The sequence below is a fragment of the Gymnodraco acuticeps genome, unplaced genomic scaffold (genome assembly GCF_902827175.1).
Source record: "Gymnodraco acuticeps unplaced genomic scaffold, fGymAcu1.1, whole genome shotgun sequence".
NCBI classification, from domain to species: domain Eukaryota; kingdom Metazoa; phylum Chordata; class Actinopteri; order Perciformes; family Bathydraconidae; genus Gymnodraco; species Gymnodraco acuticeps.
The window spans coordinates 1,833,018-1,905,106 of record NW_022989942.1 but is presented as its reverse complement, the minus strand read 5'-3'; the positions used below and the strand labels follow the sequence as shown (position 1 = coordinate 1,905,106).

At 41.5% G+C, this 72,089-nt stretch overlaps 4 protein-coding genes and 1 long non-coding RNA gene across 5 annotated transcripts; 2 read left to right on the top strand and 3 right to left on the bottom strand.

Moving 5' to 3' along the window:
- Window positions 1-2,028: 2,028 nt before the first annotated feature.
- fam183a (family with sequence similarity 183 member A) lies at window positions 2,029-3,805 on the top strand. Its single transcript, XM_034210088.1, has 4 exons — window positions 2,029-2,247; window positions 2,531-2,590; window positions 3,330-3,433; window positions 3,671-3,805. The coding sequence occupies exons 1-4, from the start codon at window positions 2,121-2,123 to the stop codon at window positions 3,764-3,766; spliced, it is 387 nt and encodes a 128-aa protein (XP_034065979.1). The 5' UTR covers window positions 2,029-2,120; the 3' UTR covers window positions 3,767-3,805.
- On the bottom strand, window positions 3,789-8,456 carry ebna1bp2 (EBNA1 binding protein 2). The gene is made up of 9 exons (XM_034210086.1): window positions 8,194-8,456; window positions 7,457-7,540; window positions 7,045-7,217; window positions 6,100-6,223; window positions 5,881-5,970; window positions 5,568-5,643; window positions 4,907-5,003; window positions 4,653-4,818; window positions 3,789-4,542 (listed from the first exon to the last, which is right to left on the bottom strand). Exons 1-9 carry the CDS (start codon window positions 8,287-8,289, stop codon window positions 4,495-4,497), a joined length of 954 nt encoding a protein of 317 aa, XP_034065977.1. The 5' UTR covers window positions 8,290-8,456; the 3' UTR covers window positions 3,789-4,494.
- A 14,176-nt stretch (window positions 8,457-22,632) lies between these two features.
- LOC117542458 (homeodomain-interacting protein kinase 3-like) lies at window positions 22,633-30,361 on the bottom strand. Its single transcript, XM_034210151.1, has 8 exons — window positions 30,173-30,361; window positions 29,888-30,079; window positions 29,472-29,653; window positions 29,177-29,300; window positions 28,431-28,609; window positions 28,053-28,348; window positions 27,745-27,820; window positions 22,633-22,834 (listed from the first exon to the last, which is right to left on the bottom strand). The coding sequence occupies exons 1-8, from the start codon at window positions 30,359-30,361 to the stop codon at window positions 22,633-22,635; spliced, it is 1,440 nt and encodes a 479-aa protein (XP_034066042.1).
- Window positions 30,362-36,524: 6,163 nt separating this feature from the next.
- Window positions 36,525-43,316, bottom strand: LOC117542477. Its single transcript, XR_004568443.1, has 5 exons — window positions 43,153-43,316; window positions 38,133-38,227; window positions 37,912-38,042; window positions 37,742-37,832; window positions 36,525-37,165 (listed from the first exon to the last, which is right to left on the bottom strand). It is a non-coding gene; the product is annotated as an uncharacterized LOC117542477 (long non-coding RNA).
- A 13,981-nt stretch (window positions 43,317-57,297) lies between these two features.
- Window positions 57,298-70,705, top strand: LOC117542438 (transmembrane protein 125). The gene is given in 4 exon segments (XM_034210099.1): window positions 57,298-57,539; window positions 62,918-63,865; window positions 68,285-69,247; window positions 69,249-70,705. Coding segments are annotated over 2 exon segments (699 nt in total). The 5' UTR covers window positions 57,298-57,539; window positions 62,918-63,865; window positions 68,285-68,720; the 3' UTR covers window positions 69,421-70,705.
- Window positions 70,706-72,089: the final 1,384 nt, after the last annotated feature.

Here is a 72,089-nt window from a genome sequence, read left to right as displayed (position 1 = left end):
GGCATGTGGTTGACACTGGATTTTGAACAAACTCACAAACTGGCCTTTGACTGCACCTACCCTTAGGAACTGTAAAGCTGCCTTGATGATAACTCGTTCCAACACTGTGACAGGAGCCGGGGAACAAAGCTCAACACCCCAAGCACTCCCATCTTCCCGTAATACATATTGCTCACTCCTCCTCACATAGGTACAGAAACACCACAGGGGACTTGCCACCCACCCACACAGAAATTACACAATCTTCCTCTCAAGTCCCTCCAGCTTTACAGTTATTACTTGTTTCAATTATATATTTCACATAGGGCAAATAAAGCTTGATTTAGGTTATGAGATGGAAACCGAAAGCTGAATGTCTCAACCTCTACTAAAGTGTCTAACTGTTAGAAGAAGCAAATACACAAAACCACACAAAAAGATAAAAACAAATGAGCAAATTTACTCTCAAAAGCAGAGGAGATAGTGTAAGGGAAGAAAGGCTGCAGGAGAAGAAGAAGCGGAAAACCAAATTAAAGGGAAATTAAATGTGAGGAGACAAGTGGTAAAAGGCAGGGTTGTAACTGTAGCCTTGAAAGTATATCAGCGCGACCAACAGCAACCACTCAACCATAAGTAGGCCTACTATTTACAAGATGGGAAACTACTGTTATTTATGTGTGATCCGTGACACCGCTGAGAGCAGGGGAAGTCAAGTGTAGTCCAAGACAATGTGAAGAAATGCCACTCTACTTTTGGACACACACTGCACGGTCACAAGGTCACTGGTCATCTTGGGTAGCTTAATACTTTCTTAAAAGTGTGTTTCTTGTAAGTGTGAAACGCTCACAGCTGTTAGGCCAGCACACACACATGAATGCACTTGAGCAGGCTTGTGCACATGCAGGGAAAATATATGCATTTTTCAAATATTCTGACAGCAGACGTGTACTGAGTGTACTGAGTAAAATTACCTCAACTGTCATCCTAAGAGAACATACAGTATGAAAGCAAAAAAAAACTAAAACCACACTGTAGTCCGGCTACATTTTCTCGCGGAACATATTAATTAATTCAGCGCTCTTCCACTACATTTTGATGGGTTTGTTAGCTTCAGGAAACTATCAACCAGGTACAAATCAGCAGTCGTTTGAAGGAAAATCTGCTTTTTTTTCAGAAGAATACATTTTTCTGAAGTCAGTGGGAGGACTGCAAAGCTCTGAGACTAAAACTAGAAATGCCGTGGTTCTGGTCACAAATTTAAGAAAATGTTGGTTTCGTTTACTGTAAACTCTTGATCCAACACTGATTATATTCTCTATTTATATACCAAGTACAGTTAAACAATTAAATTAAAACCTACTTAGATGCACAAATTAAAGAAAAATTGTCTTGAGCATTGTTTCCTGTTTTTTTTACTTACGTTTTTTTCTCAGTCTGAAGAAATACATTTACAATCACTTTCATACAAAGGTATATTATAAGATTCTGTGTAAAAAGTGTATCTCTACTGCTTTGTTAGTTTCCACTTTGTTATGTAGCTGATTCACAGTGGTGGAAGAAGTATTCAAATCATTTACTCATTAACAGAGAATAATTTAATTGAGGCTTTGTAACTTATAGTCCTACATTTGCCGTTGACCTGAGTCAAATCTTACAAAAATATGAACTTCAAATATAAGTACCAAAAGCGAAATACTCAATCGTATATTTCAGAATAATCTGTATATTTTAGCTGGAATTCAAATAATGCATTAATATGTAGGCCTACTACTTTAAAGTTGCAGCTGGTAGGAATAATCTACATTTCTTTATAAACTGCTTAGAAGCTTCAATAAACTCACATTACATATTGATTAGATATATTTGTTATTGTTAATCTTAATCTGTGAAGCAGCCTAACTAATGCTATCGAAAGAATTTGTTGGAGAGTAATGATGCCGTAAAAAGAAATATAAAGTCAACAATGACCAAACCTGAACGTGCTGCTCCACCGCGTGGTGGCCTCAGCTTACTGCAGCGCCAGGCTCTGTGTTTACAGTTGCTAGGTTACGAAATAATGTCCAAACTCCTTAACGTCGTTGAAAACCTCGTTGTTTTCCCTGCTCTCGGTATCAGTTGCATTTTGTTGTACATTAAAAACAATGGCAGGAAAGGAGAAACCGGTGCTGGATATAGTCCATCAAAACTCAATTCACGTTGAGACGATCCGGAAAGAGCAAAGATACCAGAAACTCCACACGGAGTTCAGCATCAACCCACACAGGACATGTAAGTACAAAAAGTGAAGTATGTCAGTCAATAGTTTATTTCCGTCCATCAATCCTACTTCTGATCTGAATGTGAAATATGAAGATTAGTTAAAAAATGAGAAATGACAAAGTGTCGTCAAAATGGTTATAGCTTATGGGCCTACTATTACTCATTGAGAATAAACATATTGGGCACTAAATTGTTACCATTATGCTTGTTGTCAACGTATCTGTTGTTAATTATAACTGAAGCCTGTATTATTGCAAGGGAGATTGACTTTGTCTCGTGTTTTTACATTTAGTACACGTCCTGCCAGACAAACCCATGTCAAGGAAACCAACAGAAGTGATTGCAGAGAACTGTAAGTTTACATGGATTGATTGATTGATTGAAAAGTTTATTAACAGCTTGTATATTGGGTACAGTACAGTACAGCTCAAAACATACAATTGTTAAGGGGATGCAGACCAGAGAAAGACTTTCGTCTTGTTTACATCAGGGTCCCCCATTTCCAATTCATCATGTCATTTAAGACATATAAGACATATTTGACATACAGATGGCTTATTTACAATTTACATACAGGTGGTTTATTTACATACAGATTGCTTGTTTACAATTTTCATTTTAGATTTCGTTCTAATACATCCTAACCGGACATTTAAGACATACCAAGTCTACAGATATACAGTTAGTAACAGAGTCTAAAATGTGAGTATATACATAGATGGGGGGGGGGGAGCTGTCCATTGAACGACAGGTTGAGATTTGTACCATTACCGGGGCCAGTTTTGCAATGCTCTCCCCCGAAGGTGCTCTTTAAGAGAGGTTTTGAAGGTAAGTATAGTTTTTCTTTCCTTTACAGTTGTGGGAAGAGCGTTCCACCTTGATGTGGCATAATTGCGAAACGTGTATTCCCCCTTTTTTGTGCCAAATCTGGGTTTCACATGATTTGTGGAGCTCCCTCTGGTGGATAACTACAAGGAAACAAAAAGTGTTCTGGATAAACAATATAATGTTCTTCCAAACAGGATAAAGAAGATATGAACTCAATCACTGTGTACATCTGGATACTGATTATGTACATTTATTTTCCCCAGCGGACTTCATCGATGCCTTCCACAAAGCTCACCAAGAACCCACCAAGAAGTATGCAATGCCACTGACGGAAAGTCATGAGATAGGGTGGCTGTCAGCTCCACTGGTGAGTGAAAACATTGCTTTGATTTAAAATGATTATTAACCAAACTGCAGGACATCAGGGTGGCCTTGTGAGCGGAAGGCCTGCCCTCTTGAATTTAGAATCATTTATTTGTATGATCAAACGATGAAAGAACCCACAGAAACATGGCCATCCGTTTCCTGGCCTTATGTAACTAATTTAAATCTTTATCTCCAGATCTTAATCAAATTCTCATTCTGTCCATTATTTTTTCCCCAGATACCATCAACCCGCAATGACAGGAGATTCCATTTTTCCAGAATCAGCACAGACGTCACCATACACCAGGAAAAGGCCATGCGTGCTTCAAATTAGACGAAGAGAGAAAGAATAAAAATCTCTTACAATAAGCAACCTATGTTCCGATTTATTTGTTTATAAACATACAGGTACATCGTGTATTTTCCTCTTAGCAAGCAAAGGAAAATCATTTGCAGGGACAACATTTGCACAGGTCTATTTGAATCACCCTTGCCCATCACATACTAATCATTATAATGAACAGGAAAGGGCAAAACGAACAGGCGCTCAATATATAAAATGTCATGTCACATGAAAGAATCAATGAGTCAAGAAGCTGAGTTAGAAAAAAATAAAACAGAACACAACAAACTCCGAAGAGAGCACACACACACACTGTAAGTCAGACAGCGTCAAGGCTGGTGTACACACTGAGGTGTAATCACAGAAAGAGGCTTAAATCATGCCAAAAGACAATTGGCCTTTAACAACCCTAAAGAAGAAAATACATGTTCTCTTGTTTTTTAACTTATGTAGTCCACTCTTGGGTTGACCATTTTGATAGTCATGTCCTTCAATTAGCTGCCTTAGCAATATGGCAGGATCTCTCTGTGTCTCATGAAGGGTCCTCCACATCAATCCAGACATGTTACGGAGGTGTGTTTTACTAAAAGCTTAGAATTAAAGTCCATGTTCTCCTAAAGTCTCATGATGTACGTGGAGGAGAGACTGGTGAGCAGGTGAGGGGAATCCTGCCTAGAAACAAGGTCCAAGTCCAGCCAATTGACCGCCTCAGTCAGTTTTTACGAGCGAGACTTGGTCTTCTTGCGCACAGATTTGCCAGGGCGTTTCTGAAATCAGATTGAACAACATGTGAGCATCTCTACAGTTTGTCTCATTCTTTCTTTTGACAATATCTCAGCATTTATTATATCAGTCAGCAGTGTTTGACGTGACTCACATTTTGTTTTCCTCCTTTGGCACCTTTCTTGGCCCCCTTTGCATTAGCGACTTTGGCGCGGAAACCAGAAACATCGTTGTGGCTCTCCTTGGTGTTCCACTTCTTTCCCTTCTTCTTGCCTCCAAAGCCAAACCTCTGGTCCTTGTACTTCCTCTTGGCATTGGGGCTGTCAAAACAACAGTAAAACACTTAGCTTTTTGTGAAGAAGAGTTACAAAATATAATGTTAATGGCAGCTAAAATGTTACACCTTACCCCTTCTTGTTGTCTTTTGCCACTTTGTTTTGGGCCTGAGAAGGCTCTCTAGGCTTCTTCTGGTCTCCGTCCAAGAAATCCAGTTTGTCGGTCATTCCTAGTAATTGAATGAAGAGAAATCTTAAAACTCAAAACATTCTCACTTTTGAAAATTGTGAAAGGGTAATTTTAAGAATCATCAATATTTAAAGGTGGGGTAGGTACGTTTGAGAAACCGGCTCGAGATACACTTTTTGTTATATTCCATGGAATGCTCTTAACATCCCGATAGCAATGAATATCTTAAGTGCTTTGACAAAAAATCCATTAAAAAATGTCATCTGTGGAAGCCGTAGTACTGTAAAAAGCACGACCAATCATCTGAGCCGGCCCGGCTAAAATAACTGGATGGCCTACCTGCCTGTCAGCCTTCCATCTGTGCACAAACTGATCTCGTGCCCTCATTGGTCATGTGCGCGTTCTTGTGTGTTGGAGGAGGGGCTCTGTAAGGAAGTGGCTGATTTCTTCCGGCTGTGTATTTTCAAATTCTAGCGCATTCGAGCTGGTTTCTCCAAAATTACCTACCCCACCTTTAACGTCAGTTCCTTTTAAATCCAGTGCCCACAAAATGACATTCATTTTCATTTTTACAGTGAAACAAAACACTTGTAAATAAACGTACCTTTCTGGAATTTCTTCACAGAAGACATCATATCTCTCTTCTCTTTATGCCTCTTCTGAATCACTTCTACTTGGACCTGGCACACAATCAAGATGTTTATGTTAATTCTCCACACCAAAAGAAGAACTGTGGCCTCTATTAGCCCCTTATGAAGACATTATGCCAGACTAGCATCTGTTTTGCATACTTTTTGTTAAAATTACAAACCAGTGTAAAAGCCAACAAAAAATAAAAAGTATACAAAAAAAGGCACTCAAAATGTATTCAAAAAGACTCATAAGTGAAATAATATAATTAAAAAACATTGACCAACCTTTTTGCCAAACTTCCTTTGCTCTCTCAGTTTCTTTGCCTTCTCCGACTTCTCCAGTATCAACTGCTTTGAGATAAGCTTTTTCCTGATCTGGACAAAGGAACATAAAAACGAAATGAAATGAATCATGAGCTTTGAAGTGGTTTCTGTTGCTTTAACTACATGTGTCACAACATGTCACCTTTATCATTCAAGTGTAGAATCTAAGAACTAGCTCACCTTCTGCATTTGCTGATCAGACTTGGCCATCTCTGCGAAATAATCGTCAGGCCTCTTGGTGGGTATGCCATGTTTGCTCAGGAGAGGCAACGCATCTAGTACTGTAGCCTGAGCTTGACGGTAGCTATAAATTAACACACATATTTTTCATGAACGGGTTAAAAATGTAACATCTGTGGCAGTCAACATCAGAACTAGAGTGAATACATGAACTAAATGTCTAAAGCAGGGGTGCCCACACTTTTTTGGCTGGTGAGCTACTTTTGAAATGACCAGCTCACCGAGGTCTACCAAACAAAAATAAAATCCCAAATTGCAAGGGTTGCTGAATAACACATTTTATTTATACATGGGATAACTACAATAGGGCTGCAACAAACGACTAAGTTGATAATCGATTAATGAAACGATTCATTAATAATACATGACCTTTCTCTACTCGGAGGGAAGTCGCTGTCATATGCCTTGTGAACACTCCGATAATGCCTCTCCACGTTACCTTTCTTTGGCAGAGCGATGCTTGCTTTACAAATAAGGCAAATAACCTTTGAATGTGACATCACAACAAAATATTCTTCCTCTCATTCTGGGTGGAAGTGGTTTGTCTTTAGCTTCTTGCTCGGTCCCGCAATCATTTTGTTGTTTGTCTCTTGTTTGTCTCTTGAACTTAATTTGAGTTTTCTCGGCACTTGACTGATTTTGTATCGCTTTGCATTCTGGGTTAACAGACTGGAAAGCGATAGGTCGCTTTTTCTGTCAATCAAGTAAACTCCTCAATTAAGTGGCAGGGAGGCCAAGGGAGGAGGGATCAAAACCTGTTTTGTCTATTTTAATGGAGCTGGATTTTTTTATTTTTTATGAATGACTCGCGATCTACCAGCATTGCCCCCGCGGTCGACCATTTACGAGTCTCAAACTTTCAACATATATTGCAGGGTCACTTACAAAAACATCTCTCTCTGGAAATCATCATCTGGATTGACATCTCCAATCTTTACAGCTGGTTTTTTCCCTTCTGCTTTGTAAATAACGTCTTCAGCCGGCAGGTTGGTCATATCCAACCTCTCCGCCCAGGGGAGGTCTTTACGGAAGCCAGCCAGGCATTGTTTCAAACCCTCCTGCATCACAACATACACACAGGACAGAGTATTGGCAAATGTACATGTAGGCCATGTTAAGTAGGCCATGTTAAGGCATTTCATTATTCAAACCAGCCTTTTTTACATGTTCACTATAGCATCAATAAAATCTGTCAAATTATATGTTTCTTTAGTTAGTAACTAACATTCCATAGAAATACGCAAAAGCTGGAAAAACAATGCAAACATTTTAGGTTTGTTGTAATGATTTTACTCACCACATTGTTGACATGCTTTTTGGTTTTATCCACCAAAACGTTCATCCCTGGTTTCAACCACCCTTTTGCGAAGGCTTCTTGAAGCTAAAGAAAACAAAAAATATATGTTATCAATGTTTATTTATATAGCCCAATATCACAAATGCTACATTTGTCTCAGTAGTCTTCACAGTTTGTACAGAATATCAGTATGACAATACGACACACTCTGTCCTTAGACCCTCACATCGTACACGGAAAAACGTCCAGAGAAAAACCACATTATTATGAATATATACGTTTTTTTTTTTAATAAACTGTTGTGCAATCAAACGTATTATTCTACATTAACATTATTGCCAATGTATAAACATACATACACAATATGTTTAACCGGAGTAAGATTATTTTCACATACAATGAATTTGGGGGGGGAGAAGGTACTGCAAAAGTTTACATACGTGAAACATGAAAATAAATCAAATACAAAAAATAAACGAGTTTTTGATGAAAGAGTTGGATAAAGTTGCTCAGAAAAGGAATACATTTTGGACCAGGGAATGTGCAAAGTGTACATTAAGGTGTACACAATATGAACAAAGCTCAAAGATAATGTATACTAGTAGTGTGACCGTTATCGTCTCAACTGTAGACACGAGTGTGTGTCATTAACATTTTGTATCATTTACGTTTCACTACAGTAAGTTAGTTCTACGGTTGTTAGCTTTAGCCCATGTTAGCATGTCAACAGTTCTTACCTCGCTGTCTGATAATTCACTGTTCTCATCCTCGGACTCCTGCCCGAGCAGAGACTCCTCATCTTCAGACTCCATTGTGCTGCTCTCGATAATCATTAGATGACTATATATGATTTAGCGGCTTTTTAACGCGAACAAACCTGCAGTAAATGAATGTGGATAATTCTCCTCACATGTACCAATCGTTTCACGTGGGGAGGAAGTGACGCAGGGCAACAGCGTTGAGTGTTGTACCAACACAGTCCGCCGGTGGAAACGTTTTGTTAGATGGAAGGTTCCTACATGTGAAAATACAAATAAATAAATATAATACACAAGAATATTGGGCGTCAATGCTGCAAGCCTGCGATCATATGTTAAGAACGTTTTCATAGAAACGTCGTCATCGCATTACCTTTATATTTATAAAACTTCTCCTTTTACTCTTCCATATAATTTATTGATTTTATCAAAGAGTAAAATTGACATATTTCAAGTGCAAAACAGAGTTTATAACATAAATGAAAGAAAATGAAATTACTTTGATTATGCAGGCTAATGTTTAAACACTCCACCTGGAGGTGCTGTGGTGCTCTTTTGAAGAGACAGAAGTGACAGATGTAATAGACAAGGTATTTAGGTTCATAGCACATCTACAGTATACTTTATGCTATTTTAAATCACAGGGATACACATCGTCAATAGAGTTAGTTATTTATTAAAAAATGTCAATTTAAATGTTTTATAAATTAATAGTAATTAAAATATTTAAATAATTAAACTTAGGCAATCATTTACATCAACCCTGATGACAATACATTTGAAACATTAGATGGCTCCAATTAGGAATAGGAGCAACCAAAACTGTGTCCAGTTGGCGAAGGGGAACATGCAGATCAAAGTCTAGAAAGAATATATTTTAAATCTAGATTCTGTATGTGTTTGAAGTTACTAATGAAGCCTCATGAGTTTTACTTGCCACCTCATCAAGAAAGAAACTATTGACACCAGTTTGTCAAAGTTCTCCCCGCGGGTCGATTACTGTCACTTTGACACTGCACGATAAAGAAGAATGTCTGCAGTGTTGGCCCATTTCACTGTAGATACGAGACAAGAGAAGCCGATGAAGGGTTCTACTTTGACTAATAGTCATTCATGCATACATCTACCTTTATTCCTTTTATCACAGACCTTACTGACCTTTACTTATTTTTCCTATATGCTCTTCATGAATGCCATTAACCACTGAGAGACTGAAGGGATTTCACGTTGTGTTTGCTTATTTAATTCATTTTCCTAAGTTCTATCTTCAACCAGTAGCTGCAAATGTATTATCTCCTCATAATTTTTCCACTACGCCTCATACACATTTAAATGTTTTTCAGATATATATGCAAAGGCTGTCAGCCCTAAATGTCCTAACTTGAAGTAAGTATAGTCCAATGCAGCTATATTAGTTTACACTGTAGCATGAGAAAGGAATCACGTTTACTAACATGCTGCATAAAGGAGGTTTGTATTCATCTTTTGTTGTCACATAGCAGTGGTGTTCGGAGGGCCTGCAGTTAGAGCCAGTGTGAGCACTTGCTGAATGCTAATGCTTCTGGCCAGTGACCATGAAAGTAACTTCTTACTCAAAATGTCACTTGAAAGAGATCTTCTCAAGTGGTCATGCAAGGATCTCAATAAGCACTGTATTAAGGGCTATCAACCATGACAGTGTTCATCTATCTACCGGACATATTACATTACATTATTATTGATTGTGGGGACAGGCCTAGAACAGCATAACCAATATGTTCTGACATTTGTCGTGACATATCCTGTGACACAAGACAAAAACATGCATAGCAATGAAAAAATCCCTGTCCAAGAGGTCATTGGGGTTATCTGTATTTGTTATCTGCGTAAAGCCAGAGAACAGATGTAAAAAGGCCCTGGAGTGCAAGGAATCTGCAGGGCTTGATTTCAACCATGCACTACAGCAACCAATCATCAATAATTTAATACTTCTAACAAGAAATATTAGTAGGAAGTCTGATGCAGTCAGTGTCATAAGAGTAATTTCCGAGTTTGCCTTGTTCTTGTCATCTATATTTCACTTGTCAGCAGTTTAATGAGAGAGATTGATGTAAATACAGACCCTGTCATTATTATTTTTCAATACTTTTTAGCCTGCGGCTATTGTATTTTCATCATTGACAGTTTGATTCATCCTCTCTTTCCGTGTGTTTTGATGTTGTTTCTTCAGCATTGCAGAGCACCTTGATCTGAGGTTACCTACTGTAACCCAGCTTCTATGAGTATTGGCGCAGCCCTCTAAGGCTATCGCTATTGGGTTTACCCAGAGCCGTATAATAGAAGAGTTATGACATCTCCGTTCACTCCAATGGACCACTTTTTTTACAGCAATGGCGGATCGTGGAGCCTCTCATTCGTTCCCCGGAAGTTAGCGCCAAGGCTAGCAGAGCGGTAGAGTTGCAGCATAATAACCGTTCGTGACGGACTTTTAAAGGTAAGAAGAAGTTTAAAGATTTATATTGCGGATATTATCAGTACATCTGATTCAAATTAACATGTGTATTAAAGGATGTCAGTGGATTATCCCTAAATCAGTAGATTTTGGTCCAACGTTGTTGAATTAGAGAAGAGGGGCTTCTAAACGGGATTGTATGCGGGGGTGGAGGGAGTTAAATATTAGATAAATATAACTTTGGTGCGTGTAAGAGTGAGTGTTTTTAGCAGAGCCATATTGTGTCCTTGTGATTATGTTGATTATTACCTGCCTGTATAATGTTGCAGCTCAGCTGATTTTGGATTGATGGCAAAGGGAGAGGGACTTAAGTGAGTGTGAAAACACAAGGTACGTTTAATACTACTGTTTTATATAAGTAAGCATACTAAACATGTATTCTATCACTGTATTATATAAGTAATCTTGTTAGTAACCTACTGTATGGCAGGTGGAGGGGCAGTGATGTTACAGGTGGAGGAGCAAGACTGCAAACTCACAAGACAGAGAAATCAAAGTTTGTTCTCCAGAGAAGAGGTTGATTTCACTTCAATTTTTTATTTCATATTTTCTAAAGATGTGGAAATAGCAACAAAAAAACACGTGAGAGCTGTAACCAAGACAACTGTAACAACAGGAGTAGAGAGCCACCAAGGTTTTTCAAGTCCCTCTCTTACTCCATTTTGCCAACCCAAACTTCCAGGTACATGACGGGACACCTTGCTTGTTTTTGTTGTTTGCTCTCCTCTGGCTGGGTGCTGGCAGGTGGAGGGCAGTGATGTTGGCAGGTGGAGGGGCAGTGAAGTTACGGGTGGAGGGGCAGTGATGTTAGCTGGGTGCTGGCAGGTGGAAGAGCAATGTTTAGTCCAAATATTTCCATTGCAACGGCTAATGGAAATGATTGCAGCTGTGGATCTGTTTTGGGGTTGCTGGATGTGGTAGCTTGGCTGCTGTTGTTCCTTTTCACCTTTTTGGATTGGCTCTTTCTTCCAAAATGGCCATCTTTTAATTTAATTTTGTTTCTGTCATTTCTGATTTGTTTTGCCTCAATTCTCAGCCTCAGCCGTATAAATCTTTTTACGAGTTGTTGTTGTACTCCACAGCATGACGGAAGCCTGCTGGAGAGGGCCTGAGCTTCTTTCTCCAAGACACCCACTGCGTTGGGGAGCTGCATGAGGGAGGAACCAGTCTTGGTCCTAAATAGTTCCTCAATTTGGTGAATGAAGTCAAAGGCTTCTTGGGAGGGACGACAAAGAGCACCTGCCTTGAAGTCTTTCAAGTCCACTAACAAGCTGTTGTCACCAGAAGGACTCTCATCACGGTGCTCTGTTGCAATTTTGCATTTTTCACAGATGCTGGCAAACTTGATGATTTTGTGGACGATGTAGCCTGCAAGATGGAAGAGAATACATTTCTCAGTTTTTGTGAGGTCAGGTGCTGCTGCTCTGTTCACCGCCATCAGCTGTTCCACTCTGACTGATGGAGTGATTTTTGGCTCCCCTGTGTCCAGGAAGTCTGCCAAAAAGCTACTGTGGTCTTCCTGGTAGCTCCCAGAGCTGATGGTGGTGAGGAACTGCCCCACAGATATGATTCTCAGTGCATGATGGAATTCCACTGGAGTTGGGACAGGATTTTTAGACCTCACACAGCTGAATGTATTTTCAAGGCAGTCTTGTGTGAAACTTGACGTTAACACAAACCTGTGTCCTTGTGTAAGCATCTCCTCTTGTATGGCCAAAATTGATGTTGTTGCCATTATCACCCCTGTTTGAACAGGCTTCCAACCTCCCTTTTGACCTATCTTTATCCCACGAAACAGATGGACGATGTTCTGGAGGAAGGTGATGGCCTTTTGGTACTCCTCCATCTTGAGCCTGCTCAGGGCTGTAATTGGATGGCGAGATGACATCAGATCAAACCAACGATCAACCTGCTCCAGGAACCACGCTGTCGTCAGGTATGACAGAGGGCGGTTTTCTTGCTGCACTATGTATTTCAGCCCAGCACTTGTAGCCTTACTGAACACATTTAGAGCAAGACCAACCTTCATCTTATCAAAGTGACTTGGCTCGATGGCTGCAGCTGAAAGATGGGGAGCTATTTTTAAGGCCATCCCTTCCTGAAAGGTCAATAAGTCCTTAATGGGGACCACAGAAACATCGTTAGAGAGGAGGTTCTCTCTGTTAACAACATCCTCAGGAATTATGAAGACCTGCCCACGGACAAGGGCACTTTTTAAAAATGTTACCAGATGTGGGACATCGGGCATGAAATAGAGCTGCCTGTCTGGTTTTGCTGGATGTGGCACCGATGTTTTATTTTGGTCCACCCCAAAGGATTTCCACATGGCTCGGTTAGGGCTACCCATGTCGGTGGTGACATCAAGCACATGTAGCCCTATGGATGCTGCCCTCTGTATTATCTCAATAATGATTGGCCTGTACTCTGCTCCATTGGTAGAATTGCCAGTGTAATGATATGCCACTACTTGCTTCCACCGTGTTGTGTTTCCAGCCAACATAAACACACAAGCATGTGTTGCCACCCCTGTGTGACCTGGTAAAGTCACATCACCGTACAGTTTGCCTGTAATCATGTCTAACTCCACACTTGGTGTGATTGCCATTTCATCCAAGGTCAACACACACTCCCTTTCAAGGTCTGTCAATTTATCTGCCTTCAATTTTAGGAAATCAAAGACCTCTGTCAACACACCAGGCTCAAACTTAACACATTGCATCCTTCTTTGCAGTGTCCTTATTCCTGGAAGGGGAATCTTCAATTCCTGCAGAGTTTTGTAACCCGTTGGTCCGCTCGCAAAGCGAATTTTTAAAGCCTTCTTAATTGTCTCATTGCTCCATTTCATCCCCTTTGTGGTGAGTCTGCCTAATGCCTTCAGTTGGTCTTTTGAAAACGTTTTCTTATATTTCTTGTCCCTAATTTTCATTGTTTTCTTGAGAGCTGCATTTTCCTTCCTGATTTTTCTTAGTGCAGCCTTTGCTTTTTTGGTGATTCCTTCTTGGCTCTTTAATTTTCTCTTTAATTGTTGTAATAGATCTGTTTGAATGGCTGCTGGTTCCCTCGTATGCTGACTGGCTGCTGGTTCCCTCGTATGCTGACTGGCTGCTGGCTGAGTGGGTGGTGTCCGCCCTCCCTGTCTCTCCTCACTAGCCATGTCCTCTCTTTCTTCACCCTCACTTTCCTTTCTCTCAGTCTCCTCATCCCTTCTTCCCTCAATCTTTGAGACTAATGTAAGTAGAAGACATGGCACTGTAAATGTTCGAACATTTAAAATATTATACCACTTAAAAATAAGAAATATTACTTTTGTTACTAAGAGTTCATACTTATTATACCTGTGTCACCTTTCACACTATAGCTGTGATCATGAGCTATGGGCTTTGTAGATACAGGTCCCGGGGTGAATCGTGGTGCAGGGGCCCTTCTCTTTTTGACCACAGGGCGATGCACGAAGATGGTGGGTATAGCCTCTGCTCTCAGCCTAGTCTTGCCCTTTTTTGTCTTGACAAACTGGTCTGCATCAAAATGTGCCTGCGGAGTGACTTGAGGTTACTTCACACACAGAACAACTGTGTCTGAATCTTGTCTGCCCACATACATATTCCATAGTGGTTGAATACACAGTATTAGGAAACACTTTATACTTACTGGACATGTTATACTCATTACATACTGTATATAAAATATGACCAAGAATGTGAGACAACTTTATAGAAATTCATATCACATCTGTTACTGATGCCATTTGTCATACTTTATTAAATTCACAAATAATAAAGTTCCATAACTTCAGTTGGGAACAAAGACCACACCTTATCTCCCCAAGGCAATTTCCCATCCAATAGGTGTGCTATATAGGTGTGTATAACCCTTTCTCCTGTCTGTTTATCCCTCTTTCAGCACAAGAACCAGAGGGGGATTCAATGGAGCCTGAAGAGCCTGTTTTTTTTGTATTAAACAAAACATTAAGCTTTCCCAATGGTGTGGTTTTCGTTTTGTGAAAAAGTGCAAATGCAGTGTTTGTATATAATTACCTCACATATTTTTTTGCTGTTGGTCGTGAAATTGCTCCTGCTGACTTGAGCCAGCCATTTTTTCCTCCGCTCTGTGTCAGTGGGGAAGCCGTACATTCGTACTCCTTTCTCGGAGCGATTTGAGCATCCCCAGGCAGCACAGCAAACCATGGTGGCGACTGGGAGGCAGCACAGCAAACCAGGACAACACGGAGGAAAAGGCACAGACAAACTGCATGATATGCTATTCAATGTTTATTGAATTCCATGTATTTGCAATGGATGTTCCTAAAACAACACATTTAACATCATCATCATCATGCTGCTGCTGCTAGTCCTTTGATAGTCACCTGTCGGTCTCCTGTCCTTTCTGAAAGCCATAAAGATGACATTAGTCATTTAGATAACTTGTGTCCTCAATTACCATGGGATTACTGAAACTACCATGAATTTAAGAAAATGGTAGACATTAATCTAATCTGAATTTTAAAGCATTACTTTAGATCCCCTCCCTCTAAATATATCAATAAACATTAGAAAGTGATGCTCCTGACTACCATACAAGTTTAAGAAGATAATATTGGTTTGAAAGAATTCAAAGCTATAAATAAACAGCAACAGGCTCTTTAACCAAGGCACTGTTAGCCTACCATGTAAACTAGTTGTTCACACTAATCCTAATATTATCACTTAATATTAGCAAATTCTATTTTATTTTTTAAAACATATTGATGTAAATACATACACATATCGATTTGTTGTATAAATATTGCAAATCAAAACCTTTATTCACTAATAATTACCAAAAATCGTAGTTCTATCTCCTGTTATCAGTGCATTCACATTGCCCGCCATGAACTTCCGGGGTTCGATCCTCGTCTACATGGACCACGTGACGATAACCGTTTTTGGACTTCCGTTGTCGTAACTCTTCTATTATACGGCTCTGGGTTTACCCTTCTGCGCCCCCGCGCAGTACTGAAAACACTTGTAGTCCACGCCATGGGCGTCGCCTGGGGTAGGCATCCGGGGCTTTATCCCAGGATGTTTTTTCTTTAGCCCCGGACAACTTCTCCCTCAATAATATAATACATTAACCTACTTTACCTATAGGACAGACGGCAGGATTGTAATTTCCCATGTTCAGTGAATGCAACACAGAGGCAAGACGACGCCACCAGACCAATCAGAGAGTTGCATGGACATAAACGTGTTTTATTGGCTGACAGGTACGTACCTCTCCTCTGTGACAATGTTTAAACTTTAAACTGTCAGCCCCGGACGCGGAGATTCTGAAGATGGACATTAGACATTTATTTAATAAAAAAGACGGCAATTCTCAAGTGGTGGCTCACAACAACCCCAGAGCCACCACCTGAGCCAGGTGAACAAGGTATGTACCTGTCAGTAAACTTACAAGTTATGCGAACATGTAAGCAAAGCATAAATTATAGCTACGTTGACGTTACTTTGAATCGCGCGGGTAAGCTAAACCGTTAGCAAGTAGCTATAGCTAGCCAGATATATTAAATAAACACTTTGTCATACAATCTAAATGTTGTGTTTTTTAGCGTTTCTTGGTGATTTCAAAGAAAGCTCTCTGGGAAATGTTGACTTACTGTCTGTGTTCGACATGAAGCTAGAAGCTACCTTACAGTAAGTAGTACACAGTTGGTCCTGATTCCTGAGTCCTGTCAGTTAAAGTGTTTCATAGTTAGCTTAGCTAAACATCAACCGAGCACTGAAATATATATGGATGTTATGTGACAGTATTTCTGAGAAAAAGTCAGCTGAAATGGTGGCATGCCACTGCTTTACGTGTCGACAGCATGTTTGAACGTATTTGCAGCAGTAAATGTGGCTGTCTGGCCACTGACGTTGCCATAACAACACCTGCATTTAAATGTGCAACCTCTTTTTGTGACAGATTTTGCATGAAAATATAATTCTTCTGATTTATATTTCCTATTGACAGCTAGTTTCTATGTGAACATTATGAGATGGACAGCCAGCTAACAAGCTTTTTATACAAATATTTCAGATCAAAGCCAATCCAGTGGGGCTCCTGAAAGGGAGCAAGGGACACATGCTCCCAAATATTAAGCCTTGACCCCCATCTTAAAATTGATATGATCAAAAAATGATCTGCATTGTCGGAGGCCTTTTTTCCTCATTATCATGTCAAATTGACTTATTGTAAGTCGCTTTGGATAAAAGCGTCAGCTAAATGCAATGCAATGTAATGTAAAAATTGTACAGCTTTCCTTAGTGTTGAATGCAGAAAGATGACTATATTAGAGTATTAAGTGAAAATGACTATATTAAAGTTTTAAGTAAATGTATTAAGTGAATTACTCAAACTGCATTTGTATAGGAATGATTCTGTCCTATTGGCAGATAACTACTCTTAATAGTGATATCTACAAGAGGTTTCCAATGTAAATTTAACTATTTTCAATTGGTTAGTATTACATTTTGTGACAGTGTGGTGACACTCATTTTAATGAAGACAAATGTGTGTATCTTGAAATTCATTTATTTGACAGAGCTGGAAACTGATACATACTTGTTTGTGTTTACCTACACAGTCATCACAGATGAGCCAAACAGAGTAGAGGATGAAGAAAGGAGAACAGGAGAAAGGGACACACAAGAAGGAGATACAACAGACAAGAACGACAATGGAGACAACAATGAACAGGAACACCAGAACAGACAAGAGTCAATGGGTAACATGACTGATTTAGGGACTGCAGATACAGGGCCAAGGCAAGTGAGACATCACTGCTTTCCATTTGGCCAGCAAAAGAGATCATTTCAACTGCAAACAGCAAGTGATGAGGGATTATTATTTCCTCCTTCCATCCCTTTGTTCTGTTTAATCTGATTACTAACAACTTCTAATAATTTGACATAGTTTATGATTTAATTGGAAAATGAAGTGTTTTTAAATAATAAACCCGTTTCTGATTCTTTGATTTCTTTTTGACATATGGGTGTTGAGAGATGTATCCATATCTCTTAATGTTGCTCTCAAAGTGCACAAGATTGATGCTTTTAACTTCAGTATTTAAAAAAAGTCTTCCTGGGGGACCCCAGAGGAGGTGAGTTCCCCCCAAAATAGCACTTTATCTCTGCTTATGTAACTCCGGTGTAGTGTCCCCTCGTCAACAGATCACTCAGAGCTGGTGATTACTTTCCTGCATTTCAATGGACAGCATATAAAAAGGACACGTGAGCTGCATTGCTTAAGAGATCCTCTCATGCTATCTCTTTTACAAAATAAGTGTCCAGTCAACAACAAAACATCAGTGATCATATAGTGGTAGTATATTTTTCACAAGCAATGTGAAACATTAAACTTATACAAACTGGTGTACAAAACTCACATACCTGCGTTGGTCTCCTGGAGTGTCTCTACTCTTTCTTCTCCACATCTCTTGTCCACCATCAGAGATTGCAAACATTTCAGAAACAGCTAGAGGTAGGGGACAAACAACTTGTTCGCTGGGCATGTCAAAAACCTCCCTGCTTTGATCAAGACTTTAGGGAGCCTTTAGCCCCTCTAGCAAAGGGACTGGAAAGCAAGCTTTGAAAATGCAGTACCATCTACATGCTGTCATGTTCCAGACACTGCTCTCAACCACTCAGGGCCTGCTTGAATACCTGCAGAAAGAAAGAAATGACTTGGTGCAGGCAGTAGATTACAAAACAGCAGTTGAGAACACACTGAAAAGTTACCAAAGTAACGAGAAAGCACATGAGGTCTATGACAAGACCAAGGCCCTGTGCAATGATCTTGATATTCCCGAAACTGTGACGCAGAGGAAGAAGCGTAGAAACATGGAAGACTTTGTAGTCGAGGCATCATGTGGAGCAATGTGAAACATTAAACATAAATACACTGGTGTACAAAACTCACATACCTGCATTTCAATGGACAGCATAAAAGGACACGTGAGCTGGGTTCTGGTGCTCAGATTAGCTATTGATGAGCACGTTGATAAATCATATAAAACAAATAGCCAATCACACAAAAAACATGTTGCTGTGACTGTGAGCATTAAACAATTAACATTAAACTAAACAAACACAACAGTACGTTATTGTCCTTATAAAATAAAAACATACATTTTGTCCACCGAGATAATACAGGCACCTTACCCTCAAGAGATCCTCACGTGCTATGAGAATCTCCCAAAATCCATTGCCGTAAAAAAACCTAATGCAGGCACACGTTTGTGACACCAGATGGCGCAATTGTGTATGTGCGTGTGGGGAGTCTTGCAGTAGAAAATTTGACTGTAGCGCCGCCACTGTGGGCTGAGCCCCGAATGTTTCCAGGTCCAGGCGACGCCCCTGGTCCACGCCCACCCGCTAGGTGGGCCCCACCCTCGGGCCTCCTTCCGGTATAAATAGGGAGGTTGCTCGGCGATCTGCTCCCATACAATATAACTTTTCTTCAGCTATTCGTAGAGCCAGTGGGGCCCAGCGCTTAGAGGGCTGCGCCAATACTCATAGAATATACTAGAATAGAATACTCACTGGGTTACAGTAGGTAACCTCAGTTCTATTTCGTATATGGCTTCGCCCTCTAAGGCGCTATTGGGTTAAGGGCGAAGCATGATGTAGTCTGCGCCCCACTGGGTCCGTCCAGCACTAGAAGCACAGACATACCTGCTTAATAACACCTGTGTGCCATGCGTAATGGCACATCCCCGTCCCTGGAGCAAACATACCTGTTTTTCTGACGGGGTGAAGGCTGGGAACAATACATACCGACCGCTGTGAGAAAGTAGAGACGAAGGTCCCACCTTGTCCTGCGATCATAGAGGGGGAACAGCTGCTCTCTCCGTGTCAGCCAGGTAGGAGAGCTCTCAGCTGGATCCCTGACGTCACTCACTCTGACCAGGCACTCCCTACGAAGTGTGTCAGAGGAAGGGGAACGTCCCTCTCCTACGAGGGGAAAAAGGGCCGCTCTCTGTGTGCCGCGAGGCAGGAGAGAGGCGCACAGCTGGATCCCTGACGTCACTCACTCTGACAGGACACCCAGTACAGGGCGTGTCAGAGAGGAAAGGGAGACAACTCTCAATAAAATTGAATAAATGAACAGGGGGAAGACCAAGATGCAGCCGTGCAAATATCTTCCACTGACATTCCTCCGCGCAACACCGAGGAGGAGGAAATTCCTCTGGTTGAGTGCACTTTGATATTCTCCGGGGGCTCCACCCCAGAGGAGACATATGCCTGTGACACAGCCTCACACAGCCAGTGTGACAGCCGTTGTGTAGACAGAGGTTGCCCGATCGAGCGCTCTCTGTAATGCACAAACAGACGCTGAGAACGGCGCAATGCCGCCGTGCGCGCTACATAGCAGACAGCGCGCGCCCCGGCCAGAGGAGATGAGATGTTTCTTCTTCCTCCGACCTCTTGCATCCCATGGAACTGCTGGGGGGAGAGGCTTCTCTGTGATGTGCCGTAATGGTCGTCATGGTGACGTGCCACGCCCTCGCCGCTGCTGCCCGTGAAGCAAAAAAGCTGCGAGGGAGTTTCCACACGCTGCATTCCACTCTGTCTCTCATCATGAGGCGCGTACACGCCCAGAGGATGAGAGGTGTGTGTATGCTGTCCTCACGAGGCGTTATAACAGTGCTCGTGGATTTATTATGACCGTGTGTAAGGCATATCTGGGACAGAGGAATGCCTCGAGCTCTGCAGTTTATAAACCAATAGGTTAAAACAGCAGGCTTCTGCAGTGAATGAAGCACCTCTGGAGACTCCCCCTGTGGGGGAGACCCAGGGGAATCCCCCCCGTGACCAGCTGAAGCTAATGCCGAGCAGCTGCGTTACGGAGAGGGCTGTGTGGTTTGTGACACGCCGGAGGAGAGCTGTCAGTTTCTCACTCGCTGCCAGAGAGCGCTCTGCTGCTGGCTGAGTTTTTAATTCCACTCCAGATAACGTTTGTCTGAGAGGGAAGGGAACAGCTCTTCTTCCAACTTGTTATGAAACACAGGCTTTGACAGATGCGATATGAGATGTACCGTCTGTAAAGCGACTTCCTCCCTGGAGCGAGCCAGCAAAGCAGGTCGTCCAAAGGAAACCACCCTCTCATCCCTCCTCTGTGTAGCGGCTCCAGCCTTCTCTACACAAAAATGGGAGGAGCCAGGAAATATCCAAACGGCAGACGATTGTCTGGTCTGATATTCCCTGAAATGAGAAACCGCAGGAATACCCTGTGTTTCGGGATGATGGGTACGTGGAAGTATGCATCCTTCAGGTGGAAGTGAACCAGTCGTCCTGGTGAACACATTCCAGCCCCTGTTTGATCGTCAGCATGTGGAATACTGACAGATCGAGGATGTCTCATTGCCCCAGTCCTTTTCGGGATTAGAAAATAACGGGAGTGAAAACCCCTGATTTTCCTCCCTTTGAGGAATCCTGGAAATATCCTCTTTCAACAGGAGTTCCAGCAGCTCGGATTTGGAGCGCAAGACATAGCTTCTGGGAGGACAGGAGTGTTTCCTGTATCCCATTGAACTGTGGGGGGCTTTTTCGTCACCATGCTGCGGGGTGTGACACGTCGAAGGAGAGCTGTCAGCGTGTCCACTCCACTCTCTGCCGTGAGAGTCGTGCTCTCATGCGGGCTGAGTTCAATTCCACCCAGGTAAACAATACTCTAGGCTGGAATAGGACAGCTCTTTTCCCAATTTATCATGAAACCCAGCTTTGACAGATACGATATGAGTTGTACCGTCTGTAAAGCCGCTTCCTCCCTGGAGCGAGCCATGCAGCAGCAGGTCGTCCAGGTAAAAATAGTACTCTCATCCCTCCTCTGTGTAGCGGCTGCAACGCCGTCTCTACACACTTTGAAAAAGTACGAGGAGCCAGGGAATAGCCGAACGGCAGACGGTTGTACTGGTACGCTATTCCCTGGAATGAAAACTGCAGGAATTTCCTGTGTTGCGGAATGATGGGTACATGGAAGTATGCATCCTTTAGGTCTATAGAGGTGAACCAATCTCCCTGGTGAACACACTCTAGCACCTTTTTGACCGTCAGCATGTGAAACAGGTCGAGGATGGGTCTCATTCCCCCTGTCTTTTTCGGGATAAGAAAATAGCGGGAGTAATACCCCTGATTTTCTTCCTCCTGGGGAACCCTGGAAATAGCCTCTTTCAACAGGAGTTCCCGTAGCTCTGCTTGGAGCGCAAGACACTGTTCACGGGATGTTAGGCATGTCACCTGTATCCGGTTGAACTGTGGGGGGGGGAGGCGAACTGCAGGGTGTACCCTCTGCTGATCAGCCTGTTCATCCATCTGTCCATCAAACACATGCGCTGCCACGCCGAGAAACACTCTGACAGCGGGCGCGCATGCTCGAGATGTGTTGTGGTTGTCATGACGACGAGCCACGCCAGAGCCCTCGCCGCCGCTGCCCGTGAGGCAAGAGCGAAAGGGCTGTGCGGAGGCCTCCACACGCTGCGTATCACTCCGCCTCACATCATGAGGCGTGTACACGCTCAGAGGATGGGTGGAGGTGTGTGCAGTAATATCCACATGAGGCGTTAACACTGCGCTCATGGGCTTATTATGACCGTGTATAGGTGGCCTATCTCGGACAGAAGAATGCCGCGAGGTCTGTGGTTTAATAACCGAAGAGTCATAACCATCAGATCCCTGCAGCGAACCATGCTGCCTACTAATCACCAGATTGAAGGCAACTGGTGTAATTACTGTGCTCCGCAGCTTATTAATCGATAGATTAAATAGCGCAGGCTTTTGTACCGAACCCGGCTGGCTATTATCCGATAGGTCATGGCAGCGGGCTCACCGGCCAGAGTGGGGGATATGTGAAACACATTTGAAACTGATGACTCAGCCAACATGTTGGGAAATAATCTTCTTTTATTTTCCTCACACTCCCCCGGTGCCCCGGCCGCCGCTGACGGACGCTGCTGCTGCTGCCGCTGGTGTCACTGCTGCTTCACCGCTGGATGTCCTCGCCTGGGACACCGCCACGGCTGCGCACAGCGACGGTGGTGTGTTCTGGATGGGTTCCTGCCCACCCCAGACGTCTTCCTCACCCGCAGTAGCTAGAGCGTCCGCCCTTCGCTTCCTGTCGGATGAAGGAAGACGCACATAGTGAGGACATGCGACCTGCTGGCTGAGAGCCGCGTCCGCGTGCTCTGGCCCCAGACAGGCTGCGCATATCGGATGCAAATCGTAGCTCATAATGTAGCCCGTATTGCACGAAGGGCACATACGGACACACTCTTTATTGCTCATGATGTTGCTTTTCTCGTGCTTCAGTAAACTGCTGGTTGCTGAAGAAAAGAGGGAGCAGATCGCCGGGCAACCTCCCTATTTATACCGGAAGGAGGCCCGAGGGTGGGGCCCACCTAGCGGGTGGGCGTGGACTACAAGTGTTTTCAGTACTGCGCGGGGGCGCAGAAGGGTAAACCCAATAGCGATAGCCTTAGAGGGCGAAACCATATACGAAATGGAACTCAAAGTGTCACGATCTGTCTTTGTGGTGTTTTGTCTTGTCTAGATCTGTTTTTGGTTTTCTGTCTGCGTTGTGTTTTGTCTTGTTTGGATCTGTCTGTGGTTCCCTGTCGTTAGTTTCCCTGGTGTGTCTGATTACCCGATTGTGTTCACCTGTGGCCCCTTTGTTTTCTCCTCCCTCCTCACCTGTGTCTTGTTTGTGTGATTAGTCTTGTGTGTATTTAAGTTCTGGTTTTTCTGTCTGTCTTTGTCGGTTCGTCTTTCGTTGTTGACTGTGTTCACCGGTGAGTGTTCTGTCTGTCCAAGTTCTATTTCGTTATCCTTGAAATAAAGGTATATCAGTTTAATCTGCATTTGGATCCTGCTTCCTTCGCTCTACCGTGACACAAAGAGTGTGCAACCGTCCTAATGACAAGTTAATTTCTTTCTATAGCTTCTTTGCAAAGATCTAAAAGTATGCTTTTGATAGCCCTAATATTTGCAGTGAACATTAAATGAGTTTCTTTTAATGAAAAAAAAAACATTTAGGGTTTATAACTTCACTTAAATGAAAGCAGAAGATGAAGTGATTTCTTTTTTTCAGAATTAATGTATAGGATTTGTTTGATAAACTGCCAAACTTAATTTCTTTTTCTAAATTATGACATTAAGTTTGTTCATTTAAACATGAAAATGTAATTAATCTTAGTGCCCTATGGAAACGTCTCTCTACAGGGTAGACAGGAGACTGGGGACTTCTATGATGGAGTAGCATTTGAGTTGTCACCACTCTCTTTCAGTAGCTTATCCTCCTAGTCCTCAAAGCAGACACTGAATGATCCCCCCGAGAGTGACTTTCTTTCTATTCTTATGGAAATCAATATTTATGTTTTTGTACCACCCTCAATTCCTCCATTCACTGCGCGGTCAGATCCCCACTCTGAGGCGTCTTCAAAAGGAAAAATACCATCATTTCCATTTCTGTCATCATAATCGCTTGAGCCAGACAGTAATGCAGTCCATTCATTTCACATCTCTGTCACTCTTTACTTCAGAGAGACAGGCCACTTTCTCACAGCAGATTTGAAAACGAGTTGGATTCAATCTCTTCATTCTCCTCTGTTGGTGTTATTCTTCCTGCTTGAGCATCGGACAAAAAATAACACAGTCAGAAATGTCTGGGCCTAAGTTGAATGAGTGCACTTAATCAGCCTGAGGAGATTTGGTGATGTGTGTATAAACAATGGTCTGGATAAATTACTGGGAACACTATTTAAGGTCATTTTGAACCGATCTGTCTTGTCTTGAGTGGATGTTTATTCCCTCACCTTCCATCAAAACATCCCTGACATAACTGCTGAAGAGCTGGACTATACCCATGCATCACTATGTCCCTCACCAGTCATGCTGAGAGACAGAGCCATCCAATGTCCGCCTTCTCTGTGCAATGGTATTAGTGAACCAGGACTCTTACCAGTTGTTTGTGTAAGTTTATAAGTATCTGTGTCAAATTATATTCCAGAATCCTATGATTGGCGTATTTTGGCACCCTAACCAGGTCTTCCAATAAGATTATACTCGTCTTGGCTGTTCATTTTCTGTTTTCCAAACCAACAACATATAACAAAAACAGTCTCCTTGTTCTAAGGTTAGAGGAAATATGGTCTTCATTTTTAATTGCACATTTAGATATTGGGAGATTTGCAAGATCTATAAAATGCTGACTTTAGCTATATCATGTATAATTGCCTCAAATAGTCAAAAGTGGTCGAAAGGGGTATATTTAGTAAAACCAGCATTCAGGAACTCTTTCTAGGTATATCTAGTACTCCTGCCAGTAAGTGATCAATAGTAATGATTTACAAAAGATAGAAGTTAATGTTCTTGTCATACTCTCCTTATCTCTCTGACATGAAAACATATTGCTCCATCAACAACGAATGCTTCTTTTCCACTTTTGGGTGAAAGCTTCCAAGTAAGGTTTAAATATGTTGCTGCTGTTGCAGTTTTGTTTGATTAGCATGCTTTATACTCCTATATAGTTCTGCTTCTAACCTCCCCTCTGATAACTTCTGCAAACAGTCCATACATAGACATATTGTCAGTAGAGTCCTTGAAAGAAATAGCTGTGAAGACAATTTTTGCTAAATTCTGGACACGTCTAACTACAATTTTGAGCAGTTAGCTAAACGATTTTTGTATTCTCCAGCCTCTCATAAAGCATGTGTACATGCAGTGTGAAGTAAGGGCATGAAAAGCGATAAAGGGGTCAGGGCTGAAAAATCCTAAGAAGTGTAGTTCAGCAAACACTTCTCAACCCCTGCTGTTTTAACCTAAAATAACAATTTTCAGGCCTAGTAACGGTGAGATAAGAGAGGGTAGCAGAAATGTCAGTAGTCTGTGCACCAACTTTAAATGATTTTGATCATTCAAAGAAGGTAATTTATGCTTTGCCTTTAGCCAAATATCTAGAGACAGCATTTTTATTTATCAGGGGTTCTCCAGATGGTCTGCTTTTTGCCATTTGACAGATTCCCTGGCTGAAAATCAGTTTGCACTTTATAGAAAATCTATTAAAAGGATTCATTGAAATTGAGAAATCTATTTATTAGCAACCAGCCACCAAGATTTGTAAACAGGAAGTGGTTTGTGCCTCTCGCTGAGTAATGCAATCTATTCCTCTCCCCATCCTCCAGTCCTGTCCCTTCTCTGCTCTCTCCTCTTGAGATGGAATTTTATTAACCACCGGCACAAGCTTTTGATGTAACATCTGAGTTTAAAAAGAGTGGCAACTTGCAAGACAACTGAAAAAGCATAATGTTGTAAGAGAGTTAAGACATGTCACCTACTCACTCATACTTAATGTCTAAAAATAATTTAAAGGGCACTTTAAAATAAATAAGCAGAGTGGTGAGGTCTGGTAAGAGGTGTCTGTGAGAGGTACTGGGTGTCTTCTCATTGCATGCACATGGTGTTCTCCTCTTCTGAAGGCAGACGTGATAAGAGATCCTTTAAATCAATAATGGAAATTTAACAAAAAGACGATCATGGTGCAAGCTGACCACAGCCACAAACAACATGTCCACATTCTCTTGATAAGAAAACCAATATTCTCTGTGGTTTGTTCAGATAAAAAATGTCAAGGATCAGTAGCAGCCCTAAAGGCTGAAACGTTTATTACACACATACAAGCTAGCATGCTAACTACTTTGCTGTTGCTTGGGAGGCTTCACTTCGGTACATTTTCTACTCAGTTCTCCCACCTTTAATAAACAGGAACAAACTGCACAGAAGGAATAGGTTAAATCATATTGTTTTGTCTTTCTAACGTTTCGTAGCTCTGTATTATTTAAACAGCTTTCATGATATGGCAATGCCATGCATATTATAAGCCTGCAGCGGAAATCTGTGAATTATTAGAGGCCTATTTTTTTATGAAGAATCATAGTAAACAAATAAGTGAAAGATTACAGTAGAAATCATTACATTTAGAGTTATCCTTCATAACATCTTGGTGGGGTTTTAAGATAATCATTGTTTTCTAATTAAAGTGTTAAAGAGTTATTTGAATATTTTACTTTACTTATAAGTAAGTAAAGTAAAATATAAAGTCCTGCTTTGAAAACATTACTAATGATGGTTAGGTCTTATTAACATAATGTACTATAAGTATTGTTAAAGTTAGCATGAGCAGATGTGCATGCAGCTAACGTTGATTTTCTCTTGTTGTGTGCATACTATTTTACATAACTATCTACAATATTTCATGAAAAAGCAATTTGTGACTAAAGCTGTTAATCTATAATTTATTAATTAAATTAAAAACCTCTATGACAAGCCTCTGAGCCACGTATACCTCTCAGCCTTGCATGCAGTAACACACTATTTATAACTGACAGGATAATAGATGGTATGTTTTCTCATTTGAGCATCACATGACACATGAGTATGTATAGACATCATGTGATTACAGTAAATACATGAGATCAAATGCCTTCTACTCTTCATTTCACATTATGTACCACCAGCCACATGAGCTGCAGAATTAGTTGTTTACTAAAATCAACAGTGTTTGTGAGACTGTACTCTGCATTGTTTGTGTTTTCTTTCTCTTAACAATGTTTTTTTTTAAAAACGTTACCTACTTTGAGTTTAAACTTTACCAGTGCTCTAAAACCATAGTGCTAGCTGTCATAAGAGTCCTGCCTTTTGCATCAAATTCAAATGACTGTTAGTTTTAACAAGCAGTATTAAGCTGACAATTGCTGCTTTGTTCTATTTATTGTATTTTTAATTTATGCTGATTGGAATTGAATATTTGTTGTTAACTATAAATCCCTAATTTACATAGGGCATGTGATATAGGAGTAAAAAGTCGAAGGATTTCTAATAACCTAAATAAAATAAAATGTATTGTATTAAAAAATGCATCAATATGTTTGCTCAATGCTTTATTTATTTAATGCATTGGTGGTTTTTGTCATTGCAGATTCGGACTGGAGCGCTTAAGGTGAGAAGTTCACTCTTCTTTTGCATCCAGACCTCTCTTCTGGACAGGTCTCCTCATCTGCCCTCTTCCTCTTTTTAGAGGGGACCTCTACTGTTTTGTTCAGTAGTTCTAATAAAAAAAAGAGGGTGGTTTAGATTTTCTTCAAACTTATACTACTATCACCATGTCAGATAGGCCAACAACATAACCCAGAAATACATTCATTAATGTCAAACATCTCCAAAAATCCCTGAGCTATTCTCTGAATGGGTTTATGACATTTTCTGTTGTAAGCCATCATTTTATCATACAGAAGAAAATAGTTAATAAATCCACAGTGTGTTGCCATAGGGATGCTTACTGTTGACGCTGTCCTCCAGGTTCTCATTGAGGTTCACAGTCTTCCTCTTTTTTGCTGAGGAAGAGCATGGCTTTGCTTGATCCCTCTTTCTTTTGAGCAGCGGAGTCTTCTTTGTGGTTTTTCCACCATCCCTTTTCCTCTTCTTCTCAGCTGTGTGTCCAGCAAAAGGGGTATGTTCATCGCTGCTCAGTCCACCACTTTCAGTTTGGCCGGCTGGGATGGCAGTGCTGCTGGAGGCCACCTCAAGGTCGTCATCCTCCTCATCATCAGAACTCTGACTAAAGCATGATTTAACACTGGAAGAAAAAAAGAGTCATGTAACTTCATCTTTATATATCAACAGTGCGAAGATAATACAAAATATATCCGAGAACTTACTGGGAGCAGCTTTTTGAGTCGCCAGAAAGGTGACTCATGGTGATGAATGCATGCTCTTGGATTTGGCTAGGTGTGATCCTATCAGCCGCATCCACCATCAGCATCTTTGTCAACAAATCGAAAAAACTCTGGTGTTCACAGTCACACACTTTGGGGTTGTCTGAGAGTTTATCAGGCTTCTTTGGCAGGATCAGAATGAAACAAATCGGTAAGAATGGGAGCTCTTTTTAGAAATATATATATATTTAGAAAGCTATTGAAGAAATGTCTTTTAAAAGAGATATCCTACCTTGATGAGATCTCTCAGGTTGCAAATCGTCCGCGGGACTAATTCGAAATGTCTCCCTTCAAGTGGGGTCTATAGATAAGAAGTATAGAGAGTAAGCTCATTTGTTCTGACTAAAGTGACACACAGAAACAAACACTTAAATAATAACACCATTTTACTTTAAATCTCCACACTGGGGGTTCCTCTTCTCTCATTGTTGCACAGAAAAAAACGTTGGTGAACATTCCAGCATTGAGTAGATGGCTTGGTGGCTCACCAATACCAAGTATGATGTGCCTCAGCTATGGGAACAACACAAGGTTGCATTACACTTCAATTATTCTAAAGGCTTGAGAATGTCTCCCAAGGTCCAGGTACATACAAGTTAGCATATTCATCTAATGGCTGTTGGCACCAAATGTACCAAGACATTATGGCTTGTGTTGACACTACTTTTGTGTTTGAGTGTAAAACTTACCATGTCATATTCGTCACTCCCGGGGAACAGCACATTGCCGGTCAACATTTCCGCAGCAATGCAGCCAAGAGACCACACGTCAATGGCTCCATTGAACTCATTTCCCAGCACGATCTCTGGAGATCTTAGAAACACAAGAGAAACACAAACACATGAATAGGAAGTCAACTCCAGCACACTGTCTACACTTCACTGTGAGTTTCTCAAATATGCAAGATTCACTCAAAACTTGAGACATAAGTGTGAAGTATTTAATTCATTTCATATCGTTTGTGATATCCTGTCAGTTACATACCTGTAATATAGGGTCTGCATGGTCTCCCCCGTATACTGAGCAGAGTTGTTTACGGCCAGGCCAAAGTCAATTAATTTGACCTTGAGTGGCTGCCGAACATGGTCCACCATCATTATGTTTTCTGGCTTTAGATCACCATGTACGATATCAACCACATCCAAGAAATCCAGAGCAATAGCCAACTGAAATCAGGATTATCGGTCAAAATACAATGTAATACAATTGTTAACTTAAACACTTTTTTTAGAAACATATTTTTTTCAAGAGTTTGCTATTTCAAAATCTTCATCACCTCTTACAATTTAAAAAGTTAGGTGAATTCGTAACGGTAATTGCAACTTAAACATTTGACCATCCAGCCACTGTTTTAAACACACACATTTTGGTTTTAAGTTGTAACTGTAACAAAAACAAACCTGTTGCACAATGGGCCGGATCTCCTTCAACTTCAGAGACATAGAGCTTCTCTTCTGAAGGAATTCATGCAGGTTGATGTCTAGCTTCTCAAATTCGATACAGTAACGCTCCTTGTATTGGAAGGAGTAGTTCCATACCACGATGTTAAAGAAGTGGGAGTTTAACAATTTCATTTGTTTAAGGATATCCTCCTGTGTAGGATGTAACAAAACGCTTTGATGAAGTGACAATGTATTTTTTATTATTTTTAAAAGTGGTAAGATAAAAACATAATAGTGTCCCACCTCACTCTTTGCATCCTCAATGCTATGCTTGCTTCTGATGACCTTTATAGCCACATTTTCGTTGGTGGCAAACTTCCTGCACTGGGCCACCTCTCCAAAGCTGCCTCTCCCCAGTAAATACTGCACTTCGTAGGCTGAGGATTTGGAGTATAGCATCGCTCCTTCCTCAACCTGAAAGTTGTCAGGCATGGTGCGAGATACACCCTCCCTGATGCTGATTTCTTACAACTGAAAGGATTGAAGGAAATTGGAAAAATGTAGATACACAAAATCCTGTTTCGCCTCTCAATTCAAAAACCTACAAATAATGCTACCTGTCCTTAAAATAAATAACATTAGAAATGCTAACAACTCACAGAACATACAAATCGTTAACCCTTTACTCCCACAATTACATTTTCTTGCTTTTTCTAGATTTTTCCCATAATTCAGTACACAAATATTTATATAATCTATATCTTATCTTCATTGTATCTCTTAATATACAGCTACAGCAACTGTTACAGTAATATAAAAGCTGAAAAAAGTACATTGTGAGAAACAGGATTCAACTGATTCAAAATATCTGCTTATTGTGCTTTTTCCATAGTTTCTTGTGTGCCTATGTCAAGTAGAGTTAATGCAATGTGAATATTATGTTTGAATTGCAACTAGATGTTGATTTTTCACTCTGTGTTAACAAGTTATATTTGGAAAATCAAATCAACTTACCAGAAGTCCAAAGTGCACTGGCAGTGTATAATAACTGGTACTGGATGGATTGGATTTGAATCTCAGGGTATGGCAAATAGTTGGTAACAAATTTGTTTAAGGTTGTCTTCGAGTGAACAAGCTGAAAAGCAGGTGAACAAGCCGAAAACAAGGTTGAAATGACCAGATAGTACGATTAAGGAACCTTGGAATCTCTTCTCTGTTACAGTGTTCCATCATTCTGTTCCATCATTCTGTTCCATTGTAAAGTTCCATAATTTCTCTTGAACAAGTGTCGATGGAATGCAACCTTATTCAGCAACGAACAACTCTAATCAATGAATAAACGAATAGGTTTTTATTGTATTGTTTTGTTTTGGATGACAATACCTTGGCTGAGTTGGCTCCAATGGAAGTACTCAGATCTTTAACTTCAGAGAAAGTTGCAACAATTCAGTGTAAAAATACTCATCAACATATATTGAGTAAAAGTACCAACAGTACACATGCAGAAGGACCCAATTCAGAATAATGTTTATTTTATTATTATAATCACTGATGCACTAATGCGTGCATCACTATTGAACTATGGCAGCTGGTAGAGCTGGAGCAAATGTCATAAACACTAGCATCAAATAAATTATGTAGCTTGATTTTTTTTACATCATATAAATAGGGTGTCGTATTGTCATACTGATATTTTGTACAAACTAAAGTCCACTGAGACAAATGTAACATTTGTGATATTGGGCTATATAAATAAACATTGATTGATTGATTGATTGATTGATATAAATAGGGATTCTGGTTGATGTAATCTATTAGAGTGATATATTTCTGGAGGAACCAGTCATCACTAATGCTTCACTGTAGGTTATATGAGCTGTAACATACCCGCACAGAGTTAGAAATAATAGGCTTCATAAAGCTGCATAGTTTGCTTTCTTGTCTCTGCAGCCAGTCAGGGTGTTATTCCCCCATATGGCCAGGTGTTCTATTGCCCAACCGAGGCATTTAATGTATCAGCACTTCTATGGGACTTTCTTTATTTGCTTCCCTCCCATGCATCATCTCCTTTCTCCTTGTTGGATTGCGATTACAGTAAATTGTATGCTGCATTCTCGTATAGAAGTCTGAAGGACAGTCCTAAGGTAACAGAAAATATACACACACAAAAAAGGGAACTTTTTTTTATTTTAGAACCATCATCAGGAACATTTAGATACACACAGAACACAACACACCTCAACACACACTACAACACACACACACAACACACACCACACACACCACACACACACACACACACACCACCACACACACACACCCACACACACACCACACACACACACACACACACACACACCACACACAAGGAAAACAGCTTTAAGGGCATAAAGCACAATAAAATAAATACAATTATCAAGTTCAATGAGGAGAAGTGTGCTATTCACTTTAAAAACTTTCCCTCCTGACTTATATAAAGGTCTTGAGCCTCACTGTTTGTGCTTCGGAAATACATTTACGAAAAAAATACAAATCTTTATTTTTTTGTACATTTTGGCCTAAGCTTATACTACATTAACTATGAGATACGAACCATTAAGAGAACATTGAATCAATAATCTAGTGACAAATACGAGAAGTTTATCACAGGGAACCCCAGTCTTACACTGAACAAAAATATAAATGCAACACTTTTGTTATTGCTCCCATTTTTCATGAGATGAACTCAAATATCTAAAACATTTTCTATATACACAAAATAACCATTTCTCTCAAATATTGTTCACAAATCTGAAAAAATGTGTGATAGTGAGCACTTCTCCTTTGCCGAGATAATCCATCCCACCTCACAGGTGTGGCATATCAAGATGCTGATTAGACAGCATGATTATTGCACAGGTGTGCCTTAGGCTGGCCACAATAAAAGGCCACTCTAAAATGTTCAGTTTTATCACACAGCACAATGCCACAGATGTCGCAAGTTTTGAGGGAGCGTGCAATTGGCATGCTGACAGCAGGAATGTCCACCAGAGCTGTTGCCCGTGAATTGAGTGTTCATTTCTCTACCATAAGCCGTCTCCAAAGGCGTTTCACAGAATTTGGCAGTACATCCAACCGGCCTCACAACCGCAGACCACGTGTAACCACACCAGCCCAGGACCTCCACATCCAGCATGTTCACCTCCAAGATCGTCTGAGACCAGCCACTCGGACAGCTGCTGCAACAATCGGTTTGCATAACCAAAGAATTTCTGCACAAACTGTCAGAAACCGTCTCAGGGAAGCTCATCTGCATGCTCGTCGTCCTCATCGGGGTCTCGACCTGACTCCGGTTCGTGGTCGTAACCGACTTGAGTGGGCAAATGCTCACATTCGATGGCGTCTGGCACGTTGGAGAGGTGTTCTCTTCACGGATGAATCCCGGTTTTCACTGTTCAGGGCAGATGGCAGACAGCGTGTGTGGCGTCGTGTGGGTGAGCGGTTTTCTGATGTCAATGTTGTGAATCGAGTGGCCCATGGTGGTGGTGGGGTTATGGTATGGGCAGGCGTATGTTATGGACGACGAACACAGGTGCATTTTATTGATGGCATTGTGAATGCACAGAGATACCGTGACGAGATCCTGAGGCCCATTGTTGTGCCATTCATCCACGACCATCACCTCATGTTGCAGCATGATAATGCACGGCCCCATGTTGCAAGGATCTGTACACAATTCCTGGAGGCTGAAAACATCCCAGTTCTTGCATGGCCAGCATACTCACCGGACATGTCACCCATTGAGCATGTTTGGGATGCTCTGGATCGGCGTATACGACAGCGTGTTCCAGTTCCTGCCAATATCCAGCAACTTCGCACAGCCATTGAAGAGGAGTGGACCAACATTCCACAGGCCACAATCAACAACCTGATCAACTCTATGCGAAGGAGATGTGTTGCACTGCGTGAGGCAAATGGTGGTCACACCAGATACTGACTGGTTTTCGGACCCCCCCAGACCCCCCCAATAAAGCAAAACTGCACGTTTCAGAGTGGCCTTTTATTGTGGCCAGCCTAAGGCACACCTGTGCAATAATCATGCTGTCTAATCAGCATCTTGATATGCCACACCTGTGAGGTGGGATGGATTATCTCGGCAAAGGAGAAGTGCTCACTATCACAGATTTTTTCAGATTTGTGAAAAATATTTGAGAGAAATGGTTATTTTGTGTACATAGAAAATGTTTTAGATCTTTGAGTTCATCTCATGAAAAATGGGAGCAAAAACAAAAGTGTTGCATTTATATTTTTGTTCAGTGTAGTATAGCTATATATTAGCTTTCCCTAACATGATATTCCATTTTCACAATTCTTTATCCTGCTGTTAAAACCTTAAAGGGCATTCTTATTTCAGATGTTTTCCCTATTCAATACACTTTTGAATGCATTGTTATGACACATACAGTAAATACATGAAACAATCAAAAATGAATTGCTATGCTAGCATGTTGACCAACACACAAATCCTGTAGATATCTATAAGATAAAAGTATTGCATATGGGTGGAAAGTAGAATTGATGGAGGTGATTGCTGAGCTGCAACAATGGAGGTCATCCTTGTTTAAATTCACCGGTGTGGTGATTTTGGGGTTTGATCTAAAGAGGTCTCCAGGTGGACTCTAATTAAACGTTTAGAATCGCTTTCCTTCCCCCATTCCTCGTGTCTTCCTCCCCCTCTCCCTTGTTCTTCCACCTCTGCGTCCTCTATCCTGACACTGATTAGAAGCGAAGAGACAAATTAATCGGGGGAGCACTGGGTTGCCAGATTTCTCTGACGGAGGACATCCACAGAATTTTTAAAGGAAATGCAACGTCAACTTCCATCAGTGCTCGAGGGCCAGTGTGTGTTTGTGTGTGTGAGTCCAAGTATGGGCAGCAGCAGTGCAGGGCCCATGCATAATCACCTTATTATATCCCTCTGAATGAAATAGTGAATTGATCTGATTAGGGGTTGGATGAAAAAAGAAGGAGAGGGAGAGTCCTGGCATGTAGATCAGCTCCCTCTGAAAAAGCAGGGAAGAGAAGTGGAGGGAGGGAGGGGAGGACGAAGAGGGGGACAAGGGAGGAGGAAGAAGAATAGGTGGCTAAGGGAAAGGAAGGAAGAATAAGTTGAGCATAAGTAATGGAGGATGAGGAGAATGAAGGCTAAAAGAGGAGACCACCTATTTTATACCAACAAGATTAAAGATGACTATGAAAAGTACTGTATGAGAAAAAAGGAGCACAAATGAGGATAGAGAGAATTATAGTTGTACTCAATATCATGCACGTTTTTTAAATATTACATAGGCTACCTCTGTTTTCTAGCTTTTTACCAAATGTTTCACCCAGACAGCAAGACTGTTATGGAACTGTTATTGTCCATTTAATGAGCAATTCCAGGACTTCTTTGGATGCTTAAAAGGTTACATCTAAAATGTAAACGATGTGTGATGCAATGAGATACTCAAGTTGTAACCTCTTCTACACCGCACCCCCGATACCGGGGGAAAAATGCGTCATCTGCAGGAAACAGCGTCTGAGGGCATCTTAATATTCAATAAACTATGAATGTTTTATATCCATACTGTAACGGGAAGAAACTCAGCTAACTGATGTTTTTTTTTTTTTAAACCCACAAAGCTAGCGCCGAGCCTCTGAATTAGCTAGGAGCGAAACAATCTTAAGGCCGTTAGCACAGAACTCTAGCTACACTGATCGATATACTTATTGGATCTGCACAAACAAGCTTAGATAACATCATGAGAGTCCACAGATTATAGAAATATAAGGATCATCACTGAGCGATCAGAACTCGTGACAGGGGAAGCAAATACAGACAACACACGAGTAGCTTTAGGTAGCAAAACACGGAGATATGCTCACCTTAGCTGTTATTCTGATCAAAAGTCGTGTTCAATAGCATTAAAACGAGAAAAAACGCGGCTGAAGGTTAATTCATAGGTTATAGCAATGTGTCTGTCACTTTGAAAAAATTATTGATAATCCATAATTCCATTTTATGCAAAAATCAGAGAAGAAAAATTAGCTGCTAGTCTACCAGAGGTTAGCGCAGCTTCCGGTTTTTCTACGCGTCTCTCTCACTCCTTATTTTGTAAGATGTGTGTGTATGGGGAACTTTCCCTCGATTCCATTGGCTCTGACGGTTAGAAAGAGATGTCAATCAGCAAAATCGACCAAGGGGGGCCAGAAATATGGAAAATCCACACTGTAAAAACCAACCTATAAGATCTACTCAATAAAATGGGGGTAACAATTTGCACACACTTCTTTTGAGTAGATTTTACCCAATGCTTTTGGGTAAAGGTTACTAATATTTAATATATAAGATTTACTTTAAGAAATTAAGTAAAATCTAACTCAATTACTTAATAAAACATATTACATAAAAATGAGTAATATTTACTCTCAATCATAGGCAGCTGGGTAAAGGTTACTAATATTTAATATATAAGACTTACTTTAAGAAATTAAGTAAAATCTAACTCAATTACTTAAAACGTATTACTTATAAAGGAGTAATATTTACTCCTAATCGTAGGCAGCTATTTACTTAATAATTGATCCATATTACACATTAATATTACTTTATTAGTAAGGTTACCAGTAAACAATATATTGCCACACAAGATTTTATTGATCATGTTTTTTTTATTGACCAAATGTATAAGTGCAATATGGCCATACATTGAGATTATTTAAACAGTTAAGTGCATTTCAATTGTTAACACTGAGCAGAATCTTCAAAATAGTCATACAATCACATTGTTTTAACAGTAAAGTGCATGGAAATTGTAAACATTTTTAACATAATCTTCCAAGTGCAATTTACTCAACTATTAAAACCTTTACGTGGCAGTAAACAGTCCACTTTTAACAGAACAAGGTTTCTCCACATCCATTACATTCCACATCTCATTATGTTGTGTTTGTGTCACTCGGCACTAAAACAAGTCAACATCCACTTCAGAACAAATTGTTTATTTGCGACTCTGGACCTTTTTGAGCAGCTTGGCTCCATCAAGCTCCAAAAACTGTTTTTAGAATACCTCAAATGTGTATTTGAGCTTGTTGGGGTATTCCAGGTTGAGGGCGTAGATGAATCCCATCAACAGTACACATGTCTTTGTTTGGTTTCCACACAAATTCAAAACTCTGTCTCCCTCTATGACAATAGACACATCTGCTGGTCCCGTCCCTGGCATCATGGATCACAAGCACCTTCATAGTTTGGTCCACGGCGTTGTCATGCTCGTCCTCCATGTTGAAAAGAAAGAAAGAAAAGCATATTCACTTTAAATTAGGCATATTAACAAGAAGCTATTATACAATATAGGCTTTGTGGTCTAGCATTAAGCCTAATCAATAAAACCAGGGATTGACTTTTTTTGTTTTTAAATGATTTGTAAAAATGTGTGGCAGCGATTAAAAACAAAACAAGATTTCTAACTTATATAAAAAATGTCAGGCCCAGTCAAATTGCCCATCGATCTAATCAATGACATTAAATTGATTCTTTCCCATAAACATAACTTTTCAGTGCATGATTTTATTTATCTTATTTCACTTTAACACCAAAATAAGGTTTTTGTTTTTAGGTAGTTGTATATGTTAAGTAGCTAAGCACATCAGTAAATTATCCCTAAATCATGTTCCTGTGAATGCTAAACCATTTATAAAAACAATAAGATGTTTAGAGATTTACAGCAATAAATTGCATATTTATTTGTTAGGTGTCAGAGTGGTTAATCACAGAAATTAAACAATGGTATCAGAGCAACCTCCGAAATAACTCCGTTAAAATCTTGAAGTGATCAGTCTTTAATGACATACCTGGCTGTCTTGAAAAAGGTCTTCTTGGCGTTCCCCAAGGTCTTCAATCAGACACCTGGCCACTGCATCTCTTTTTTCCAATACTCTGGGCCTGTGAGGAAATGCATTTTAGTGAGAAGACTTATTTCTGCATTTTCATATTCTTGAATGAAACATTTAAATAAATGTACCTCATCAATTGTGCTCAGAAGAGGGTGCAGCAGCATCAGCTGGAGCGAGTGGTGTTAGTGTACCCATCCAGTTTCAGCATCAAAGTCTCTTCCAGTGAAAGAGTTGTTATGTGTCAGAACTCCTCCTTGATCTAATAAAAAGCATAGGGGACAACACTCATTACTCACAACTCTGACAACAGTGAGTTGAAATGGAAAAAAAATAAACCTAATGTTCTCACCTGAGCCTCATTGAATAAACCAGGCCATCTCTCCTTGAAGACACTGACACGTGGGCTGAGGGTCACCACCTCCACTCCACTCCACTACGAATTGTCTGCAGGATTTAAAATGCATAGGACTTAGGTGCCGTCTCTGAGGATGTTACACTTATATTCACATTTCTTACACTGAACATTACCAACAAAATACCACAATTAAACATTTTTATGTAGAAAAATCCTAAAATATATAACAATGAGCTTTGGCTCTGCTCCGTGGTAATCTATCCAGTCCTCACGATAATATACAGTAAGCTTAATGTAAACATAAGTCTATAGGCTATTGCTGCAGCTATACCTCAAAAAATACAAATTAATCATAAATCATTATTACTGTGGTTTGGCATAATATACGATGGTTATTTTTCACTAAGAGATAGTCGCAAGATAGTTGTCTCAGTATTTATCGTTTCATGCACGCTCATATGAACACAGACACACGAGGAAACTGACGGCCGACGTTAGATAGACTAAGAGAGATGCTACAAGCTAGCTTCAACTTAGTGCATTGTGCATCATTTGAATGTGTCCCCCGCAAACCGTTACTGTACTCAATACTACTCAACCGGGTCAGAGTTCGTCATATTACTTGAACTGACATGCTATTTAATAAACGGCTACTGATTTTTGCAGTGTGCATCACCATTGGATACTGTGTGGAAAATAACATTGGACAAACACACCTTATATAGAGGACGACCAACTTCAAAGGTTGATTTAAACGAATGCCGCCTTCCGCGCGCTGTTCTTGTTACGGCCCGTCCACACAGCGGCGTGCGTTGAAGCTTCCAACGCTTCGGCCCATTCACTTTGAATGGGGTGACGTCACTTTTAGCCGAACTGCATTTTGGGCAGCGACGTGGAGTATTGCTGGCGTAGCTGGCGTCAAAAGTTGAGCAATGTTCAACTTTTGACGCCTCGATGGAGGCGTCAGCCAATGAAATCCCGTTCAAGCAAATCTGCGCTAGCCAATCAAACCGCGTGTATGCTGGGAGAGACTACGCAGGTCTTTTCCTCATATTCCAAAAAATGGAGGAGAAATTAATTATAGCGGTAGTGAATCACCCGGTGTTATATGATCAGTCTCTGTTCATTTACCGGGATACAAACCGGAGGAGCCAGGCATGGAGGGAGGTGGCAGAGACAGTGGGTGGAACTGGTAGGTTTTTGCCAGTTTGGGGAGTTTATATTATATATGATATTCTGAACAAACTGTGCTGTTGTATTAGCTGTAACGTGTCTCTACTGTAGGCTAGTTTTATTATATGTACAGCACTTTGGCTCGACCAAAAATCGTTTATAAATGTTTATAAATGTGCTATATAAATAAAACTTGATTTGATATATCCAGTGTACTTAATTTTAACATTGAATGGACAGCTTGCAGGCATAGACAGTATATTTAGCCAGCATGGAATGTAGCATAAAATAGCACCATAGACATTAATGTCATAAATGTAAAACCTTTTATGCAAATGACAGTGATAAAGGGATTTGCTTTTCATTAATGTAGGAATAATTTAGTCAATTCTTCAAGTAGTTCAACAAATTAACTTTATTATTTCATTTCATTAGAGGAATTGTGCAGGACAAGGTGGAAGTCTCTGAGGGACAGGTTCCGGAAGGAGAAAGCTAGGGAGAAGGAGGCAAAAAGAAGCGGGGCAGGGTCGTCAGGGGGATATAAGCCCTGGCGTTTCACGGCAGTGATGGGTTTTTTAACCCCATTTCTCATTGACCGTGAGACGTCCAGCAATATCCCCCGGCAAACCCTGCCTCCACCCCCCTGTACTACTCCTGACCCCAGCCAGGTGCCAGAGGATGAGAGCCAAAGCCAGCTAGACGAAAGCCTTGGTGAGACTCAGCCAGCCAGCAGCCAGCAAGCGGAGGCAGGGCAGACAGGAGAGGAGGAGGATAATGTTGAGGGCCGGGGAAAAAGGAGAAGGGGAAGGGAGATGTCCGCCTTTGAGAAAGGGTTGCTGTCAGCCATCGCTCCTGTTCTCTCCATGCCACTACCTCAACCTCGTCCAGTGGTGGAGGAGGACGAGGACGAGTTGTTTCTCCGGGGCCTCTTGCCTTCATTGCGAAGGATGTCCATGGCAAAGAAGTTAAGGCTGAAATTTGCCATTCATAAGGCATTTTTTGAAGCAGAGCAGGAGGAAGACTGATTAATCACTTTTTTTTGTTATTTACAGCCATACTGATCCACACTACATGTTTTACACTCATCACTGCACACACTTCACTCACAATATTACATATACATTATTATAAATACAAGTTATTTAAAGTATGTTATGGCTATACTGTGTCTTCACTTGTTCATGTCGTTTGTCAGTTACAACATACGGAAGATACAGAAGCTTCATGTATGTCGATGTATAATGTGCTGTCTTCTGTATAATTGTTCATGTGAAAACCTGTTGAAATCATGAGTGGTTTATCAGTAAAAACAGGGCTGAAGGAAAAAGGTTGTTAGCAATGCATAATATCAATTTAAGAAACATGTTTATTAGGAATGTTTGTTTTTAAAATGGCTCATTTGGAATATTTGCTTTTTAAAGAAAATATGGGTAGCTCTTAAAAGAGCTTTTGGTTTGGAGGCTCTTAAAAGAGCCATGGTGACCCTACACCACATTCTGCTGCCATGGCACTGCACCCTCCTCATTGAAATAGCTGCAGAAGACCTCCCGCAGTTGGATGGATCTGCGTGTGGCGTTGTTGGAGCCCATCCTCGGTGCATCACGCAGGGTTGGATTAGCTGGAGCTTCATCCGTGGACTCTGCGATAGGTGTGCGTGATGTCCTTCCTATCGTCTTCTTGCGGAGGAAGTTGTGCAACACACAGGTGGACTTCACACACAACTCTGCTACCTCCGGGCTGGTGGTGATGACACGCCGGAACATTCTCCACTGAGATGAGAGGATGCCAAACGCACATTCAACCACCAACCTGGCCCGGCTAAGGCGGTAGTTGAACACCCTCCTCTCGCGTGTGATCTGGCGTCCAGGGAATGGACGCAGCAGGTTGTCCAGCAGCGGAAAAGCCTCATCTCCAATCAACACATGGGGAAGAAGGCCGAGCCGCTCTGCTCCTGGGATGACGGTGTCAGGTGGTAGCCGCATACTGCCATCTCTGAGGCTCTCTCCAAATGCAGAATTCCGCAGACTCCCACTGTCGCTGCTCCTTCCAAAGCCTCCAACATCCACTACCCTGAAGAGGTACTGGGCATCCACGACAGCCAGCAGTACCAAGGAGTGGGTGGACTTGTAGTTGAAGTACAGGGACCCAGAATTTGCCGGAGCCTGGATCACCACGTGCTTCCCATCAATGGCACCAACGCAATTCGGAAAGTTCCAGCGCTCCTGGAACCCAGCAGCGATGGCTCTCCAGTCCTCGGTCTGTGGTACCGGCATGGTTTCCTCAAGCAGGGCGGTCCAGATGGCACCCGCAACCTCCCTGACAATGACAGCCACGGTTGCATGCCCGACCCGATAGCTGAATGCTATGGTCCTGTATGAGTCACCGGTTGCCAGGTACCTGAGAAAAAAATAATATACATGATTAAAAAAAAGTATATGTCCCCACACACACAGACCACAGACACACACACAGACCCCCCCAACAAACACACACACACACACACACACACACAGACCCCACACACAGACCCCCCACACACACAGAGACACACACCCCACACACACAGACCACCCCCCAACACACACAGACCACAGAGACACACACCCCACACACACACAGACCACAGAGACACACACCCCACACACACAGACCCCCCCAGACCACCCCCCAACACACACAGACCACAGAGACACACACCCCACACACACAGACCACCCCCCCAACACACACAGACCACAGACACACACACAAACCCCACACAGACCACAGAGACACACACACACAAACAGACACACACAGACCCCCCCCCCCCCCCACACACGCCATGTACACAGGGGAGCAATACTGTATTTACCTAGCTATCTTAATTAATGTCATCCATCTGAACTAAATCACAGACTTCATTCATCATTCATCCATGGCATGCATTCTCTCTCTTTATATACAGAGTCAGGTTAAAGAAGTAGAAATACACAAAACGTACCGTAGGCAGATGGCGAGTCGCTCGGCGGGTCCGATTGACAAACGCATATGGGTGTCTGCCTTTGAAATCAGTGGACCCACTTTTCCGAGCAACTCGTCGAACACGTCTTTGCTCATCCTGAAGTACTGCTGAAACAGTACATCATCCAGGCGGAGCTCTTGGACAAGAACGTGGTATTCCCCCCGTTGCAGACGTTTTCTGAGTATCGGATGTACCCAACAGCGACGCACACTACATGGCCTCCTGCGAGACATTGCATACACTAAAGCCACCCTTGCTACTACACTTGCCCGTGCTACCCTTGCTACAAAACTGGCATCCATTTTGGCAATAGTGGAGAAGAACCGGGCTTTTCCTTTTTTGCTATGTCGGGGGCGGGAAATTTATGTGATTGGTTGTTGGTCGCGTTGACTCCCCAAGCTTCAGACACGCCCACCGCCAAGCGTCAACGCACGCCGCTGTGTGGACGGTCCGTTAGTACTTAGCTAGCAAACAATAGCCTTCTCTGCTAAGCACACACGATGCTAACGTGAAACACAACTTGGCTGGTTAACTTACATTAATATACAACTGTCGCCGTGACGCTTAACTCATTTCAGACGGCATGCCGTCAACATGCACATTATTGCTGTAATAACAATTATTAACAATATGGAGCTAAACATCATAGTGCTTTACTCTTAGCTCCTATGTTAGCTACAGCTATCTAGCATCAGTGACCGACTTCCAGTGAGTAATAGATGAGAACAAACTTACATTCCTTGTCTAACAGTGAAGCAAGCAGACAACAAGTCTTGTGATGAACCTCAAAAAACGTGAACATTTATATGTAGGACATGATAGACAGTAATATCTTACCTTCCAACATTTCCACACACCAGGAGGAGGGAGGCGCGAAAGAGAACCGTTCCTCTGGCCTGCAGCCAAGAATCACCGCAGACGCATGCGCAAAGGGGCAGTGTGGGCCTAATGTCTTCAAGTAGATTTTACCCAGATTGTTTGTGTTTCAGTTGGTACTGTCAGAAATTAGGTAGTATAGGTAGAATGTACCCATTCAAATATACTAACAATGCTCACTTATATACCTTGAGTACAATTTAAATGATTTGCTTGGATAATATATACTACCCTCCAAAATCCTTTTTTATAGTGCACCCAAATGACCCCATAAGTGTTTTTTTTTGCTAAACCTCTTTAAAAAGATCAAATGTCACTTGTTTTGCATCAATCTTGATACAGGGTACTTATTATATGTTGTACTTTGGACTCCTAAACCTTTTAGTCTACCTTACCATCATCCAAGGGTAGTTTTCACTATAAGTAAAACATAATTTTTGGACGGACACTATCATTTACAGTTTTTTACTATGTTCAATCTGAATTTTCTTTAAAATAAAAAACATCTATATTGATTCTGACTTTTCTACATCCAATCACAGGTTTATCATTACTTTGAGAAAAAAGATTATTAATTTAACCCTTTTAGAAGGGAAGATATGATCATTTGTTATGGGAATGTCCTTTTCGAGCCTGAGACCTGAAAAACAGGCTCAGTGCTGGCAAACATGGTTAAGAAATGTCAAATAATAAGGACATTTGAGCAAATAAAATGTATTGAGAACAAAAATCATGTGATTTATCTGTTCTGAACGACCTTGTTGTAGGTGCTATAGACCTACGCTAATAGCAATGTTTTGATACAATGAAAACTGAATGGCAGAGCTGGGAATATTATCTCCTGTCTTAATTTGTGTCCCTGTAATTGTTCAGCTCTAGACAATTCTCCGCCAGCAAGCAGTAGCTTTTCTGTAACCTGGAAATGACCTGTTATTTTTCACCTGCTTAACATCTTAGCCTGCCCTGTTTTCCCTCTGAAAACTCTGGATTCTCCACAGACGAGTGTGTGCGCACACCTACGACACACATCACCCAGTCAGCAATTCCCTGGGAGGCACGGCAGTAGATCATAATTAGAGCCAATCAAAAAGAAGCGTACAGCTTGTTACTTATACCAGCCAGACAGTTAGTCCATCTGGCCATATAAAGGTGCTCGGCTAACTCTCTCACAACAGCTAATAGATTTCTTTCATTTACGGGGAATAACTTGAATGCATGTTCTGGCAGCATAATCGCACACATGCATTTTTTACACTCCCAGGGTGTGTGTGTGACTTAAGGAAGCAACCAATAACATTGTCCTCTCATATCTCCCTTTTTTCTCTAATTCTTTTCATCCATCTACCTTTTTTAAGTCTATTCAATATATATTTGCCTATCTTTCTTTCGTCTGTTACCTGCCCTTCTCCATCCCACCTCGCCTCCCTTCAGTGTGCCCCCCCTCCCAAATAATTGCCTTCCCTACTGACTCATTGCACTCATTGATCTCCCGTCTCCTTGTTTCTGATTAACACTGCAAATCAGTTTTTTCCACCCTTTTGTGCCCTCGTACAACTTCTTGCTCCCCATTTTTGCTGTTGTTTAAAAAATGATGTAGACAATACTTCAATATTTGTATTGTTAAGGAGGAGGACCTAGTCCTGATCTGAAGGGCCACAGGGATTTCAAAGCTCTTGAAAGCTCAAGTGTATTGGAACATTAATTTACAATCATATTTGTAATATTATACTCCATATAAATGGCAGGCAGCAGTGCCAGCTGTGATGCTAATAAAGATCTGTTACCATGATGACCATCAGTGATGCCTACATCAATGCACACCCAACATGGTATTGCATTAGACAAATGACCCTTAATAATGAGGAAAAATATATCCCTATTTCGTTCTGATAACATTTAGTGAATAGAATAATACAAATATGTCATCTTCTGCCTACAAGTCTTGAGTGAGCGCTTTTCGAGAGCTACTAGTCTTATTTTGTCCTTTTGTCACACTTCAAGGTATTGTGCTGACATGAGCTTTGTCCATGATGCAGTTCAGCAGCCTGAAGAAGGACACTTAGGATTGAAAAGGAGAAACTGACAAAAAGAAGGCTGAAAATACCAGAAGGTCCCTGAAGAAGAATCTAGACTCTAAAGAAAAAGAATCCTGAGACAAACAAGACCTTTTTTTATTAGAAAGTCCTGTTTGACGTTGACTTGCTTTGGGTTTCCCTTTTTCACAACAAATAATAGAATACAAAAATAGGATAATCATGGTGGCATCTCCCATCTCTCAGATGAAAGTGCTTTAGCCGCAAGTCATCAGTTTTTGTTAAAAAGGACTGAGAAGAACTATCTCATCTCATCCCATCTCATCAGATCATCTCATCATCAATCACATTTGAATAAGCCTTTCTGAATCCTCCATAAAGTGTCTCCCTTGTTTGTGCTCAATGAGCCACAGTCTCATACATCACAGGAAGCAAGGTGACTGAGCTGCAGTCTGTGGCATGAATGATCACACTGCACACAAGACATGCAAAGAGAAGAGGAAACTAATGCATGCACAACTTTCCCGATTTTCTTTGCACCTTCCTTTTGTAAAACTTCCTCTTTTTTTGTTAAGCTTTGCCATGACAAAACGTAAGGGGGAAAAGTGTGAACACAGAGTGCAAAGGAAAAGGAGATCTGACTTGAGGGGGGAGAAATGAGAAAAAATAACCAAAAAAAAACAGAAAAGGTTCAAATCGATTCTGGCATCAATAAGTCAATTTAATCAAACTCCTCAAGCAATGCACCTGTGTTGGGCAGACTCCTTGCTCGATACACCTCATTAATATTGTTCCAAACTTTACCCATTTATCACAAGAGTTGTAGAAGTCTGATCCTCAGTAACAAAGCTCTATGCTGTCTGTCTTAACACAATGTGTGACAGTCTGGCATTTGCCCCTTCTTGGAAAGAGCAAGTCTATACAGTATATCATTAGCACCAGCGTGCTACCATACAGCAGATGGACAGAAATGTACATTATGGCTGTGGTTGCTGTGTGTTTGTGGTGGGGGGTCACTGATACTTGTGTTTGTTTTGATTAGATGATTAGACCAACAGTGAGGCTTTGTGTCTGAAAACTTAATTGGATGAAAAAATGAATTTGACTTTCTGTTTTGAATGTAAAGAGGAAGCATTTTTGTGAGTGTTTTTGTGTGTAAGAGAGATTTTGTACATTCACCACCCATTCATGAATACAGATTTGCTTGTGTGCAGCAGCTGCTGTTCGCATGCTCTGTTGTCAGATTGGTTTCTCTCTAATTATAATCAATTTGAACACCACTGCTCACATTTCAACTGGGTTTCATCTGATCACATCGTTGGATTTGCCTGCCGGTAGCTGTGTTACTAAAATTGAAGTGATATTAATTCTCTTTCATGGCATATCAAAGCATTAGCATCTCTGTAGAAGGACAGACATGAGAGCATACAGTGTGGCAGCGTAACCGAAGATTATCCATTATGTATCAAGTTTTTTCATCTTAACTTTATTTGAAAAATAAAGTATAAAATAGAAATATTAAATACCACAGACCAGATGGTTATATAATGCATATTTAGAATTGTACTTGAATGCAAGCAACCAATTTGAAGTTGAATTGAATTCCTTTATCTTCATTGTACAGGTACAACAAATTAAAATTAAAACAATCCTGGCAGTGCATATCTACATATTATCAAGCAATAAAATACATAAAATTAAAATATATACATGGGTATATATGTATCTATAAACTTCGAAGAAATGTATATACGTCCATACAGTACATACATACGATAAGGTGCAAAAGCACTATTCGGTTTGGTTATGACAAATTTGAGCTATTTGTAAGAAAAGTTGTGGTCATAAAAGATTCAAGCCCTTCTTAGACTTGACACAATAAACAAATGTTTGCTTTATTAAATATTTGTATTTAAAAAATAAACCTAAGTATAGTTTATTAGTGTAACACTAATTACTTTAATCAATTCACTTATTAAATGTATTTAGGACAGATCAACTCAAAATGAATTGTTTTCATCTGGGGACCGCCCCTTTGCACACCCTTTGCATATGCGCAACATCCGTTCTGTCTTTCACCGCCTTTTGTCTGGCCCCATGGTTTCAGCCCCATTTCTGGCCCCAGCAGCCATGGTTCCGGCCCCAGTTCTGGCTCCAGCAGCCATGGTTCCAGCCTCAGTCCTGGCCCCAGCAGCCATGGTTTCGATTCCAGCTCCTCGTCTCCGGCCGGCGCCAGCTCCCCGTGTCCTGTCGGCGTACCGGCCAACACCAGCTCCCCGTGCCCTGTCGGCATTCAGGCCGACTCCAGCCCCCCGTGTTCTGTTGGCGAACCGACCGTCTCAAGTCTCCTCTCAAGTTCCTTCTCAAGTCCCCTCTCAAGCTCCCTCTCAAGTTCGCTCTCGAGTCCCCTCTCAAGTCACCTCTCGAGTCTCCTTTCAAGTCACCTCTCGAGTCTCCTCTCAAGTCCCCCCTCGAGTCCCCTCTCAAGTCACCCCTCGAGTTCCATCTCTAGTCCCTTCTCAAGTCCCTCCTCTAGTCAATTCTCTAGTCCCCTCTCCAGTTCCCTCTCCAGTTCCCTCTCGAGTTCCCTCTCGAGTCCCCTCTCGAGTTCCCTTCTCAAGTCCCTCCTCTAGTCCCTCCTCTAGTCCCTCCTCTAGCTCCTCCTCTAGTCCCTCCTCGGTTCCCCTCTCTAGTTCACCCTTGGCTCCCCTCTCGAGTCCCCTCTCGAGTCCCCTCTCTAGTTCCCCCTTGGTTCCCCTCTCGAGTCTCCTCTCGAGTCTCCTCTCAAGTCCCCTCTCGAGTCACGTCTCAAGTCCCTACCCAATGTCCTGGTCCGTTGGAGGTTCCGCTGGGGGTCCTGCCAACTCCATGTCCTGTCCCGTTGGAGGCCCCGCCGACTACTCCTCTGCCGGGGGTCCTGCCAATACTATGTCTGTGCCGTTGGAGGTTGCGCTGGAGGTCCTGCCAACCCTATGTCCTGTGCCGTTGGAGGTTCCGCTGGGGGTCCTGCCAACTCTATGTCCTGTCCCGTTGGGGGTTCCGTCGACTACTCTCCTGCCGGGGGTCCTGCCAACCCTATGTCCTGTGCCGTTGGAGGTCCCACCGACTACTCTCTTGCCGGGGGTCCTGCCAACCCTGTGTCCTGTCCCGTTGGAGGTTCCGCCGCCGACTCTTCTGCCGGGGGTCCTGCCAACCCTATATCCTGTGCCGTTGGAGGTTCCGCTGGGGTTCCTGCCAGCTCCATGTCCTGTCCCATTGGAGGTCCCGCCGACTACTCTCCTGCCGGGGGTTCTGCCAACCCTGTGTCCTGTCCCGTTGGGGGTCCCGCCGACGACTCTTCTGCCGGGGGTCCTGCCAACCCTATGTCCTGTGCCGTTGGAGGTTTCGCTGGGGTTCCTGCCAGCTCCATGTCCTGTCCCGTTGGGGGTCCCGCCGACTACGCTCCTGCCGGGGATCCTGCCAACCCTGTATCTTGTCCCGTTGGGGGTCCCGCCGACGACTCTTCTGCCGGGGGTTCTGCCAATGCCATGTATTGTTCCGTTGGAGGTCCCGCCGTCACCTGTCTCGCTGGGGGTCATGCCAACTCCTGGTCCTCTTCCGTGGGGGTTCCTGCCGAAGCCTGTCCCACCGGCTCCGGTTCCTGTTCTGCCGACACCGGATCCTGCCCGGCCTCCGGAGCTGTTTGGTCTTCGCCCTCGAGCCCGGCCCCCTGAGAGCCGCGGTCTTTGCCCTCGGGCCCGGCCCCCTGACTCTTCCTTGGATTCTGCCTTGCCCCCGGGCCATCCGCCCGAGTCCCCATCCTTGAACTCTGCCTTGCCCCCGGGCTGTCCGCCCGAGTCCCCCTTTTTGAACTCTGCCTTGCCCCCGGGCCGTCCGCCCGAGACCCCTTCCGGGTCCTTCGCTGTGCCCCTGGGCTGTCAGCCCAAGCCCGTCCTCCAGACCCCCTCCACCCTGTTGGCCATAGTTTTTGTCCAAGTTTGTTTCATTTAAGCCTTGAAATAAAGGTGTTTTTTCTGAGAAATCTCCGTTTGGGTCCTGCATGCTTCGCTCATCCTTGACAACCACGTAGCAAAGAGCCGCTTGAAACAGGAATACAAAGAGAATAGTCGCCAGAGAGCTGCTGCCAGTGTTCGCCATGTTGGACACCTGCTGGTCATACACCTATCAATACACCGAAAAATAACGAACAACACCCAATCAAAAAGATAGCTCCGCTAATTGGCCGAAAGTCGCTATTGAGATGTAGCATGAACGGTTACGCCATAACCGCTCTTTTAGACTCTGTGGCCAATGTGAGCATACTAGACAGTGCTTGGAAAGACAGATACTTACCTGGACAAGATATTAGACCCCTCAGTGAACTCATGGAGGATGATCTCTACGTGACGGCTGTCACAGGAGATGCAGTACCTTATGAAGGATGGATTGAAGTGGTAGTAAACCTGCAGGGAAACGATGATCCAGACTTATCTATTCGAGTGTCTTTCCTAGTGAGTCGAATAAAAATAGACAGACCGATAGTTGGTTTTAATGTCATCCAGGAACTCTTTAGGAGTCATGAAAGTAGACCCAAAGTGATATCTATCCTTGTCAACTTGCTTACTGGTGCTTTGGAGATTGACAGTGCTATGGCAGAAGCTATGGTGAGTTTCATAAAGACTGAGCAAAAACAGGAACAACAGAATGCTGCAGTAAAGATAGGCAGGAAAGAAGTCACTATTTATCCTGGCCAGGTAGCTTATATTAAGTGCAGGGTACCAGTAGATATTAGTGAATCTGACTCACTTGTGCTTTTCGAACCCAATCTAGAAGCTACACCACTGGCACAGCTGAGTGTTGGAGAAGGACTAATGGCGATCCAACAGACAGAGAGACCTTTCGTAAAGGTGCCTGTGTCAAACCATTCCAGAAGTGCTGTGACTCTGCCCAGCTGTACTGTTCTAGGCAACATCAAAACCATTGATAGAGTGATAGAGACAGACAACCCAAGCAGCAAGGACAATCAAGCCCAGGCAAATATAGCTAGTTCTTCCACATCACCACACTCTAACAGCGACAAACCCACTTCTGCACTGTGGCACCCACCTGTGGATGTCAGCCACCTGAGTGATGAGCAACAGATGAAGGTGGAACAGATGTTACACGAGGAATCGGCAGCCTTTGCTAAAGATGATGGGGACATAGGTTGCATTCCCAGCCTGCAAGTGCCCAAGCCCCTTTATAAAGAGGTTAAAGAGTACATCCAAGACCTGCTTGTAAAAGGGTGGATAGTTAAGTCCAAATCTCAGTACTCAGCTCCAGTAGTCTGCGTCAGGAAAAAGGATGGATCCCTAAGGTTATGCATTGATTATAGAATGTTAAACCAGAAAACAGTCAACACTCCAGTGCAAGAAACAAGAAGTACTACGACTGTCACATCAAGGGAGTTGTTCCAACCTGGTGATAGAGTCCTAGTCTGCAACATGAGTGAGAGGTGGACCTGGAAAATTGAGGTCCTACTGGCTGGGAACAAACTGTGTATGTCGTCAAAGAACAAGTTGGTGAAATTCCTGTGTACAAAGTGTGCCCTGAGACAGGTGGTGATAAGATCCGTACCCTCCATCGAAATCTTTTACACGTTGTCAATGACCTACCTGTAAACTTGCCTGAACCAACAGGAAATCCGCTACCACCTAGAGCGAAGAACAAGAGTCATCATGTTGAGAAATAACGTCAGAGAGGGACATCACAAAGCAGTGACTCAGAAAACTCTGATGATGAGGCACCTAGAGTACGATACTGGCTAAGAGTACCCCCACAAGCTGGACTTAACTCACAGAATGTTGAACCTAGCTCTGGATCTCAGCGAAACACAGACGGTCCGAGAAGGGTACCTGAACCACATAGATATAGAGTGCCATCGAGATATCATACACCAGAACAACATGGAGTTGTTACACCTGAGAGAGAAACCAGACAAGAACAACCAGAAGAACGGACTGATGAGGAAGACCTGCCTGTGGATTCTGAAGCACCGGAAGAGCATGAGTATGCACAAGTACCCTATGGCTATGACCGACCTGTGACACCTCAGGATGAGCCAGTGAGGAAATCCACACGGGACAGGAGACCTCCTCAAATGCTGACATATGACTCCCTTGGTCAGCTATCCTCCAGATCATGTGGGCCTACAGACCCAGCGGGACTCTATACGGTACAAGCCCTGCCATTCTGGGGAATGCAGCCCGTTCCTATGCCTTACACTACACACCAGACACTGCCTTACACTGTAATGCTGCCATACATGCATATTGAGAAGGAAAGATTGTTACACCCACTCTCATACATATTGTATTCACCTGTACATTTAAAGAAGTGCCCTTGTGAGAGTGTGTATAAGTGTTTTAAGTTCAAAGAGAAGGGGCACAAGTTAAGAGGTTGATGGTTAATGTCGGGAGCCGTTTTTCTTTGTCGGGGAGTGTGTGACCCACACAAAGTGTGTGATCACAATGTTATGTTTATATTTAATATCATTTTAGAAACCTGTTTAACGATGGACAGCAGGGGGCAGTAGATGGCAGGGTAACACTGCCGTAAAGGGGTTTGTTGTGATTCACGCCTGCCGTAAACGGACTGATGTGGAGACGGAGCTGCCGTTGGCTAGCCATTCTGGCAAGACCCGCTGTCACTACCCGGATTTAACTTCTGTTAGACAGCTATCATACTGAATAAATATTTACTGTGAATGTATGCAAAAATGTATGGCATATGGCTGTCTAACAGAAGTTAAATCCATTTCTCACTTATTTTGACAATGTACTTAACCCCAAATAAAAGAAACCCCATAAAAAGAGTTGTTAAATAATAGTGAAGTCACGTTGTAATAACAATAACTCATCTCTCTCGAGTTTTATTTTTCAGCTTCGCCAAAAGCCACTGTGTCAAGTGTCCTTCCTGAGTTGCCGTCCGGAGTTCTCCAATATGGCGGACCATCTCGCACATGCGCAGTACAGATCGGGCAGGGGGACGGATCGGGTAGTGAGTACTAGTGACACCCGCCAAACGAGCAGCTAAGAATTTGGTTGTTCATAATTTCTCCTGTTTTGCAGGAATACTATCTGTCATCGCGCCCTGCATGCGGGGCCTGTTACACATGCATCACTGTCTGCCAGGCCCCATTACTTCATTGATGTTTTGAAGCGACCGACCCCAGTTCAGACGGTTTAGTGTACAGTAGATTATTGGCAAACACTCTGTCCAAACATTAGATAAAACAAAAACAAACTATTATTGATCAAAAGAGCTAATTTTGCACCTGCTTTTGGGCAGGAACAGTTTCTGCTCCCCTCATCATTGCTGATTGTTTGTATAATCCTGCCAACTTGGTGTAGGCCTATCTTCAATTTAAATGCAAATGAGACACTGGTCCTTATAGATCGAGGATCAGGTGCTTCATCAGCCTCTCTTCTCACTCTGTATGTGTGTGAGTGCTCATTGTGGTCATATCTTTCAAAGAGCTTTTTAATTTAAGACTTGTTTTTGGCCAATATTTGATGGGTGCTATATGTTTGTGTATTTTAAGTTGCTAGTATGTTAATATTGCTTTAACTTTATCACCTGGGCAGCTGAGGGTAAAATCGTGGTCACTTTATGTACCTTATATCAGAATCAATTCAATTCAAAACCTTTATTTATCCAGGTGAAATCCCATTGAGATCATTGATCTCTTTTTCAAGGGAGACCTGCAGGAATACCTTTATTAGTCCCACAGAGGGGACATTTACGTATTACAGCAGAAAAAAGAGCCACAGACAGCTTAATGTTACATATGTTATATATGTTACATGCATTAAAAAGTACTAAGTTATGATATGATAAAAAATATTATAAAAAAAAAACGATGTTAAATAATTTTCAAAATACACATACAAATACACAGTTAGGTGACGTGGCAACAGCAATATTTTGAACCAGTAACTTAACAGAAAAACATAGCACTCTTTAAAGCTGGCTAGAACAACAGCTTATAACTAAGTCAAGGTTGAGTTAAAAAAAAAAGGCAGATTTATACCCAAAGATGTAGGTCAAGGTTGTGGTTGATGTTAGACATGGTTGTGTGGTTTATACATACCGTTTTGAGTTGAAGGTCGAATGGCATGTCATCTACAAAAAGTAATGTTTCCACATATTGCAAAGAATAGAAAAATATATTCACACATTCCAGTTGATTCAGTGACTATCAGAGAGTGGAGGTACAGGGACAATCTGTACATGTATCAGAGATGGTGTTCAGAAGTCGATCCATTAGTTTTGGTGTTGTATAAACCACCCCTCAAGTCCCCACAATGTCAATCATTCAAATGTTAGGGTTAACATGTGGTTTAAGGTTCAGGTTAGAGCTAAGACCTTTAGTGGTTAGATTGTCACCATGGGAATGAATGTACATCGATGCAATGTCCTTTAAGTGATGGAAGCAGGGTGTGTGTGTGTGTGTGTGTGTGTGTGTGTGTGTGTGTGTGTGTGTGTGTGTGTGTGTGTGTGTGTGTATGTATGTATGTGGGCATGGGCTGTTATCATTTTATCCAGCCAGAGTGAGTGTGTGGTGTGTGTGTGTGTGTGTGTGTGTGTGTGTGTGTGTGTGTGGTGTGTGTGTGTGTGTGTGTGTGTGTGTGTGTGTGGTGTGGTGTGTGTGTTGTGTGTGGTTGTGTGTGTGTGTGTGTGTGTGTGTGTGTGTGTGTGTGTGTGAATCTGGGCATCTGTGCATTCATGTGTGTGAAATGAAGAGTTATTGAAGTGACTGTATTTATTCCTGCTTGCATCACTAACCGCTTCCATATTTCAGAGGCAATGTCCCAGGTCATCTCCCATCTTCACTTCTCCTCTCCTCTCCCAGCTTATCACCTAAACAAAGTTAAGATAAACCAGATTTCCTCACAGCATAGGACATTCCTTCAACTCTCTTAAAGATTACCATCTACTGAAACGTGACTATTTTTCGGGATTCAAGTTCTTTGTTTACCATTGCATTTCAGGGAAAACATGTATGATTTCTCACAGCAGTGTCACCACCATTAACAGACTGCACTACATCTGTTCACAAGAACACTCCCCTTTTCTCCCAGGTGGAGCATGAGATATAATAAACACAGATGGAGTTTTCCTGCCACAGGGAGCACCCAGAGAGAAACATGGTGGCTGTGAAGAAGAACATGATGAAAAACAAGTTGAGACTCACAGAATGTCAACCTCTTGGCACTGTGTGGCTGCAGTGGAAAGCTCTTCTTGATATGCAAATGAAACAGTTGCAATAAAATGTATACAGTTTCAATGCATTCAATTATTTAACAATTCGCTGCTGTACATGTTCTCTTTTCTCGACTTCTAAGTAGTATTAATTATAAAGGTTTTAAGATACTGACAAGATTTGAATGAATGGTCATTCAAGGTTTTTTTTCCAACAAACACACACACACACACACACACACACACACACACACACACACACACACACACAACACACACACACACACACACACACACACACACACACACACACACCACACACACCCAAGGCAAAGCATTGGAAAGAAAGGCAGTAATCATTTATAATGTACCAACCTGATGATGAGTGTGTAGTCTGCCATTAGTTGCTGTGTGAAGCTCTCGTAAGAAAACATAACATGGATTTAGCTAATTCATTTTACTTTGAATAAAATACACTGCTGTGAAGATACATTAGTAACATTTTTCTTCCTCCTGATGTCTCTGCTGATGGCGGCCACTTTCATGTGTTTCATTGTTGAATATTTAGTTTAGTTTCTGTTGGTGGGCAGATAATTCAACAGAATAAATATACACTAATGCAAACCAAATGATAGGCCATCTTTGTTTTTGTCAGTCACCCCCCCACTATAGCCCTCTTTACCTCCCTGAGAGAGTCTGTTGGCTGGATCGACAGAAACACTGTGTTGTCCCTCATGCATCAGTCAGTGTGCCAGTTGTTGTGTATGCAACATTTTAAATATGGAAAAAAACATGTTTTGGAAAAACACAGTTTAAGTTTACCTTAGTTTGCCTGACACTCCACAAGTTAGCACTCACTCATGCTTTGCTGATAAACCGGGATTGCATATGAGACAAGTCTCAGAGACTAAAGACAGAGGTATACTCAAAAAGAACTTGTTCAAACTACTTTTTCACCAACTACATCAGAAGGTCAACATGTGTAAAACTTTTCCAAACGGCCACACTGGAAGGCAGGTTAAAGGGCTGTTGAGGAGGTAGTGAAAGGGGTTTGGATGTTCATCTGGAAAGCAGTTCCGAACTTGGAGTATACAGCACCAGGGGGAGATGTCTGTTTTCACTAATGTTATAGCTCACTGACCAATCTGTGTGGCTTTTTGCCAAAGTCAAGATAAATATAAATAAATAATTGGCCTAAACAATTTATCTTTCAAATATTTAATTTCACAGATACATTTCTTATATTTTCAAACATTGTTCCCTCCATCAAACACAGTATACAAATCAGATAACATTTGGGGTTAAGCTCAGGATGGTTTATACTTGTATCTCAGCAAGGTTACAGCCTTATTTCTTTTTTTGGATACAAATATATTTGGTTATTTAATCTACTGTAAAGGTTTAGACATTTGAGACATAACATTTTATTTTTTAATTAGCCCAGTTATTGTGCACCTCCAAGCTACAGTACAACCAAACAAAATGAAATCAATAACAGCCATTGTGTCAGAGAAACCATGATAAATGTGTTACGCCACAGGGGAGCTATCTATTTAAAGAAATAATTAACTGTGAAGGCATTTATTCTCTAAAAGTTTAAACTGTATATACTATGTGTCTGCTAGACTTTTTGGTCTATACATCTGAAGTACAAAGAATCATGCAGAATTCTTGCTTCCAGCAGCTACAGTCCCAGCTTCACATCTCATGCACAACACAAAACAACTCCTGATCACTTCTTATTTGCTTTGGTCTATAAATAAGACTTATCTGTCTGCACATGCCACTCTGTGGTAACACCGCAATGTGCAAGTGACTAACTGCAAATGAAGCACTTGATCTAATTTTGGATTGTAGCCCATGGTGAGGATGAAAATATCAAACCTGCTGAGAGGTGGAGGACAGTTCTGAAAGAATCAACAGATGAAAGGAGGCATTTATATCGAGAGATAGCTGCTTTTCTTTGTAAACATAATACATTTAGGTTATGGAAAGCTGGTCAGGCATTGGAAGCTATTTTAATGGCATCATCTACGGTAGGGTGTAAGGAAATTGTGCCAGGCATTTTCCACAATTTCTATTTTCTATTCCACTATTAACTGATTATAAAACAATCAGGCGATAAATTAATAACAACAAACTAATTGCTAATTGCAGTGTCAAATACAGTCCAATACTTACAAAGCAATATGGTAAAATCTCTTCAAAATAAGAATGAAATGGTAATGTTGAAGATATTATTATGGCATGTTTAAAGTTGACTTTAGAAAATAGTTTATAATTGGTATTTTATTTTTTCACAGTTCTTGTTAGTTTTGTTTGAAAAACAAAGGTTAAACACAAACTGAAAAAAAGAAAGACATGAATATCAAAATTGGAGCCCAGTTGACAATAATAGCTACTTAAGTGCTCAGAAAATTCAGAATATACAGAGCACTGCAATGAGATGATTTGCTAAGATGGTTTCCAAGGTCAAGAGGTAACTTTCATGTTAAAGTGAGAAAAGTATAAATGCCTGTAAAGTGACGAATAGCACGAAAACACACACCACGTGTATATTTCTTAACAATTGTGACCTTATGAATACCATGTGAATCAATCAATAATGGGTATAGGTGTTTTCACTGGATACTGGATGGGTTAAACTACGTCTGCTGTATAAAAAAAGAAAACCCATGCAGCTCATCGGCTGATTTCACAATCACAGTGAGGCTTTTATTTATCAGAGCTGTCACTTCCCGTGTCATGTGCTGCGGTTACCCACGGGGACGTCGATCCACCGACGCTCTGCCTCCTCCCACAGGGACATCCGCCGTGCGCGGCCACACCTGCATTAAACGGGGAAAGTCCGTCCGGCAGCGAGGCAAAGCGACTGGAAGGCTTCAGAGGAGCGGAGTCAGGAAGCACCTTACTGCTCCCATCGCATTACTCTGTCTGGACACTTTGATCCGAAAAGGTTGAAGGCGAAGCCATGAATTCATAAAATGATTGGTGGTAGCGAGACTTTGTGCAGGACGCGGGGTGGGAAATAAGGATTAAAAGAAGAAATATACGGGCCAGACTCGGAACAGAAGAGACCGAGTGTGAGCGCAGGTAAGACAGGCTTCTGATCAACTAAATACAGACAGACAGGAACTGCCCCATTACAACTTTTTCTCATTAACCACCTTTTATGTTTTTTTCTTTATTTGTGCTTAAATGTATGGGTGGATTTTTTAGATGCAAATGATCTAGCCTACCTTAATTCCCATTGTAACAATATATCGTATCACATTATATCATGTAAAGTTATAAGCCTTTTGAAAGAATGTACGCAGCCTATATTTGACAATCGACAATGAATCTACTAAACTTATTATCATGTGCTGGCTGCGTTAAAAATGTTATCAAACGTTACTGTGACATACTATCTTTTAAAATCATGTCATTACCAAGTATCTGATGGTTCCATTCTGTTGTTTTATCTTCTATAATTATAGTCAAATGGAAACACATACTTTTCTTATTTTATAACAGATTTTAATTTATTTTAATTTCCTTTTATCAGTTTTCTTGTTAAGTTTTATTTTTACCTATGTTCTACTCCATCAATTTCAAAGTCCTTCAAAGTTTCGAGATGAAAAGCACACTATGCTGTTTGTTAGGACTTGCTAAGGCTCAGACAATAAATAGGCAATTGATAATATTGTCATACACAAAACCCCTGTTTTACTCAGTGATCATTCACTGTGTAATATTCTTCGCTGCAACTGAATATTACATCCTTATAAAGTACTACATAAGCAGACACGACTGTATAATGAATGTCATAACATATATTTTCCCAATTGATTTAATTGTAACTTCTAAGAGAGTGAATGATAAGAATCATGGTGAAACTTGAAAGTAGTGAAGTAGCAATGCATCTGTTGGGCTATGCCGAACAAATTAGGAAGTAAAACGTGTTGACATCGTATTAAACCCTAACCTTTGCACCAGTGGCATTGCCCACAGTTGTCAAGTTCACATAATAATGTGTAGCACTGTAGATGATTAATTCATAGGGTTTCTGCCATGAGCTCTGAGGTCAGTTTTGCTGAACACATTCATAGACCATGGAGAGAGGAAGTGTTGTAGATTTTGTATCCAAGTTATTGCCATTGAAATGGATCAATATGCTCTCCATGCATGACCTCCTGTGCCACTTTGCTCATATTGATTTGTTGTAATTAATCTAAATACCATAGATGAATCATGACAGGGGTATGCAGTCATTCTATAGCTGCATGAAATATGTTTACAGATCGTAAACTAATAGCAATTACAAGTAAGCTTTCAATTTGTGTTGGTTTTGTGTTTGGTGGACCATAAGATTTTGATCTTGACATACACTCTAAAATGAGAGTCCAATTCAGGATTGGTTTTTAAATACTTTTAAATCCTGCAATATACCACAAAATATAACTCTTCCTGCTTTCTTTAACATACTATGACTAACATAATACTTGCTGAATAAGCCAATATTTTTGACAAATATTATAATATGCTTCAGTATTAAATTAGTGTGTTTCATAACTAGAAAAACACCTTGATTTAGCTTTAAAAAGAAGTCAGGCCCAACACACGTGCGTGTGTGTGTGTGTGTGTGTGTGTGTGTGTGTGTGTGTGTGTGTGTGTGTGTGTGTGTGGGTGTGTGTGTGTGTGTGTGTGTGTGTGTGTGTGTGTGTGTGTGTGGTTGTGTGTGTGTGTGTGTGTGTGTGTGTGTGTGTGTGTGTGTGTGTGTGTGTGTGTGTGTGTGTGTGTGTGTGTGACAGACAGACATGAGTGCCAGACAGAATTTTAAATATACCTGCGAGGCGTTTTGTTTCACAGTCAGCAAATACAGAGTCCGGCATTTAGAGTGTTGTCAATAGCAGCTGAACTGCGTGTCCACCTCTGTCCGTGCGCATACAATGTTTCCCCCTATAAGCATAATCAATTCAAATGAACCAATTCAATATACTTACAGTTGCTAAAGGATACATAGAAATGTTTGTGCATCTCTCTAAAAGTACTTTCAAGTACTTTCAACTTCAAGCTGTTTTGATCCAAATCATTCATTCACTTTGTGTGGCTCCTCTTTGCTGCTAACATAAGTATGCTAACAGGCATTTAGAATGCTATGCTAATGTAAAGCAGGTATAATGTTGATAATGGTCAATATTTTAGCTAAACTTGTGAGCATGCTAACATTTACTACCTAGCAGGAGAACCAAGTGGCCTACAACTGAGGCTAATGTGATGGGAAAGTCTTGGTTTTGTAGATTGGGAAGACTTTTTCTTAGCCAGGACTAGTTGCTAAGCTAAAATGTGAATTACTAAGGGGAGCCTGGTAGGCAGATTTTGTTCCCTTTGGACCCAGGCAAACTAGCTGTTTCCCCTGTTTCCAGTGTTTATGATAAGCTAAGCTTATTGGCCTGTCTCGACAAGAAAGTCCACAAAAAGTACTAAAATGTTAACCGGAACAGGGGATTAGCAAAGTCAGTAGGCATCATTCAGAACATGAATGACTATACAACATTTTAAGAAAATCAGCAGTTTCTCAATCTAAGTCAAAGTCAACTTTATTGTCATTCTTCCAGTTAGTGTGTAGGCTACAGACAGAGAGATCGAAATACTGTTTGCCACAATCCCGAATATAAAAACAAATGTTTATAAAATATACAAATATGTGTGCAAATATATATATATATATATATATATATATATCTATATATATATATACACAGTCAAAGACACATTTTTACATGTGCACACATTAAGACCTAAATAAAAACACAACAATCAATACAAAATAACAGTCACTTCAATATTTTGAGAATGTACATAGTGCAGATTGTCCATAAATTGGCTCTTCTGCAGTGAAGAGATGTCACTTAGTCAACAAATAAGATAGACAGCCAGACATTGAGCCAGCCATCTCATTTATTACAATCATTATCGCTGCACAGCCAATATCAAATTAGAATATGCTGAATATCACCTCTGAACCCATAAGAGGAAGGACGGTGGGTTAAAAAAACAAAGACTGAAGAAAAAGAGAAGAGAATGCAGCCTCTTTCCCATCGTCAGCAGGAGTGAAGCAGAGGGGGACCAGCATGTTAATTGGTGATTTGATTAGGGTTTTAATATTGCAGCTGTGCACGACAGAAGAGAGCAACTGGCTGCCCAGAGGTTCTTTTTAAATAATCAACAGTCAGTCCTTCGATGCAGGGACAGACACAGCTTAGTCGAATTGCAAAACATTCAGTTAATTTCCTCCAATTTTGCAAGCAATTTTAAGCCATTTTGAGTTGGGCACAGCACTTAAGAGCCCCATTTGCTCTTCTTCTATACGGTGCTGTTTACACGAGAACGCAAATGGTTGTATCCGGTACTTTTCTCTTTCATATAGCCCGTTCGTTCACACGAGGCCATAACAGAAACGCGGAAACGGACCCCGCAAACGATAACGGGTCCCAAGGTGGATAGATCTGCAAACGGAACACTCTGGGGGGCCAAACAGCTCCGTGTGTACGCCCTATACGATCATTACCTGATAACGATGAAGCCATAGCCCCACCTCTCCCCTCCTCTGCTGCTCACTGCTACAGATGTTAGTGCAAAAATCTACAGCTCCTCTACCACAACCATCAGCAACAAGTGGACATGAAGAATTACATGAACTACATGTTGCTAAATCCACCGCGGGGCATAAACAGAAGGGCAACCATACTCTGGGGTCTTCTTCGCTGCTTTTGGTGTATTTTGTGGCAGAAGTACAGCGCCATATACAGGCCCGGCATATGTACTACAGCGTCTCCAGCACTCCCGAGCGGTCTCGTGTGAACGGAAGACTTTGTTTGCGTTTGCGTGTAAATGGGGTCTAAAAGGGCTGAATTGTTCCCAAAATATGTGCTACAGCATTACTGATAGGAGGAAGCTCCATTTAAAAAGAGGGAAATGCCATATGCCATATTACATAACTGATTGAAAATGTTTTATTGCTGTGCACTTTTATGAATCATGTTTTTCACTATCTGGGCCTATGTTGTTAATATGTGTTGTTTTATGTTGAGGGGAAACAATACTAAGGAATGTTACGAGTGGATGAATCGGCACATTTGTAATGCTGTTGATTAATGGCCGGTAGAATGAGGAAATAATGACACCACAATCTCTGAGAGAAATATGGTTTGGTTTGCATGCCATAGGGGCTTTGAAATAGGCAGCAAGAGGGGATCTGTGGCAAAAACAAGTAATCCCCCTGACCCCATGCACACATCTCCCACTCCAGCGCCAAAACACCAGAGCAGACGGTGCAGAGATAAGAGGTTAGCCATAAAAATGAGCTTTGTGGGTGAGATAGGAGGAAGAGAGGAAAATGGTCGAACAAATAAGGAAGGTTTGGAAGGGTTTGAGATAAGAGAGGATCTGAGTGTAAACAGATGGAGATGTGTTTTTGTGGATGAGGTGTCAGGGGTGCAGGTCATGCCGGTCGGGTTGATGCTGTGCTGCATACCGAGAAATGAGCTTGATCAGAAAGGATGGAGTACACCATCTGAGAGAAGCTAGAGCGTTTAAAGGGGGAATTGAAACGGGAATGGTCTGTTAAAAATAAATGTCAATTACCGTTGAGGAACAAGAGTCTACAACCAAGCTGGTGACCATACTAATTTGATCACAATGGCAATGCAGGTGTAGGTATACTGCTTGTCTTAGTAAACATTTTTAGTTGAATGTGTTAGAATGCAAACATCTAGCTATTACCAGTAAAAAAAACAGCTATTGCTGATGGGAATGGAATTATTTTAAAGTACAGTATAAAGTATTTAATAATTGTAACCTATGGCACTTGCTGAGTCGAAGGATCACAAGATTGAGGTTAATTATCCCTTAGTGGTCCAAAAACTTCACTTAAAACCACAGTAGTGTTCAAAGACAAGTCAGGGAATCATCAGTCATTTTTCTACACCCTCTGTAGAATATATAATTATTCACAAAATGTTGTACCAAGCAATAAGTATATGTTTACATTGTTCGGTTGAAACTTTGGTACGCTGGTGGGGCAAGATCTGTCAGCGAATCACAATAGTCAACAGAAAGTATACTCCGGATGTCTGCATAAAAATGTAATAGCAATCCATCCAATAGATTTTGAATGATATCACCATAGATCAAAGTGGTAGACAGACAAATATTGCCATTTCTAAAGCCATGCTGCCAAATCCAAGTGGCAATAGTCTTGATTGGGCATGCAATTGAGACAAGAAAATCTGTTTCGAGAGATCAAGCATTTAAAAAAATGGTACAAAGTCATGTAGTTGCTGTCAGAGGGATATAGGCTGTTAATCATTGGCAGAACAAGGGAGGACTAAGTAGAAACACCCTGCTAAGGTGAACAATAGAGCCGAGTTTACAGTGCAGTATGTGTAGCTGATGTGAAGGTCACTGTTTTTCTCTTTCTATCTTAGGTTTTCCATTGTGATCCTGACAGTGCAAGGACAGTGACACTGACTCGGCTATTGTCTCTTCATTGTTTCCGGACAGAGTGAGGCTCCCTGGTTGCCTTTGCTTTCCAATGTGACTGTAGAAAAGAAAGAAAGCTCAGCTTGTCTGAAAATTCGTATTCAGCATCAATTCCCTTTGCCAGCCATATTTGTAACCCCGAGAACAGCAGTGAAGTCTCAGCACAATCTCTACCCCCAAGCCATCCCTCCATCCTCAACCCCGTCTACTCTAACCCCCTTATCCCTATCCCGGTCCCTCAGCCCCTTCCCTCTCTCCAAGACCGGCTTCAGCCTCAGCCTTTGCCCCGCTCAGAGTCCCAGATAACAGCTCAGAAACATCCGTTACCCTCCCGCTCCATACGAGCCTTCTTTCCTCTCCATCCAGCCCCTGTGGCGCTTGGCACCAATGCCCATCACATAGACAGATGGAGCCAACCCTGACCCCTCTCCTCGCCCGTGGGGACGCCAAGAGAATCAATGCCTGACTAGAGGAGAAGGGGTGTGTGTGAGAGCATGTGGGGCGAAACAGGAAGTATTGCTTTATCACAACAGCAACACACCACCCAGTCTCCCGTTGACTCCCCTTCAGCCCAACTGGAGGCCTTCTGCTAAAAACACAAACAGCAGAAAATTCAGCAGCAGAACCAGAAGGACCTTGTCGCCAGCCCCCAAATTGTGCCTAACATATTTTTGCTTTGATTATTTGGCAGAGATATCTTGTCCTGTTATTGTTTCGAGAAAAGATGCAAACATTGGTAACATTCTAAATCTTACAAACATCATGTAAAAAAAGAGGAAACTACAAGAGTATTGAAAACACTGAAGGAGGTCTTCTTCCCAGTCGAAAGTGTTTCTCAAGTTTCATTCTGGGCCCCACACTTCCTCCGGCCTCTGTCATCTGAATACAGTACGGTAAGAAAAACTTCAAATTAGTGCAATCTTTACTGGTATATCAAAGCATTAGAGGGATACTTTGCCACTTATGGCGCTTTTCCACTGCAGGGCCTCGCTCGGCTTAGTACGGTATGACTAGGCCTCGTTAGGCCTTGTTAGGCCAGGCTCACGTTATGCTGCGTTTCCATTATAGTTTAGGAACTGGGGTAGTCTATAGTAACGCAGTGTAGGCAGAGCCGTGACGTCATCTTCAATGCGAAACACAATTCCAGCATCAGCCGTTAGCTGTTAGCCCTGTGTTACGTGCTCCCTTTTCTGTTGTCTTCTCTGTCTCTCTGCTGCGCAGGTACACCTGGTCCGCCCCTGGCTCCGCCTCCCCCAGGTGTCCTAATTCCATTCAGCTGGGAACTTAAAAGGAGAAGCTGGAGGAGAGTATGTTGTTACTTCGGCATGATTTTGAAACGTGTATTACAATTAAATCACGGTAAAATATGTTCATTTTGTTGTAGTTGCCAGCGATTCTCTCACTAGTTTAGTATACTCAACCCGGTTGTTGGCCCGGAAAGAACCTCGATTTTGGAGAGCCAGAAAACTGTGAAAAAGTACCCGCTAGCCGGAACTACGCCTAGTGGAAACGCAACCAAAGCGCTGTAGTGGAAATGCGCCATAAAAAAGACACTAAGAAGTAGAAGGCTTCCCCTAGAGCAGAAATACATGTGGTTAAATGTTGTATGTGACGGGACTACGGATGGAAATGAGCTCAAAGCTAAAATCCGGCTCATTTACATTTGAAAGCATTATTTTGTTTAAAATGTTCATTAATGTGCATTGTCCCGGTTCAAATAAACGATTAAATTAAATGAAAATGACTCCTGTTAGATCTTCAATATCTCTGTATCCATCCCTTTATCTAAGCTTTAACATTGGGCATTACACCTCCCCTGACTGATCCCATATTGACTATGTGTCATTCATTCTCTTGACTAAACATCCCACCTCAATCCTTGTAATGTTTCCAGAAAGCACGATTTTGGCTACTACATTTTCAGGGATTGTTGTTGCCATCTTCTAACCTAATCTGCTGACCAGTTTGCTCATTTGTATATAATGCCAGACTGACCATTTTTTAAAGAACCACGCAATTATAAAAGGAGACAATAATGGTTGGTGAAATGAATTATGCAGGCTGACATACGTAACAGAGGAGGGAATACCGGAGTCCCAATGCTTCTCAGGTAATTGGAGTGTAGTAATGTGCTTTTATACTCCAAAGCACAGCTCCTCTGGTGACCTTGTAGGCTTAAAACTCAGAAGAGGCAGAAACAGAAAGATGTCTGAGGTTTTCGATTGTCTATGGAATTTTTCATCATTAGTCTTAATGCATTAGCATAACAGATAATGTTTTGACTGGCCTGTCTCCAGTCATTTTAGTTTCTGCTGCAGGGCTGAGTGTCCAGGATATACTTATCACGGCTGTCAATTAAAAAAAAGACATTTAGCATTTTTTTCAGATATAATGTCTATGTATAAAAAAACGTGTCAAAGAACTCCCTTACTCCCTAAATGGGCCAAATAAAAGGATAAAGTGGATCATCAGTAATGCTGTTTCTGATCTAATTCTTTGTAACATTCGGATTAGAAATACATTATCCATATTTTATGAATTTGTTTAAAATATTGTTGGATGCTAAGAAGTGAAGTTTCATTGTAAGACATAATGTAAAGGAGGGTTTCGGTGGACAACTGTAGGGGACTGACTGCAATAGTGTAGGTTAATTGAGAGATGTGTCTGTTAAAATATTATTTACAACTATAGGAGATCAACTCGAGACAGGTCAGGTTATGCTTATGATGTGTGGTGAATCGTATAGTGCTGTAAATAGGGAACAATATTTGAGAGCAGAGGCCTGTCGTAAGCCTTATCCATCTGCACAAGTTTTTCATTTTGCCAGACAACAACTTCCTCTTTGTTCAAGCCCTCTTTTTCTCTTAGGTGTAAGGTGGCCTTTAGAGGCTTTAATTCCAGATATACAAAACACACTGGTTCCTTGAAAATAATCAGGTGTAGTTTGGTAAATTGTTGGTACCTGTTTACTTTAAAAGGAAGCCAGTGGAGAGTGAAGCAGTGAGTCTGTGTTTTTGTAAAGATACGTATTTATGAGGCCAATATGATACGACCGATATGACAGAGTCTAGAGGTCATAAAGGTGATATAAGAGGAGAAGAAGACACAGACCAGCAGCTTTGAGTGTGAGTAGCACAACACGGATTAAGATATTCTCGCGTCGTTAACGGTTCAATTTCATTTTATGATCTTTGTTGCGTGCAATGCCTCTCACTCTATCACCTTGTTGTGTCCACGCTTCACTTTACTTTGAGCTATCGAATGAGACAGACAATGTTTCATAAACTCTAACTGCATGAAGGGAGGGGATATCTTCAACTTTAATGAGACAAAGAGGTAGATAGAGGTGGAGTATCACATATACTGTTTTTGTCATCTCCACCTCAGATACAAACACATACAGACACACACCTCAATTACTGAGCTATTTCTATGGTGCTACCTGTCAGTGACACTGAGCCCAAACCAGCTGGGATTAATTAGGGACTCAACAAGCACACACATGCACGCACACACACACATACACACGCACGCGCACACATACCCACACACACACACACACACACACACAGATTAATTTCTGTCTTTGTGAACTATTCACAAGCATGTCATAAGAAAATAAATATACGTGCCAACACACACATGCACTTCAGCTTTAATATACGTGCCAACACACACATGCACTTCAGCTTTTACTACTCATTAACAACTGTTCACTCTTGCCAAATGCACGCACGCACACACACACACGTGCACACACACACACACACACACACACACACACACACACACACACACACACACACCACACACACACACACACACACACACACACACACACACACACACACACACACACACACACACAGTCATCCATCACATACAGGATGTGAAAAGCTTCCAGAGCAGCATGTCGCCAATAAGCACCCCTCCTCTCCTGCAGTAATTACCTCACTCCTCATTTCACACCTTGTATATGGCAATATACCTGTCCACACTTTTAAGAAATGTGATCTTGTAGTTAGTGTATCATCTTTTTCCTAACAGGCTGATTCAATCTGATATCATTTTAATTCTGTCACATCATATTTAGGGCTTTCTAAAGGTGCCAAAGGTAAACCCAAAACAACAACAAGATATTCTAGTCTAAATGAGGGCTAATGCTCATGTCTTACTCGTTCGGGTTGAGATATCCTTATTTGTTGCAGAACAGTGTATGTGTTAACATAATCCACGGCCGATGAGGACATGCTGTAAGTACTGCCTGTGTTTGGCCGAGTGGGCTTGTGTCGCGCACTAGTGACTTTGATGGAAATAAAGCCGCTGACAGGTTTAAAAGACAAGCTGTCAGAAGCCATAACCTTGGGTGTGCGTGTGTGTGTGTTCTGGATATGTTCACATGATTGTGTTGTGGAAGTATGATGATGTTACAAACTGCAGTAGAAACTAAATGTGCTTAGGTGAGGTAAATACTGATAGAACAGATGAGGGAAAATAGCATTGCATATATTAGAAAATGAGGAAATGGGCAGGTATAATGAGCCTTTAACACACGTGTTACAACATAAACAAACCCAAAAAGACGCCAGTGCAGATAATACACACAGCGGGGTGAAAAGAACATGAACTGGATTCAAGGTAACTGAGAGTTCAAAAGGGAAGTTTCATTGACTGAGCTATTGTGTGTGTGTGTGTGTGTGTGTGTGTGTTTACATGCACGTAAATCAGCATTGTTTATTCTATCAGAAGCTGAAGCTTGTTTTATCCAGCCACCTCTGCAGTTGAAACTCATTAGCATAGTGATAATGAGAAATTGAAAAGGTTGCCAGTGTCAGCACAGCCCATTCTTTATACAGTCAAAACAGCAGGTATGGATATTCAAAGAAACTGTGTGTGTGTCCATCTTTGGTTGATAAATATGTATCACACGTATTGCAAAGTATTGTGTGGTAAGATGATCTGTTGCACCTTATGTGCTTTACGTATATTAGTCTAAATTCATTCGTCAACACAGCACATTAGGAACTTAAACTATTCAACTTGCGTATCAAGTCTCTCTATGTCTAACAATGGATCTCTGTGTACTTTGATGTAACTTAGATAGTTAAGCAACCCCTATCAGAAAAGTGTCCCATTGTACCCGAAATACACACTTTTCTCTTTCTCTGCAACAAACCAAAATGCATTTTGTAGAATAACAGCAGAGGCATGTCCCTACACTGCCTCTGATCAGCAATATCACTCTGAAAATATATGAAAAGTAAATGTACACTTTGCACAAACCTTGATACATCTATATCTGTCTTCTTCAGGTGTCTTCTGCTAAGCTGGAAAATCAGATTGGAAGGTCTGTGGACATTTTGACTCTGCCTTTGACATTGAAGCTGCAAAGGGGATTTGGATCCACCTCTGTAAGAATGAGCTACAAGGATTTACCTCCGCACAGGACCTGAACTCTAGAGGCCAGAAGGAATACAACTACAATTCACTGAGCTCAGTGAAGTGTTTTAGGATATAGTTTTTGTGCATATCATTAATTTCCTCTGCAGATATCCCACCAACTCAAGACACTTCAGACATTCCGGATAATATTTGAATGCTGTTTCTTTTTCCAGCTGGTCCTGACACACTAGTGATGGCTGTTGGTGAGTGAAATAGGGACTGAAGGTCTGAAGGCTATAATCAAGGGGATTCTATTGTACCCGTTGTGGTGGCGATTTTTTCTATCAGGCTGGGAGTGGCATCAAGATGCCTGAACTGGACAATTTTTCCCCCCTGAGGGGTCAGGGTGGCTCTGAATTGGAGCTAAATAGTCCAGCAGACCCACTTCGGATTCAGCACAGCATCCTGGACGAGCAGGTGGAGCTGTGGTGGTTCAGAGATCCTGGGAAGTCTCTGCTCTGCTACTTCGTGGCTGTACTTCTAATCCTGGGGTGCGGGCTGGGAGGTGTCGGCCTTCTCTCTACCACTACCAGTGTCTCAAGCGAATGGCGGCTTGGCGCAGGCACGGCCCTCTGCTTACTCGCCCTAGGAGTGCTGCTCAAACAACTGCTCAGCTCGGCCGTGCAGGACATGAATTGCATCCGAAGCCGGCAGAGGATTAACATGCTGAAAAGTGGTGGCTTATCGGACCTCCTTGTGGTATCGATTACCGGGATGTCACTGTTGATTTGTGGAGGGGTTCTACTACACCTGGCCCTAGCTAATCACATGCCGAAGCCTGGTCAAGCTCTTAATGACATGTACATTTCTGGAGTAGTTTTGCTAGCTGGAGGGGGGGGCTGCAGTTGTGGGTGTTGGAATATACTCTGTTGTGGTCATCCTGCTTGAGAGGACAAGGCATGGACAAAGGTTTGTGGACCGGGTCTTGAATATCTTCACTGTTTCTGGACACATGGACCGTCACGCTCGCAGGGAAACAAACTCGAGTCTGGCTAATCTCATATGAGACATAACCTCACGCTAAGACGATTTTGCCGCTTTTTCTCTTCTTATCAGAACATTTAGCACCAACTAAATCAGAGCAGACTTGCTCAAATATTACAAGACATCTAATCAAAACAAGATTCATCCCTTAGATGCTTCAGCTTTGTCACTAGCCGATAAGACTGTATATGAGGCAATATAGGTTTTACTTTTTGATACATATTGGTAAAAAGTTTGCAATAAGCAATCAAATCTCATTCACAGAGCCAGAGAAAGGATTGAGGGATAACACACAGAATAATGACTGCATGGCTATGCTCGATGTGAAGCTGGAAATCTCCCAATTCAGATGATTTTTCTCAACTTGTGTTGAGGTTCACATTTAGATGTTTTGAGATGTATTTATCATGTGAGTCTGACATTCTAAATCAGCAATGTATTCATGTTCTGTAAAAACTCCACTCACTTAGGACAAATGCCAACATGTTGGAAAACATGGAAAATAAGTTTTAAAAAACGTAAAAACAATCATTGATATTTGACGTGATATTTAGGGATATTCAGTCAAATGAAAAGCACATACAAACACATTTAAGGGAGAATTGCTGGTTCACAAACAGAAAAGAAGTCTGTTGATGTTATTGTTATCTGGTTTGTTCAGCAGTCTGAAATTGAAAACGAAGGCATGTGGTGTGACTGTAGACTTCAATGTAATGGGTCATTTGGTTTGGATAAGCTTTTCTCCCCAAATGGTGTCCATACAAAAAGTTCTAAGACTACAAAGATAAAGCTAAGGGCACTTTTTCAAAGTTGACTCAAGGAAATGGTTGAAGGTTCATATACAAATTGAACTAATGCACATTTAATATTCTGTATGCTATACACATGTATTTGTTCAAGACATTTTCTTTTGCACACACCCAAACACTATCACCTCAATTATTGTATGATAATAGATAACAGCAGCAGCTGAAAGCTAAAATAAAACTGGAATATTCAGAATGAGTGAGTATTTATATATATATATATATATATATATATATAAAGAAATCTAAAATATATTTAAATATATAATTATTCTTTGTGACTTTGGCACCAACCAATTACTCCGATATATATGAAAATATTCAGCTGACAAATTTGAATTATCTGAGGATGGTGAATCTGTCAGTGAGGCTCAAGTTTAATTATCATTAGACATAATACATGCTTATTTGTCTGCCTTTAACCTACACAAGAACATGATTGTATTATAACATATCACAGCACTTAAGAATGTATGGATTATTTATGTTTTTTGTATTAAAGTCTGGAATGTTAATCTTGCAGCACCTTGTTTTCCCCAAACTTGCTTTAATCTATGTTTCAAAAAAATGGACACTGAATCAAATTACTACTTTGAATGTAACATTGTTATTCATTGTGCTGAAGACATTCAGATTCACCAATATCTTGCTCCCATTTATCCTTTTTGGTAAACAACATCTTTAGCCATAAACCTCTTCCAGTGTACACACCACCATAGCCATCACCAACTGGATGCCAAGAAAGCTTATGATCCCCTTTTTTCCTCAGAATTGTTTGGATACCCAATCAGATTGAAAGGGACAATAGCTTCTGGACTTCTATCAGAAACTGTACTTTATATAAAAGCCAATGTGTGTTGTATGCACAAGTAATGGCAGAGGCCCATAAAGACAGTTTGTCATTGTGAATGCTTATCATTTCAAAAAGAGATGTTTATGACAAAGCGAGATTCACGCTGCAGAACACAAGCAGCGGACAGTCATTCATTAAAGGAGGAACTACATGTATTTCCTGAGTCATTTAATTATTTATTTTTAAAAAGTGGCATTTTCGAAAACTAAAGAGTACGAGGTCCATTCCAGACCCTGTCCAATAGGAACTTCAGGGCAGTTGTTCCAAGCCCTGGGTCAACAGATGCCCAAAAGAGTCTCTTGGGCACATGCAAGACAAGGCAAGGTCAAAAGTACAAGCTAACTAGCTAGTGAGCCAATTCATACAAGCTCCCTAGCAGCTAACTAGCTACAGTAGGCTTTTATTTTCCTTTTGACTGTCCTGGGTGCATTCTAGGGCAAGTTTAAATGGACTTGAAATGAATAAGATGACATAAAAGTGTCCTAATGACGTTTTTTTCTAACAAATTAGTAAAATGGTATTAGACTGCGAATCAGTCCGCTTGATCTTTTGCCGCGTTGTGGCTAAAGAAGTCCTTAGCACAGCTTTGAAATGTAAAAGTAACATTAGTTTGAACCAGTTTTGACAAAGTTTGGAGGCTGTTTTTCTACCAATTTTGTGAAAATGTGACATAGGCCTACTTTCAGGAATGTGGGACTCTGTGACAAGATGGTTCTAAATCAAGGGAAACATTAAGAAAAGAAACAGGGTAAGGGTCAGCAGCAACATTTGACATCAAGTCATATTGGTATGTTTTTAATGAGGCATAATTCAGTTAATTTGAATTCTTGAAGCACTTCAGTGAAAGAAAGTGGTGCTCATTTTTTCTATTTGGATCAATTTGCATTTAGCTCAAAGCACTTTTGGTTTACATATTTCTTTTTCATTTAATTATGAGGGTGCACTTGGGGATGAAAAAGGTCCTGCTAGCACTTTTGATGTAGTAGATGTATTATTGGCTCAGATAACTGGTCATTATAATTCCTCACAAAG

Excerpts from the sequence above, each read along its gene's own strand:
- ebna1bp2 (XM_034210086.1), bottom strand. The coding sequence starts at position 8,289 with ATGATTATCGAGAGCAGCACAATGGAGTCTGAAGATGAGGAGTCTCTG. Across the intron at positions 5,004-5,567 it reads TGTGAAGAAATTCCAGAAAG|GAATGACCGACAAACTGGAT; the intron begins GTACGTTTATTT and ends TTCAATTACTAG. Across the intron at positions 4,819-4,906 it reads GCAAAAGACAACAAGAAGGG|CCCCAATGCCAAGAGGAAGT; the intron begins GTAAGGTGTAAC and ends TTGTTTTGACAG.
- LOC117542458 (XM_034210151.1), bottom strand. The coding sequence starts at position 30,361 with ATGCCTGACAACTTTCAGGTTGAGGAAGGAGCGATGCTATACTCCAAA. Across the intron at positions 29,654-29,887 it reads TCCGGCCCATTGTGCAACAG|TTGGCTATTGCTCTGGATTT; the intron begins GTTTGTTTTTGT and ends TCCTGATTTCAG. Across the intron at positions 28,610-29,176 it reads GGAGTGACGAATATGACATG|AAGCCTGATAAACTCTCAGA; the intron begins GTAAGTTTTACA and ends ATCCTGCCAAAG.
- fam183a (XM_034210088.1), top strand. The coding sequence starts at position 2,121 with ATGGCAGGAAAGGAGAAACCGGTGCTGGATATAGTCCATCAAAACTCA. Across the intron at positions 2,591-3,329 it reads AGAAGTGATTGCAGAGAACT|CGGACTTCATCGATGCCTTC; the intron begins GTAAGTTTACAT and ends TATTTTCCCCAG. Across the intron at positions 3,434-3,670 it reads GGTGGCTGTCAGCTCCACTG|ATACCATCAACCCGCAATGA; the intron begins GTGAGTGAAAAC and ends TTTTTTCCCCAG.